A 72,089-nucleotide genomic window follows, 5' to 3' on the forward strand; every position below is an offset into this window, starting at 1 on the left:
CTTTTGAAACAAATTTTGGATTCTCTTAAGAAATCTAAATCAATTCTTCTCGCTTAAATTGCATCCATAGTTATTCCTTAAATTGACAAAGTTGTTTTGAAGTTGGCATGCACTGTTTTAAATAAAGTTTTGAAATCGACTGATAAGCAAATTTTTACCTCGGAGTTTACTTTTCTAAATAGAGTTTAACTTGTTCCATATTTGTTATAAAATTTTATACACGCTTGTTTGAATTTAAACTTTGAGAATTCTTGAACAAACATTTGATTTTCTTACAACATTACCACAATTTCAGTGTATACTTTTATTTGATTGAGTACCTAAATGTCTTTTAGGATTATCAAAAAATTGTTTTGGCCTCAACCCAATTGACTTTCATTTTTTCAAACCTCACCTATTCTATATTTTACTTGCAAACTATTTAGACAAAATGCAATTTAGTTTTCTTTTAACCATATTGCAGTTTTGATATATGTTTCTATCACCCTTTTGTAAAATGCGAGTTACATACTTTTCTTTTAGCACATGAGGTGATCTTCTTTCCGTTTTTCATTCTTTATATTCAAATGTATTATGTGTACTTAATCATAAATTCTAAACCTTGAGAGTGTCATCACTAGCTTTAGTTAACCTTCTTCTATGATTTTATACTTTTTAACTCAGCTTGATTTAGTTTCAAACTACTGTCTTGCTTATCCTTTTTGAGTTTCTATCAGTTATCTCTGATTCGGGAGTCATCCTTGAGGTTGTTAAACTGAATTTATTTCTAATACTCTTCATCGATTGTACATCCTTGTTTACTTGTAGGTTCAGCAGTTCTTTCAAAACTCTTGCGGAGATTATCCTTGTTGTTTGTCCTTCTTTTTCAAAGTCTTTTATCTTTCTGAGTAAACTCGAGAATTGTTTTGATATCACGTGCGATCTTTAGGTATAGTAATTGCGATGCCTTAGTTCTTTAAGACTTGTTTGTCGATACGGAAGGTGAAGCGCTATGTGTCCGACGTTATGAGAAGTTGTGTGAGTTTTGTTTCTCGCGGAAGAGTTTGCAGATGTTAGGCTTGTGACCAGATATGGGGTTGTGAAGTAATTGATGGAGTTAGGAAGCTGATACTTAGAAAGGGGTACGAGATCTGCGAGTGAACGTTATGTCTGTTGTTAGATACCAACCTGCTTGTAACCTTCTTGCCATGTTAACCACCGCTTTGCTTCATGAACGCCTATCTTGACTTGCACCCTATTTTGTTTCTCCAAGCTTTTGTAAAGTTTTGAAATTGTATAACCTTTTTGCATCGAGCCTATCTTTATCTTTTTTCTTGTACTATATTTTACCCTTATATTTAAATCTTATGGTTAACAGGTATTTGAACTTGTATATATACATATATGTGTTAAGATCTCTTACTTTTCTAAAAAGTATTTAAAAAGTAGATCACTAAGGCTATGTACTATCTTATGCATTATTTTAATTTTCGAGGACGAAAATTTTTATAAGGTGGGTGGAATGTAAGATCCAAGACTTTTGAAAAGTCCTACTTTGAACTAATCTCAAATCATATATTCGTTTACAGTTTTAATTTCAAAAATTCTTTTAGTGGAAATAATTTAAGGAAATTTTTTATTAATTGGATTTGAAATAAATTAAGGCTTTTGTCCAAACTCTATACTTAAGAATCATTTTTCTATTTATGATTTAAAGTTTTAGAAATTCGAAAATAACGAGGTTTGGCTATTTAAATCAGAATTTCAACTAATTTTATGATTATTGGATTATTTTCTATATTTGAATTATAAAGTTGGCAGTTATGAAATAATAGGAATTTTACATGATTTGGACTAAATAATTAATATTTTAAAAATATTAATACTGCTATTTTGGAAAGTAGAGAAATTAATTATATTATTTCTAATTTTTGGATCTAAACATTTTATTGAAAATAATTTGTAAAATTTATAAACAATAGTATTTTTATACATTATTATTGTTGGATTAAAATTTGCTTTTCAATTATTCCATTACCCTAATTTTATTTAAGTTACCCAACCTACCCATAACCAAACCCTAATTTACTAAGAACAAAATCCAACCCTAGCCCCCTCACTCTCAGCCGCAACACTTCTCTCCCTTTAGCAAACAATCAGAAAAAAAAATGAAAGAAAGAAAGAAAGGGGGAAGCAGGGGAAGGGGCCGCGGAGAAGGGGAAGAGGAGAGGAAGAAGCTCCGCGCCACCGTTCTGCACAACAGTCGCCGTGCCTACCCACTCACCGCTGTTGCTGGAGGAGCTTCGTGCATCGCCGATCATCCCTGTGCCGTCACCTTTGTGGTGTCATGTTACCACCTGGAGGAGGAGAAGAGGCCGCTGTTGTCGTCGAGCTCGCTGTCGTCCATAGCAGCCACCGTTCGTACTCCAGCTCGTCACCACCATCGCTGACCGCCGCTGCCACCGCGCCACTAATCGCCATCGCGAGGAAGACCAGGACCGAGGGAGAGAGCCGCGCGAGGAGAAGGAGTTGCCGTCGTGGAGTGTGTCGCCGTTGAGAAGCCGTCGCTGCCAGATCCACCGCTGCCAGAGCTTCTGGCCGAGCTTCTGCCACCAGGAATGCCACTGTCGGTGAGGGTTTAAGTTGGTCTTGGTTCCTTTTGAGTTTTCGGGAGCTTTATCATCACTGCCTGTTTGTTATAGTCACCGTCGCCGGAGTTCTGGTCACCGCTGCCGCTCGAGGTGGTTTCTGGGGCTGCCGACAAACCGGTTCAGCTACCGCCGCTATTTTGTTTTCTTAGTTCGGTAAGTATTTGTGTTTCAAAAACCCCTGTGTTAGTATCCTATCATGTTTGGTTATAAACCCTGAGGTTTGGTAATGTAGGTTCGAGTTCTGTATGTTGAATGTCGCTTTTAAGTTGCCTAAGTGCTGTGGAAGTGATCAAAGACTGAGTTTGTGGATTGCTGTTGAATTCGGTTAAGAGAAAAGGTTTCGTGACGCATTTTGGGTTATGGTTTCGATGGATCGAGGTAGGGGCTTTTTATACAAACTAAATTATTTTTAATTGGAATTGTTATAAATAGATATGCTGTGCGAAATGTATTTTCTGGTGATTATGTGAGTCTTATGAATTGTCTGATTTTGGCTTGAATGAATATGGTTGCCTGTTTGATTGAAATAATGTCTGCTTTTGATAAATTGGAGTTTTCTGGATTGGTTGACTTAAAATGATTTTTTATAATCTGAAAGTTTGAGTTTTTGTTTTATTGGAAATTGATTTAGTCTTGAACCTGTTGGCAAGAGTTGAGGATTGGTTTGGTTGGGACCTGGAAGGGTGGAAAACTCCAAGTTTTAGGGGAGATGCTGCCAAAATTTCTATAAAACCTGAGACTTTATTTGAAACGGTATTTTAAAAAGGAATGGATTATGCCTTGAACAGTATTACCGATAAATGAATTAGGTTTGAACCCTTTTATTAAGAAAATTATTATATTTTGAATGTAAACTATTTTAGAAAAGATTCATGTTTTAAAGTCGATTTAAAGATGAAAATAATTAAGTTTTGGAATTTGATTAAGTAAGCAAATTTGAAGGAGTTTTAATGGAGTTCGATTAACTAATTTCACTTTACAACACTTTAGGAAAAGTTTAAGGTATTTTCTGAAACTTTGATTTAGTAAAACTGAAACACTTTCCGAGCCTTTGGAAACAGATTTACAAAGGAAACTGAGATTGGTTTTCAACTTAAATGATTTGGTTTTGGTTTAAGTAAGTTGGTTTTGAAATTGGTTCGGAATATTTGGATACATGACTTGGTTTTGGTTTAAATTCTATTTTATTTATTCAAATCAAGAAGTTAAGGTTTCAGAGGTTTTCAATGAATTTAAGAAATGAGTTAGGTTATTCTCCTCTGAAGCCTTGAGACTCTGCCGAGGAATTTTATGACCAAATTCTGATTTAGAAATGAATGATTTTGAGTCTTTCAAAAGAGATTTTGAATTTGGCATGGTTTTGAGATTGTTTGAAAGTGTTGAAAATATGTGAATTGAAAATGTTTGTTATTTAAAAGTAAATGGGCCAAGAATTAATTTGAAATAAGTTATTGATCCTGATTGATTGTGATTATTATCAAGATTGATAAGTTATTGTTTGGTAGGCATAAGGGTTGGGTTCGTCCCGCTTATGCTGAGATGAGGTTGTTGATAAGACGCTATGCACCCGGCAGGGACGGCGGTTGGATCTCGCCTGTCGAGGTAGCGGCGGCGGCGTAAGGGTGGTGGTTTGTCCCGCTTGCGTTAAGATGCGAGGTCGGTGGCAAGAGTATCCCACTCGCATCCCTTTGGATCAATAGAGCGTGTAGGCGCAAAATCTTGGACAGTGATCCGAGCACTATATCTCGGGAGTTTCCATATAATGATTCCAAAGGGCGACGTCTCCATGGAGATGTGTCGGGTTGGCGGTTGAACCGACAATGTGATATCACAGCTAGTAGGACAAACATTCATCATTTGCATTTATGTGACATTGTTTGGGCGTGCATATTGTAATTGGTTTCCCTATATGAATACTTATGTTAATTGCTAACTGCTATATTTGTTGTAATTGCTATTAATTGTGTTTTAACTACATTAATTGTGATTGTGTTTGATTGGTTGGCTTGTGATGAATTGGCTGATGATTGAGTTGTTTGGGCCGGGGACTGTGTTGGATTGGATGGGCTTAAGGCCGTGATTGGTATATTGAGTTCTAGTTCTGTATAAAGTATCTGACCGGTTCAGCATAGACTTAATGAACCTATGCTTGGAACGGGATGATCATTTATACCGCGTAGGTAACTGCTTTCATGGTTGTGGTCTAGAAAAGTATGAAAAAACAAACTCTTACAGCATAGACTTAATTGAACCTATGCTTGGGACATGTTGGTCATTCATATTGTCTAGGAAAAACTTTTCAGATTTTGCAAGAAAGGAAAAAGGTTTTGTTTTAAAATATTTGAGAAATTTACCAAGTCTTCAAAAAGGGATTTTCTGGATTTTGAATGTGTACCCACGGTTTTTGGAAAGACACATAAGTCGAGCAATGATCACTGCATTCTAAGAATAATTTTATTTTACGTATCTTGTTATAGCAATTTCTGTAAATCCTATAGTGAGAACAAGCGAAGACGACGTTCTCACTCCCCTACAGGTTATTCCTTTTTCAGGATATGGACAACGAAACTTCAGAAGAGTTATGTTTATTTCTTGTTTATTCGGTATTTTTGTATTATCTTAGTCATTGTTTTCCCTCGCCTTTATCTTTAATAAGTTTGTAAGAGGGATAGGAAATTATGATATGCATGTTTGTAAGCTAGTGTTATGTATGTGTATATATATATATATATATATATATATATATATATATATATATATATATATATATATATATATATATATATATATATATATATATATATATATATATATATATAACTTAAGGTATTGTATTTGGTTTGTATGAACATGTATGTCTATGTTTTCAACGAAAAAGTGTTTTTGAAAGATTATGCGGTTTTAAGTTTTAAACAGGCTCCTATTTTAGTATTAAATATGTTTAGAGTTGTCGTAATACCCAAGCTATTAGAGTAGCGCAGCCGGAAGCGTGACATTCAGATAGTGAGGGTGTTACAACACATCCATGTAATTTTGTATCCAAGTTCATCCAAGTTGGCCCAACACCAAAAAAACCCAATACCATTAAATGAAACGTGAAATACACGCGCCCAACACACACAAAACCGCTCTTACCCAACGCTTCTTCTCTTCTTCTTCTCACGCTCGTTTACGCACGGAGCGTCTTCTTCTTCTTCGCCTTTTTCTTCACGTTCCTCCTCATCTTCCTCATTCTCCTCCTTTTTTTTCGTGTTCTTTCTTCTTCAAGTGTTTTCTCCTTATCGTCATTCTTTTGTTGTTGTTGCTGCTGTAATTTTTTTTCTTTTCCTCCTTCGCTCTTTGGTGAAGAAGCAGTAGAAGGTGAGGAGAAAGAGTTTTAAATTTTGTAGAACAGAAATCAACCGAACATGTTATTATGGTGAAACAATTGTATAGTACTAAATGAATGGAACATTATCCATTATATAAATTCAAATTAGAACATCTTTCTGCATAATGAAATGAACATGTATTCATGGTGAAACAATTGTATAATACTGAGTGAACGAAACATAATCCATTATATAAAATCAAATTCAAATAGCTTTCTGCATAATGAACCGAGCACAGTACTCATGGTGAAACAATTGTATAGTACTGAGTGAACGAAACATAATCTATTATATAAAATCAAATTCAAACAGCTCTACCTACAATTTACAGATTATCAATTCAATTCAATTCAATCCAGTACACTTCCGTCCATTCATTTCAATTCAAATTAGCAATTGCATTCCATTCAATTCGATTCAAAATTGAATAATCCAAATTTCGTCAGTTTGATTTGTTTCAGAAGAATAATCCAAATCGTTCTCATTCAACTGATTTGAAGTTGTGTCATTCATTGTTTCGATTTAGAAGTGTAGATCGAAGAAGAAAACGAAAAAGAAGAAGAAGAAGATAAATGCAACGTAACCAGATCGAAAGAAGAAAACGAGAAGATGAATGTGACCAGAGGAGAACGATGAAGGCAATGCAGATCAATAAGGAAGAACGCACGTTGAGCAAAGCTTTAGGTTGCAGCATGTTATATGTAGCGCATGTATGACAAACGAGTAAGGGGAGAAAAGCGGGTCTGACTAATATTACTTGAATAACTTGGATACATTTTTTATATAGATGCAAAACATTATTGTAAAAAATATTGACCTCTTAACCATTTTTTTATCTAAAATTTTATGTAATTAAATAACATATCTTAGACACCCAACATCAACAACTATTAAACAAAGACAAATACAAATGATAATAGTGACAATATATACATACGGAATTTTTTTCTTAAAGAATGAAAAAAATTTATTATTTCCAAAAAGAAAATAACCCCGCCCCGATGTCCGGTTTACCGCGCAATAAATAGGACCCCTTCGTCGTTTATCTTTGTCAAACTTCTTCAAATATTATTTTTACCCTATCTTTTTTATTTTTTCTAATTCATATATAATTTTATTATTGTTTAAATATTTAATTTAGATATTGTTATGCTATAATTATTTAAAAAGTTAGGTTAGATAATGTTACCTAAAAGTAGTTTTTAGTTATTATAGGAATAATTATTTAGATTAGATTATAATGTATAAAAATAAATATTTATATTAGATGAGTGCATGATTTTAATTTCAATTTTAATTTAAAGTGTATTTAAATTGTAGGTTATGAGAAAAATTAACTTATGTTTAAGATTAACAAGTGACCAATACGTAAAGGATAGGATAAATATTTTTTAATTATAATTTAAGTGGCATTACTTGACTATTTAGATTAGCTTAATGTGATTCAAATTTTATTTGAATTTTAGTTTAGATTTAGTACGTCATGATTATTTTATTTTTTATATTTGAAGGGTTACATAGCGTGTATCAATGGAGCACAATTTGTTAAGAGGTTATGAGGAGAATTTGTATAGATCAGACTAGATAGGATTGATCATATTGTTGGAAGATTTAGACAACTGATATAAAATTTAAATTATGTATTCATTGAATATAAAATTTATATTTTTGGGAGCTTGAATTATATATAAGTTTGTGTTTTTTAGCCTACTAAGATGTTAGAAACTTGACGAAATAAACTGACACGGTCCAACAAACTTGTTAGGTCATACCTCAGACGAACAGGCTCTGAACATGTGGCATACGTGATTGAGTGAGACCATGATTGGACGTTGCCTGTTTTGATTGAGAGGTGGCAGCCAAAGTCAAACACATTTTATTTGCCTATATGAGTTAACTATTACCTTATAAGATGTGCCTTATCAGTTAGAACTTCTGATTGATGGAGATCCTGCTTTAATAGCTACATGAATAGCTGGGAGCTTTTCTATGAGGGACGGACCATGATAGAGTTATGCTAGCAGTTGATAAGAGCTATAATAGGACCCACTGAGAAACAAGATCAGAACAAGTGGAGCATCAATATATCGTGATTTAGAGATACGATATGTCAGGATTTGGAAGAAGACACAACGGATGAGCGATGTATGCAGTACACCTGAGGGTATATCAAGCAGATCATAGTAGTATTTTGTATCTGGACATGTCTGACTATCGAGTTCATAAGAGGTGGCTGCCACTATTGAAGGATCTAGATTGGGATGGTCATCTATTTTGGAGTTTAATTGTGATTGGCTTTTCGTACTAGCAGATGTGTCAAACCACAAACTAAATGCAACAAAACTTAGGTGGATGCAGAGGTTTGCTTCTCTCTTGGACATATTATCATATCACTGCGTTTTTACCCCAAGAATATGAAGAGTGAAAATTTTCTTTTGTTCAGAGTTATTTCTGCATTTCTTTTCTTTGTTTTATTGCTCTCTAAAGAAAAGAATGTGTAACTTTTAATGACTCATGAAATTGTAGGTGGGTGGGACACAAGCTATCTCAGGGCTCTAAGGATACTAGACTTTGGAGTTGGAGAGGAGTTCTCAACAATATTGGGATAAATGACATAGGTAATCAATATATTTGTATATAAGTATAGATGTGTTCTTTTTTTTTTTTTTGACCAATTGCCTTGTTATTGATTAAATTTACATCACAACTTTGATTTGCGTCTGTCACAACAGTATTTGCGATGTATTTTTAGTGGGTGCATTTAGTGTTGGTTAGTTTGGGAGACCAACAGGATCATGATGTAGGCCACATACCACATGATCTACCTGTTTATACTCTGGATCCTCCATAGTTGCATCAATTAGAGGATGATGATCTGCCATAGGTACGACCTCGAGGGGGGTGACGGGATAGGGTGCATCCTATGCCTGGCCAAGCTAGAGCAGCTTGTAGATGATGATATTAGGAAGTTGTGATTCACAAATGTCATGCTTGCAGATTATTTGACCTTCGAGCCACCATGTCTGACACAGTCATCATATGTCAGTTGGGTTAGTGCGAATTATAAGTTCGTGAAGTAGTTTATCTCTTCGTCTTCCTCAATAGGTTCAACATCTACTTCATCACTATCAGATAAAGGATTAACTTGATTAGGATCAGTCATTCGTTCTCCAACTATAAAACCCTCATGGCTTTCAAAATCTGCTTACACCATGTTATCTGGTAGTGCATTCGAATATGTATTAGACGCCTCAATGCTACTTTCGGGTGGCATGTTTAGATCAGCCATCAATCTTCTAATATTCGTCCTAACTGTGTCACTTGACTGGGAGCAATATCCAACAAACATCGATAGGCATCATTATCACACACTTTCATCTTTTTCATTGCCATTTTAAAAGAAATTCTATTGGAGCTTTAATAGCCATTCAAAAATGATATCTTAAGATAAATAATAAATATTTTGCTTTGAAGTTATTCAACAAATGCTTACTACAATGCTTCTGCCATGAATTTGAAAAGCACTCAAAAATTGCTTATGTCAATCTTTAGCATTAAATAGAAATAAATTAAAATATTAGTTAATAATATTAATTGAAAATAATAAAAATAAAAATATATTACATTTTGTCTATTACTCCTTATTGTGTATGATCATCCCCTAATGCATCATGCAGGCAATTCAATAAATGAAAATTCAAAGAATCTCTAATAGTGTATGTGAGAATTTGCATAAAGAGAATATGCACAAGGCAATATCCTCCGTATGGACCTTTCAAACAACATCCATCTAAGTTAAAAGTGGTTTTCAACCATTTAAAAATTCTTATATTGATAAACCGCTATTTTACGGTTTATCTTGTGCTAAATTGAGTGGTTTTTATCAGTTCTTCACACACTTATTCATACAAATTGCATGGTTTTACAAATCCTTCCTAATTTTGTTCCATTATTGAAAACTTGCTTCCTAAGCCTTTAAATTGTCAATTTTTAATTCCCCTTTATACCATTCGATACTGTGATCTGTGTGTTAAGTGTTTTCAGGTTTTATAAGGCAGGAATGGCTTAGAGGATGGAAAGGAAGCATGCAAAAAAGTGGAAGCAACACAAGAAACAAAGGAGCTGACCAGCGAGGATCGACGCGCACGCATGGCTCACACGTGTGCGTGACTTGGAGCATTTCACAGCGACGCGTACGCGTGACGTGCGTCACGTGCTGCAACTACAGAAGACACTGGGGGCGATTTTGGGCTGGTTTTGGCCCCAGTTTTCGTCCCAAAAACACAAACTAGAGCCAAGGGGCAAGCAGAGACTCAACACACATTCACATTCACTTTAGTTTAGTTTTAGTTTTGAATTCTAAAGAGAAAAACATTACTTCTTCTAGGGTTCTTCACATTCCTAGATTTTTAGCTTTTGTGCTTTTGGATTGGATATTGAGAGAGTTACTACCTTCGATTGAAGTCTCTATCACTATAGTTTGATTTCTTATTACCTTACTCTTTTGTTTTTCCATTTAGTTTACTTGCATCATATATGGATATCATTGATTTTGGGATTTATTAATGCAAAGAGTTATTTTTACATTTAATTTTATTATCTATTTGATCATCTCCAATTAATTTATTAGCTCCAAATATTGCTTTTACTAAATTAATTTTAATTACCATGTATCCTCTCTACTCCCTTTATATGTTTGCGAAAATGGCATTCATGTCAATGGAGTAGACTCCCAACTTGACTTTGGAGTTGATTAATAGGAAATCCTTGAGTTTGAATACTCAAGTATTAATCTGTAATTGGAAGTTGTTGGCTAACTCACTTTTCACTAACTCTAATCCTTCCCTAGGAAGGGATTAGGACTTGTGAGTCAGAGTTGGTTTAGTTACTTGACTTTCCTTTATTAGTTATATGATAACTAAGTAGAAGCAATAATCTTTTACTATTATACTTGGGGAATTCAACAAGGATAGAAATTCCGATTAATCTTCTCCTAGTCAAGGCTTTTTATTTAAAATATATAAAACCTCTTGTTAATTTTTATTGCTTTAATTGATAATCATTTATTTTTCTATTTCCCAACTCTAAAATTTTTCAGACGATTCCTGACCAATAAATTGCACTCTTTTGTCAACTCTTTGGGAGACGACCTGGGAATTCTACTCCAGTTAATTGATTCTAAATTGTGACAACTCTTTTTAAATTGATAAGTGGAATTTTTGTCGGTTAAGAACTGTACTTGCAACGCTATTTTTATTATAAATTCTTAACCGGCATTTTTTCGCCCGTCATATATACATGAAACTATATACATAAAGATACTTTTAAAAAAATGAGTTTCCTCCTTCAATGTCGTTTAATCATAGTACTCCAATTTTATTATGCTCCCCTCTTTTTTTTAATAACAAATTAGAAAACTTAACTATCTTCTATAACATAAAGCATGAGAACCTTAACTATCTTATAGTAACTATTTTTTCTTCTAACCTTATATAATTTTTTGGGATGGGGTTCAATTCCAAACTTGTTATTCAATTTATTAAATATGAGTTCATTGTTCATGATTGGATCAACATTCAAAGATTGTTTCACCTTTTATGCTATGCATGTAGAATTGCCATTTCTCTTTTCAAATTTTCTAATACAAGGATGCTTAGGCTCATAGCTGTTGATAAAAAAAGCAACATCATTTGGGGAAAGAGAAATATAGACAATCAAAGAACAACTTTTAGAAAAAAATTGATGACACGTCATCTTAAGCGATTTTTGAAGTTCTTTTTCATTTACTTTTTTATGTTTTAATCAAACTTATTGTGTTTTCTAATAGAATTTAATTAATAATCAAATAGTTAGAGTTGGAATAGCATTATTGTGTTTTCAAGAGTTTTTAAGCTCAAAACAAGCAAGAATTAAAGCTTTTTTACAAGAAAAATACAAATACAATAAAAATGTGGCCTAAGGAACAAAATTGTGCCCAAAAAGAAGAACACTAGAGCCCAAAACACATAAGCCTGGTGTATAAGTTCTCAGCCCTGACCTCTTTATACTCAAATGATGATAACTTGAGCTTCAAAAGTCTAAATGAGGCAGTTTAAGTTGTGTTAGAAAGCTAACGTTCAGAGCTTCAAAATATTATGCATATGTCTATAGTGGACATTTAGTTTGAGTCGCGCACCACCATCATCTTTGGGATATGAAAAATCAATGCCCCAAACTTCTTCAATCTCACGCCCGGCGGAAGACCTACATGCCCGGCGGACCTTCTACAAGCCCAGCGGACCCTTCCTTCTTCCTTTCTCTACCAGGCATTCCTCCAAGAACTCCACACACACCCGGAATATATCCTCCCCAGGAAGGTGCATTTTTGGACTTTTTGCCCAAATTTCTTTAATACAAGTCCAACTTAAAGCTAATTACAGCTCTCAGGAAGCAACAATTAAGGCCTAAGTTCAATTATCCATATCATTAGAAGTCTTAATCACATTCAAAATATTGAAAACTGTAGAAGATTAATTATTAATTCTTTCTAGAAACATAAGAGATTTGGTTGTTAGGATTTGATTTGAATTATTATTTTGAATTTGAAATTAAAGTCAGTAAGTAGTTATCTTATGTTTCTCTCCGAAAGATAAGATTAGGATAGTTTTAAATTTGAATTCTATAATTAGAATATAAATAAGTGAACAAGATTCACAAGAGAAGGCATCCAGGAGGAGGATCTTTGGATCCAAATCCTAGCCAGCTTCTCGGTAATCTTTTTGCATTGTTTTCTTTTCTTTTCCATGGGTGACTAATCCTTTGTCAAAGGGTTAGAAGCTCTGTTTATATTTTCTATGGGTTATTAACCTACATTTATTTTATTTTGAAGTTTTGCATTGATCTATTTCATGATTGAGTTATTCATTCTTCATTTGGATTAGTAGTATTGAAAGGTATGCTAATCTCTTTTGAATTCTTTTATTATAATTGAAAATTTTGATATTTGAATTAAAGCTTGAAACTTTTTCACATGACTCTTTGGATTCCACTAGGAATAGTTGTTCAATTAGTGTACGACACATGCATGATTTTCAATCACTCTAATTTTGAATAAGTGACATATAATTCAAATTAGAATAACTTTTGAAAATTGTGTTTTTCTTATAAAGATTTAACTGCACATGAGTAGCTTAAGTACGTGACATGTAATTCGACGTAAGGACTACTTTTCACTACAAGAAATACTGTTAAAATTGACAAAAAAATTGACGACAAAATCAACAGTGTTTACCGTCGCTTTTAAACGTGTCAATTTTTTAAAAATATAATAAAATCAACGGCTTATTAAACCATCAATAAATTTTAAATAAAATCGACAACCTTTCCGTATTCAACAAAAGTGACACTCTGACTGTTGATAATCTTATGTAAAATTGACGAGACTTCTGTCGATATTTGATTTATTAAAGTCGACAAATTAGCCGTTGATTTAATTATTAAAGTATCAAAAATATTGTCGTCTATTTTTTATTTACTTTTTGTCCTTGAAGTTTGACAAAAGTTTCAAAAATACCCCTAAGTTTTATTTTTTTTCAATTTTGTCCAGAAGTTTTCGATTTGCATCAAATATATCCTTGACGGATAATTTTTCAAAAAATGTAAGACCAATTCAACAACAATTTCATAAGAACAATCCTTAACACAAGAAAATCAAGCATCATTTTCATGCATTATTGTTAGATTGATCTTAAATTTTTTGAAAATTTAGCCTTTGGAGATATATTTGATGCAAATCGAAAACTTCTGGGACAAAATTGAAACAAAATAAAACTTAAGGGTATTTTTGAAACTTTTACCAAACTTCAGAGACAAAATGTATAGTTTACCATTTTTTAAATTATTTTTTTCATTTAAAAATAGTAGACAATTAATGCAAATAAAATTTTTACTGAATATTAGATAATGAGACAAATAAATTTTTAATATAGAAATAAAATTTATACTAAATATTAGATAATAAACAATCCTTTAACATAAAGATTCAAGATAAGATAAATAACTAAATACAAAATATTCGACTAAATCCACTAATAATACAAAATATTCAAAAAGGCAAAACTTAATGAGGTAATAAAACTACCTATGAAGTCATGTAATTATTGTCGAGCAACACTGTGTACATCGAGAAGTGCAACACAAATTTTACAAGCAAATTCCAACCTTTTTACAGTGAAGTATGTAACTAATTTTGGTGGAAGCATACTAGACTGAAGAAACTTGTAGTAATTTGGAAAGTGAACATTAGTTTTTAAGCTTTCCCAGTCACATAGAGGCTCATGTGAAGCCAAATCTATATCCTCCTCCACGGATAGCATTAGAATATTAGCTATCGTTTGAGAAAATTTTCCTTCATCAAGCATCTATAGTAAGCAGCTTGGACACCTAATATGAGCAACAAGCTCTCAAATTAGTCATGATACTAATGTGGTTGAAGCAATCAAGTTCATAATATTTGAAAACTATTATAGTTAGACTATAAAGATAATGTAAAAATTGCTAACCATTGAGAAGGCGTACTCGTATGTCTTTCAAATTCGTAGCATCTAGATTAGTATCACTTTCAGATGTGTCGTGAGGATGAACATGTTCACCTTCAATGTTATTTAGCCAGGAGATATATCTCTTCACTGTGGCCCAATCAGAGCAGGCCCTAGTTCCTCATCATCTCCAAGTTCACCAAAATCTTCTAGTGTTTTGTTCAACATTTCATACTTTGTGAAATTAAGTATACGTTTCTGTTAATTATACGATTAAACAAACTGTGTTATCTAACCATTCACTATAAGTGTTAAAAACATAATACCACCAGTGAAGAAAACAAACTGCACAAGCAAAAGGTATTTAAGTGATGAATCTAATGTCCTTGTAAAGTCATAATTAAATCCTAAACCTAGAACATACCAGTGTTCCTATCTCAAGAGTCAATTCAAATGATAGGCCACTCGAACGCTAAACGTCAATTGAATGAGAATATTAGGGCAGCAAAAACAACGATGAAAAGTGACAGCAACAGCGGTGTCGCAGTAGTGGAGCAACGATAGTGTGGCAGCAGAGCAACAGCAGCACGAATGTGTGATGGAGTGACAGCGGCACGACATCAGTGTAACGGCGATGGCGCGAGGGTGATAGAGCGATAATGCTTAAGCATCTTTCCTATCTTTTCTTAGTAATTTAGACGTGGGTTGGTTGAGTTTTTATGAGATTTTAGTGTTTTAGACCACTACTTTGAGTCGTGCTGCTATTTTGTTGATTCTAAGAAAAATTCGGCTAAGTTTAATAGAGTTTGTACATAAGAAAAGTGAGAAAAATAGTTGCTGTCAAGCTCACCCACAAGCCTTGTGATTGGTGCAAGTATTCTATGAAACTGGCGCTAAATGCAATGACTCAGCGTTTAGCACCAGGCGCCTTGTAATTTGTGCAAGGACTCTGTGAAGGTGGCGCTAAACGCCACTACCTGACGTTTAGCGCTAGATGATCCGAAAAGTTGAAATTACATTTTGTTTGGTGGCACTAAACGCCACTGCTCGGTAGTGGCGTTTAGTGCCAGGTTCACATATTCAGGTGGGGACCACACGTGCAGCAACAATCCACGAAAGGCTTATTTTAGTTTTTTATTTAATTTTTGAATTAAGAAAAGATATTAGTAGATTTTAGAATTTTAATTTTGTATCAATTAGGATTGGATATAAAAAGAGAAAGTATTCAACCCTTCAAGCTCTCTTATCTTCTTCTTCCTCATTCCGCAATTTACACTTTTTACAACTTTAGATTTTTCTCTGAGTCATGAGCAAATAAACCTCCATTGTTAAGGTTAGGATCTCTGTTTATTTTAATGGATTAATACTATTGTCATTCTACTCTTAATTAATTCGCTGATTTAAATTCAATGATTGATTTCGTTCTTCATCCTAGGAATTAGAGTATATTGGAAGATAACTCTTTTTCTATTTGAATTCTTGTTGAATCTTAAAAAAGTTATATCACTGGAATTACAGATTGAAATCAATTCCTCACAACTCTCTAATTATCTGGATTTAATGTGATACGTGACATATAATCGCCTCATTTTTGGGTACTTAGGGTTTGCGTGGCTCATAAACTAGAATTGGACTTAATCTTCTAATTTAAATTAAGTGACCAAGGAATTGGCGATTGATTGAGTTATAGGAGATTAAATTACTAAGGAATTAGGGTTTGATCACTTAAGGTTTGCTATGAATTGAATCTTTGCATGATTAAAGTAGTTGATAAGAATTGTTAATCAGGAAATTTAAACATCTCCAAAGCCTTAACTATGCTCTCATACTATTTTCACCAACTATTCACTATCTGCTTTCTTGCACTCTCTGATTTACTGTTTTATGCTATTTGAACCTGAAACTACTCATTTTAGTTTGTTTGACTAGCTTAATCACTCAACTATTGTTACTTAATCCATTAATTTTCGTGGGATCAACACTCACTCACCTGGGTTATTACTTGGTACGATCCAGTGCACTTGACGATTAGTTTGTGGTATTCAAAATCTGCATCAAGCGATGGCGGCTTGACGTGTTACAGTGACGGTGGCGTGAGCATGTTGGAGTGACAACGACACAAGTGGATAGAGCGACAATGGTGCGAGCGTGACGGAGTGATGGCGACGCAGTGACAGTGGAGAAAGAGGGTTGAGTGTTGGTGAAATGGTGAAACGATGAAATGAGGGTTGGGTTGAATGAGGGATGGTGAATTTGGGTAAAATGATGGAGGCGCGGGAAGCGTGCGAGGGAATTATATTTTTATTGATAAAAATCGATGACATTTTTGTCGATTTTAGTTTGAATAAAAGTAACACTTTAACCGTCTATTTTATGCATTAAATCTAACATCATTAATTTAATTTTCAAAAGTGATCTAGATCATCTAAATTTATCGACGGCAATATCGTGTCAATATTTTAAATAATAAAATAGACGCCATATCCGTCGATTTTTTTTTAAAAAAAAAAGTATTCTCGTCCTGCCCTTCGTCGATGATGTGACGCTAATAGGAGAAGGATTTAATATCACCAGAATAATCGACGGTTTGTCTATCGATTTTAATATATTATTTTTAATAATCTTCTTTTAATTATATCGACAATAAGCTATCAAAAAATATCGACAAAAATCCTGGCTATCGTTTTTTAGCATAGAAAAATACACTGTTTCTTGTAGTGTTTAAATGTTATTAGAAAACTAAATAAGCTTTTCTGCTTAATCTCTTAATTAATAATTGAAGACTAATTAATGCTTGAGAAACTGAGGAGCCAAGGAATTGGAAATCAGTTACTAAAGATTTATCATGAAAGATCTTTGCAAACTTTAAGATAAGTAAACAATGTTTGATTTCTCTAAAAGCATAAACATATCCGAAACTCTTGACTCTCACCATCACTGTCTTCTCTCAAATCAGCATTCAAGCTTTTTGCCCATAAGAAATCAAGCATTCAAGCACTCTAAGTTCTCAAACTCTCAACAGGACACAATTTTGCTCTCTTCAATCTAGGTTCTTTTAATCTAATTAGGTATTTAATCTGATATTTGTTTGCTCAATCCTTTAATCCTCGTGAAAATGATATCCACTCATCGTGGTATTACTTAAACGATCCGGTGCACTTGCCGGTATCCGTAAGCTTTAATTTTTGCTCATCAAATTTTTGGCGCCGTTGCCAGGATTTAATTGAGATTGACAACATAACGTCCAGTTAAATCCTAACTTAGATCTTGTATACTTCTTTTCTTTTTATTTCTAATTTATTTATTTTTCTTCTTCGTTCTTTCTGTCTTTCCTTTTACTTTCTTTTTATTTTCTTTTCTTTTCGATGTTCTTTTCCTTTTTTTAATTTGTTTTCTTTACTTTTCTTTCACCCCATATTCCGATTCTTTTTCTTTTTTGGTTTAACTTCTCTAAATTTTTTAAATCGTATTTTATTTCCTTATTTCTTTGCATTCTTTTGATTGGTTCAAATTCATTCTTCTTTAGTTTTCATAGATTTCACGTTCTTTTTCTTTGCCTTTATTTTCTTTTAACATTCTTTTAGTTTCTTATCCTGTTTAAATTACTTCTTTCTCCTCTTTATTCCACAAGGTACGTTTGGTATTTTCTTATTTATGTGTACAAGGAATGATGGAGCTGTATATTGTAAAAAGAATTCTAGCAAATAATAAACGTATGATACAACAACTCTCTTTTCTTACAAAACATATTGAACAAATGTAGCGTGAGCCACTGGGATATTTTTATAAACCAAGAGATGGCTCATCTTTTCCTAAAAGGAAGAATTATCCAAATTCTAAATAAGGGAGTCAAGAATAAGGATATTTTAACGTGCCAAAAAAATTCTAAGATTTCATGCAAGAAACAAGAACAAACCTCAAAAATCGAGAAATTTTTATCCGAAATTTAGAGGTGCAAGTGGAGCATGTTGCCAAACAACTAGAAAAAAGGTAAAATCTTATGGAAAAATGCAAGACAATTCGTGTAAAGGGTCCATATCTTTGCAAATCAGAAGAAACTATAAGGAGGAATTAGGCTAATCCATTAAGCCAAAGAAGTGCCAAATAAAATGGCTCTAAATAATTCGCTCCAACAAACAAGGAGAAAAAAAGAAAAGAAGCCAACAGATACATGTTCAACAGAGAAGACATTCTCAAGCAATCTGAAGGAAATAAGCCCCACCATGTGCGTGTACAAAATCTCACTGAAAAAAGATTCTAAACCTGTAGTGCAAACACAAAGAAGACTTAATCCAACAAAGGAAGTTGTTTACAAAGAGGTAATTATAAGACTAATAAATCCACTTTTCATGGTATTTATTTGCTCTAATTGGGTGGATTTTATCAACTTTTCATACACTTATTCAATGAAATAGCATGGTTTTGTAAATTCTCCATAAATTGTGCTCAAAAGTGAAAACATGCTTTTTAGACCCTTATTTGCTAAATTTTATTCACTTTAATTCTATTTGATGTCTTGATGTGTTTGTTGAGTGATTTCAGACTTGTAAGGCAAATATTGGATTGAAGAAATAAAGAAAAAGCTTGTAAAAGTAGAGAATTCACGAAAAAATAGAGTTTGGAGCCTTTCAGCAAGTGTGCGTGCACACAACTATGCGTGCGTACGCATAGGTGGAAGCGTGCAGTCATGCGTACGCACAACCCTTTGTGCATACGCACAAGTGGAAAAATCAGAAAGTGTGCGTACGCACACGTCTGTGCGTACGAACAGGTGTCAGCACGTGACCTCATTAATGCAATTCGCTGGCAGCGAATTTTGGGCCTCCATAACCCAATCCAACTCATTTCTGAAGCTATTTCAACCCTAATTCAAGAGGAGGCAAGGGGGGAGCAATTAGGTTTAGATTTTTCTATGCTTTTGTCTTAGTTTTCTAGAGAGAGAAGTTCCCCATTCTCTCTAGAATTTAGGTTTTCTTAGTTAATTTTTCTTTGATTTCAGTTACTAATTCTTGTTTTAATGTAGTTTCATTTATGTTTTCATGCTTTATTGTCGTAATTCTCTTAGTTCTTCTTCTTAATTTCTCTTTTATATCACTTTTTATTTTATGAACACTCTTGTCAACTTTAATTTCAATTAATTCAATTTGATGTTTTTATGTTTATTGTTTTTTAATTGAGTTGTTATTATTATTTTCTTGCACTTGGTAGCTTTAAATTTTATTTTGATTGCAATTTAATATGCTTTTATTTTCATGCACACCAAGTGTTTGATAAAAATGCTTGGCTTAGTCTTTACTTAGTTTTTCCTCACTCTTGGCTTGGAATTGAGGACTTTGGTGATCTTGAGTCATTGATTTCCATTCTTGATTGATATATTAGAGTAGTTAGTTGATTTGGTTTCCACTAACTCTAAGTTTCCCATTAATAGAGTTGGCTAGGACTTGTGGATTGAAATCAATTATACCTATTTGACTTATCCTCGATGTTAGGGTTGACTAAGTAGGATTAACTCTTCATAATCATCATATGTTTGTGGTCAATAGTTAAGATAGGTAACCTTAACTCTCAATCCTTGCCAAGAGGTTTCTTAGCATTTGAATTTCCCTTTTCTTTGATTAATTGCCTTGAATTTAATTGCTTTGATATTTAGTTATTGCATGCTCATTTACTTTCTTGCTATTTATATTTCTTGCCCCTTGCCATCAACCCCAATTTTCTCATAGCCAATAATTGAGCATTCCATTGCAATTCCTAGGGAGACGACCCGGGACTTAAAACTCCCGATTTATATTTGTTTTGAATTGTGACATCTTTTATTTAAACTTTGATTGATGGTCAATTGTTGGGTTTGGACTATACTTGCAACAGAGAAATTCTATTTTGAGAGAAATTCCTAACCCACTTTAGGCAAACATCAAGCTTTTAGCGCCGTTGCCAGGGAATTTCAATGTGTGCTTATTGTTGGTTATTGTGAATATGTTAATATGCAAATAGCTTGCTTCTTTTTGGTTGTTTGCTTGATTTTGTTAGTTGTTAGGAGTTTGTTTTAGTTTCTCTTATTAGCTTTTACTTTTATTTCCCCTTTACTCTATGAATTCTCACCCTTTTGGCTTGGAGTTTGTTTTAGTTTCTCTTATCAATACTAACCACTTTTAACATATGAGGACCTTCTCCCACATGAAGAACCTCCTCTTTTCCCACAACCTTCAACGGAGGAAGCATTCCAATTCTTCCTTCAAGAGCAAGAAGAGTACCAAAAGAGGCAAGAAACATCATGGCCACCTTAGCCGGAGCCCTATTTCACTTAGCCTCACTACACTCTTCCAAAAATTCAAGCACCTCCATAAATGAAAATGAAGAACCAACTCCAATTGAAGCATGTGGATTGGAGGAGAGCTTGGAACTACAAGGGGAAGAAGAGGAATTGAAGCATGAGTTACAAGTGGAGGAGGTTGGGATCAAGGAATTAGAAGAAGTGGTTGAAGAATTTGAAGAGGTGGAGATCATACAAGAAGAGAAAGAAGAATTGGAACCCACATTGCCAAAGCTATTTGAAGTCTATTCTCCTAAGTCACTATCTCCTCCTTCATTTAAGGGGGTAACATCCTTAACTTTGAGCTTCATTATTCCACTTGAATATGGTTTGATTGAAAATGATAGTCAACTTAGGAATATTTGTGGATTGGAAAGTAAAGGAAAATTAGGTAGTGGTTGGAAACATAATCCTAGGTTCATAAAAGTTGAATCTTTGATGTTTTGCTTTAATGGTTGGTGTAATTCTCAAGTAAGTAGATATTGGAGGATGTTTGAATGCTTGAGTGAGAATCACATGGATCAACAAAAAGAACGGGAAACTAGAATATGGGATCCCGGAGGCTATTGGCAAAACAAACATTGGTGGGAATTCAAGGAAGAATTCAAGCATAAGCCACCATAGCAAGGGCTCTCCCAATTGTCCAACTTAAGGACAATAAATGAAAGTGTTAGGTGGGAGACACCCCACCATGCTAACACCTTTCTAACCCTCTCTTTGTATATAGTTTTAATTCATTGAATTTTGTTTCTTATAGATAGCTTATGTTTAGTTTAATTTCAAGCTTAGTTAGGTTAAATTTTAGTTTGGATAATGTAGTTGTGCAATGTTGGATGTTTTGGGGTTAAAACCTTTTTGTTGAGCTCAAGTTATGCCATAGAGCTCTAAAAAATTTTGGAAAAAAATCCTGTGTGTACGCACAGATACCCCAATTTCTGCACTCTGTGCGCACGCACCCAGCTGTGCATACGCACACCCCTTTACATAGCCCCTGTTCGGAGCACTCGCACACCTTGTGCATTCGTGTCCCTCTCTTTTTCCCTCTCGTGCATGTGCACGGACCTGTGTGCGTACGCACAGATGGCAAATTTTGACGTTTTATTTTCTCAAAAGATAATAAATAAAAAACAGAAAACAGCTTTTTGTGCGTGCGCACAGTCCTGTTCGCACGCACACTACTTATCACCCCTTCTGTCAAGGGTGCTCGCACTAGCTTGTGTGAGGGCACCCTTTTTCCCACCTGTGCGCACGCACATACATGTGCGTGCGCACAACTCACCTTTGAAAAAAATAGAAAACAACTTTCTGTGCGTCTGCACAGACCTGTGCACACGCACAAATCAAATTTCACCTTCTGCTCAAAGCGCTTGCACACTCTTGTGCGTGTGCACACCCCCATTCTAAACCTTTTGTGTGTATGCACGGTTCTGTGTGCGTATGCACGACTCTGTTCTCACATCACACTACTTCTTTTCCTCTCTTATCTCTATTTCTTCTCTTTTTCCCTTCTCCTCTCTTCTTTCTCTTCTCCAACCGCCATCTATCACTATCATTCACCACCCACCATACTCACCTTTAATTAGTTAGTTAGTCAGTCAGTTAGTTAGTTATTTAGTCAGTTGGTTAGTTTAATTTTTTATTTTGGTGCTAAGTGTTGGATGATTGAGTTGATTTATTGATTCTATGAGACATTGCTGCTGAATTATTGATATTGTTATTGCTATTTATTGTTGGATGTCTTCATTGAGGTCATACTTTGTTGCTTGGTATTGAGTTTTGAATGTTGAATTTTGCACATACTAAGCACTTATGACATTGCCTTCTTGAATCTTGTTGGATTTCTAAATTGCATGTTGTAGCTAGCCACCATGTAATTTGATTTCATTATCTATCATTAGGCAATTTGTTTTTAGTTGATGCATTTTTTGTTGGGTGATGCTTGTTATGATTGATTTTTATTTAAGTCACCTAGTTGATGCATTGAAATTAAGGAATTGTGAAATTGGATCATAAGCTTACCTAGTGACGTTTTTTGAGCTTTTTAAACTTTGTGGATCATATTTTCCACTTCATGTCATTTAGGTGTTGCAAACAAACTTTCCTTTATCATCCATTTTTTAATTTCTTGATTCTTGCTTGAATGCTTTCATACTTCTTTATTGCTTGTTTGTTTATCTTAACCTACAAGTTTTCTTTAAAAGTATTTCAAGCAAACTAGAATGAGTGAAGTGCATGTTTCTTTTGTGTAATTGTGATAAAGCTCTCTATGCTAGTGTGTGTTTTCTAAATTGCGTAACTTAGAATACACACACTTGTTTCCTTCATGTCACAAACTAATTCACTCACTCATTTTAGTGAATATCACCCCATTCCAACAATATATGCTCCCTTGCTTTTGCATTCACTCATTTTACTATCCTATTTTTTATTTTTCATGGATGAGTTACCATAAGCAACAAAGGAAGCGGGAAAAAGAGCATGCAGTAGCCAGTTGATCCACCAATTGAAGGTGGCAATTCGGAGTCGTAATACCCCCTTGGTTACCGTTGAATTCATGGAGGACTGTGCAAACCTTTAAGTGTGGGGAGGTCATCACCAATCGGCAATCTTGGGTGACAAATTCTAATTCCAAACACTTGCACATCTTATTTTTCTTGGTTTGTATATATTTTGAGATCTAATTGCAATTTTTTTTGGTTTATTGCATTTTCTTTCATATATAATAAGCTTAGTTAAAATGATGAAATTCTCCAAGAAAAACATTCTTAGTAGCGCATTGATATCCTAATTGATTTGAGTTGATATTAATTGTTTTATTGAAACTTGCTTGAAAATATATTGTGGAACATGTTTTTGAGCTAATAACACATAAGCATATGAGTTTTGAGCCTAATTATGTGGTTACTTCATATAACCACTTTTTTCATTCTTGTGTGTGTTATTCTCTTTCTATAATTGCAATCTTTGATTTGTTTGATTCTTTATGTCCATTGTTTGATGTATATATGCATTTACATGATTGAGGCTATCTTTTCATTAAGCTCAATTGTCCCAAATAGCCTACCCTTTTACCTTCCTTTGTTAACCAACTTTGAGCCTATTTCAATCCCCTTTTGTTTTTAAAAGTTAGCACATTAATAGCCTTAAAGCGGAAAACAATAAATGTCCTTCATTTGGATCTTTGATTAGCTTAGGCTAGTGAGAGTGTGTATCATTTAAGTGTGGGGAAGTTTGGGAACATTGGTAGAGGTAAAAATGGATTTTTGTATTTTTGTTGAAAATCTTGGGAATTGGGTACATACTCATGCATCAAATGTTTAAACCATATGCATTGACACTCTTGTATATATTTTAGTTTGAAAAAAAAATAGAATAAAAATGAGAAAAAGAAAAGAAAAAAATAATAGAAAAAAACTAGATAAATAAAGCAATAAAAAGGGGACAAAATGCCCCAAAGTTTGAGAAATAAAAATGCATATGGGATGTGAATTGAAAAGAATGTATGAGTGCGTGAAAAAATGAATTATGATAGCTAGGTATTATACTAGAATTGTATAGGTTGTAGGTTAGGTGAGAGTTTAAGCTAGTCAAAGATTCAAATTTCAAGCTCACTTGACCATATGCATCCTTATCTTTACCCTACCCCCATTACAACCCATGAAAAGTCCTCATGATACTTGTATGCATACATTAAATGATTGTTGAATTGTTAGACGAAAAACAAATCTTAGAAAGCATGATTAGAAGAGAATTGAGTGAATCAACCCTAAACACTTGAGTGATTAGAGTGTATACACATCCGGAGAGGGGTTCGATTGCTCAAATTCTATGTTTCCACTTATTATTATTGCCTATCTTGCAAGTTTATAAATTCTCTTCTAGAACTCAATTCAATTGTGGATTTGATTTGATTATTATTGCTTTAGCCCTTATGTTATATATTTACTCTTGGAATTTGATTTATTTTAATAAGTAGTTGCATTCATTTAGATAGATTGCATATAGGTAGTTTCCTTGCATTGAATAAATGTAATACCCCTTGTTTCCTTCTTGAGTTTAGTATGAGAATATGCTATTGTTTAAGTGTGGGGATGTGATAAATCCACATTTCATGATATTTATTTGCTCTAATTGGTTGGATTTTATCAACTTTCCATACACTTATTCAATGAAATAGCATGGTTTTGTAAATTCTCCATAAATTGTGCTCAAAAGTGAAAACATACTTTTTAGGCCCTTATTTGCTAAATTTTCTTCACTTTAATTTCATTTGATACCTTGATGTGTTTGTTGAGTGATTTCAGGCTTGTAAGGCAAAGATTGGATTGAAGGAATGAAGAAAAAGCATATAAAAGTGGAGAATTCATGAAAAAATAGAGTTTGGAGCTTTTCAGCAAGTGTGCGTGCGCACAACTATGTGTGCGTACGCACAAGTGGAAAAATAAAAAAGTGTGTGTATGCACACGTCTGTGCGTAAGAACAGGTGCTAGCACGTGACCTCATTAATGCAATTCACTGGCAGCGAATTTTGGGCCTCCAGAACCCAATCCAACTTATTTCTGAAGCTATTTCAACCCTAATTCAAGAGGAGGCAAGGGGGAGCAATTAGGTTTAGATTTTTTCATGTTTTTGTCTTAGTTTTCTAGAGAGAGAAGCTCCCCCTTCTCTCTAGAATTTAGGTTTTCCTAGTTAATTTCTCTTTAATTTCAGTTACTAATTCTTGTTTTAATGTAGTTTCATTTATATTTTCATGCTTTATTGTCTTAAATCTCTTAGTTCTTTTTCTTAATTTCTCTTTTGTCATTTTTTATTTTATGAACACTCTTGTCAACTTTAATTTCAATTAATGCAATTTGATGCTTTTATGTTTATTGTTATTTAATTGAGTTGTTATTATTGTTTTCTTGCATTTGGTAGCTTTAGATTTTATTTTGATTACAATTTAATATGCTTTTATTTTCATGTACACTAAGTATTTGATAAAAGTACTTGGCTTAGTCTTTACTTAGTTTTTCCTCACTTTTGGCTTGGAATTGAGGACTTTGGTGATCTTGAGTCATTGATTTCCGTTCTTGATTGATATATTAGAGTAGTTAGTTGATTTAGTTTCCACTAACTCTAAGTCTCTCATTAATAGAGTTGGCTAGGACTTGTGGATTGAAATCAATTATACCTATTTGACTTATCCTCGATGTTAGGGTTGACTAAGTAGGATTAACTCTTCATAATCATCATATGTTTGTGGTCAATGGTTAGGATAAGTAACCTTAACTCTCAATCCTTGTCAAGAGGTTTCTTAGCATTTGAATTTCCCTTTTCTTTGGTTAATTGCCTTGAATTTAATTGCTTAGATATTTAGTTATTGCATGCTCAATTACTTTCTTGCTATTTATATTTCTTGCCCCTTGCTATCAACCCTAATTTTCTCATAGCCAATAATTGAGCATTCCATTGTAATTTCTAGGGAGACGACCCAAGACTTAAAACTCTCGGTTTATATTTGTTTTGACTTGTGACATATTTTATTTAAACTTTGATTGATAGTCAATTGTTGGGTTTGGACTATACTTGCAGCGGAGAAATTTTATTTTGAGAGAAATGCCTAACCCACTTTAGGCAAACATCAAAGACCTAGAAAAATTATAAAAAGAATAATTAGATAATTAATTATGAAATTAAAATAGTTAAAACACGTCTGGATGGAGTCAAAAATCAAACCTTAGGAATTTAAAAATTTAAAGATGATAATTAGATTTAGTGGATTTTTCCAAGTGGAAACATGTAAGGTATTTCGAAAAAAACATGTAAAACGTATATTGGTAAATTAACCGACAGTACTGGTTTATGTCTACCCGGTACTGCGAGTAAGACTATTAATTATGAGTGAAGAGGGTTAAGAAATTGAAATTTATAATTTGGAGAGATGAAAAATCATTAGAATACAAATTAAACGCCAATGTTAAAGGTTTTGGCGCAAAATTGGGTCAACGGACTAAAATAAGTAAATCGGGTCCAAGTGGGTCCAATCCCACACATATATAAGCCTTACAACTTAACAAATTCAGCATTTCTCTCCCATTTGAGAAGAGAGATTCGAAATCGAGAAAAGCAAAAAGAGAGGAGAGAAAACCCTAACCACCCTCACCTTCAAACCTCCATAACTTTTGCTATGGAGCTTCGATTGACGAGTCGTTTGTGGCCTGGTGAAACTTGTCTCCTCCTCTTCAATTATATCAAATTATTTTGGTGAGTAACTTGAAATTCCAGCTCCAACTTCTCATTCAAAGCTGAAATCACGTTTTTTATTTTGGTATTGAGAATTTTTGGTGATTTTGATGTTATAAGGGTTTTTTAGCTTATGCTCTTGGTGGTATCTATCACTAATTTCAGTGGGTAAAGGTAAGGAACTCTTTTTCCCTCTTAGTTTATCAATTTATGAAAACACTAGTTTTTAATATTGTGTAAAATTGTGTAATATGATGTTAGATTGAGTAGTTGGAAGCTTGGCTTGGTAGAACTTTGAAAAGAAAAACTTGGAAGTTTGAAATTGCGACATTACCAGAAATGCAACTCAGAGACTGTGACGTGGAGCAATGGATGAGCGATCGACGCTTACCAGAAAATCTAAGGAGGTATAAATTTTCTTTTTTTTCTCTGGTTTACATACACATTTAATGACAAGTGAAATGAAGACTTAGGGTTTGTTTGGGCACCATTCTAAAAAAAGATCTTTTTTTAAATGATATTTTTTTTAAAAGATCTTTTACAAAAGTAAAAATGATTGTATATTTGGATATCTCATATAAACAGATCTTTTTATCTATCAATTATGTTTGGGTAAAATAAGATAAAAGTACTTTTTTGTTAATTTATTATGTGAAAAATATCTTTTTTTAGGAAAAACATCTTTTAAAAAAAGATGTAAATTGTAGCTTTTCAAAAAAGATATATTTTTTTATTTTTCTAGTGCTTTTACTTTTACTATTAGAAATTCATTAAACATACTAAAAAAAATCTTTTTGCATTAAAAAAATATCATTTTTTATCGATTTAACGATGCCCAACAAAGCACTTATTTCAGACTTTAAAGAAATACAAATTATAATTTTAAAGTTTCTTCTTGCATCTATTCTCTGTTTGCGAATGTGTTTAAATTTCTATATGTGTAATTACTAATTAGTAAATGTGATTCATAATAACCAAAAACTCAGTTATTCGTCTAGCAGGGTGGGAGATACTGTGAGAAATTAAAAAAAAAATTGTTGCTTCGATGGATGAACCTAGGGGTGTGCATGGCCCAGCCCAGCCCCGAACACTTTAGGGGCTATTTTGGTTTGATTTCACCGGGTCTAGGGTCGGGTAAGGGTCTCAAAAATAGACCCGGTCATTATTTTGGGTCGGGTCCGGGCCATGGCTCGGGTCACCCGAAGTCGGCCCGGTGGCTCGGTCATCATACACAATTAATATTTTGTGTTATTAATGATGGATGATGGCTATTCTTATGTGGAATTTAAATATTGTAAACCTTAATATTTTATGTTATTAGTTATTATAAGACTATAAGTTAATGTTTTATGTTTAAAATGCATAAGATTTTAGATTAATGTATAATATTGTATTATTTATATTGATTTAAATATTTGGTGTTATTAGGCAATATTAGTATTGATTATGGTTATGCTTTAATTTTAGAGAAGAGTTGGTTCTTGTTATATTTTTCTAACTGAATTTTACCATGTCAAATAATGGTTGGAGTGTTGGAAATTTGGATATTTTCACATGCTAGCTTATAAGAAGGTATCAAGGTAATATAGTGTTAACGGCCCGATTTTCACCCGATTTTTATCTGGTATAATCGTGGCCTGAAAGTATATAAGTTTCATCGGATCTAGTCGGGTTCGGGTCTAATAAATAAGGCTAGTATATATTTCGAGCCAAATTTGGGTCACATCAAATCCGGTTTCACCCTTTGTGCAAATTAAATTAGAAATGCTGCTCTTTGATGCTGTGAATGCTGGAATGCTGTTTTTATTTCCTCATAGTTGAATATGAGAAATGCTGTGAATTCTGTAATGCTGTGATGTTGTAGTGCTGTTTAAATTTTCTCAGCGCTGAATATGGCCGGGGAGAATTCCAACTTCTCGATTTTTAATGCATCTGTTTTAATTTTTTAGATGTTTTAATGCTTCTGCTGCTGCTGTTTTTACTTTTTAATATTTGGAATTAAGGTTCTGAAAATCGGTCTGGTCATGGAATTGTTCTAGTCATTGGTTTACTAATTTATTGGTCTAATCAGTTCAACTGTAGTCTAACAAAAAAAACGTTTTATAATAAAATTTATATATCAAATTTGGGAGCTTTCTGTACCTGTTTATGGAAACAACTATACACACATTTATAGGAGGGAGAATTAGAACATGATATGATGATGATGATGAATAAGCAATTACTAAATCTTTGGGTAGCTACGATATCCATGACTGACCATGAGTATCCATATAGTAAACCTAACAATTCTTATAAAACACAATATACAACAATAATTTCTGTGAAATTCATGACAAGATACTGCTATAAAATTTTTGCTATTGTTATATCTCAAATTCTCAAATGAATTCTATTTTGTGATATATCATTATCAAATTTCAGCTCCTTCAAATTCTCAAATGAACTTATTCATTCAACTAATATATACTAAATGAGTGAAATATAGATAATCAGTGATCAATTTAATTTTGTTCAAAAGACAGTGACATTTCTTTGGATAAAACAAAAGTATTACTACCAAGAAGTATATTATATAATCATCCATCAAGTTCAAATTCACTAACATAAAGGATAACCATTGCCACAAAATAGCAGTAATAGGCAATCATCAAATTACATAAGTGCCAGAGCACATGATAACTCCAAAACCTGTGGCATGAATAAATCAAAATTAATTTTTGGCTGCCTCTAATACAAACATCCAAACATGTATGATTATCTTCCAAATATAACCCTACTTTTAGCTCAGTCTGACACATTCTGTTCTATTCCATAGCATCACAAAATACTCACACCAAGTTAAATACATCCCAATCAAACAAAATAGAGAACCTAATAAGCTACCTTTAAATTATATTGAGTATACAACCATACATCAAAAATTGTCTCTGGTACAAGAAAATCAAGGCTCCAGAATGTTAAGTAGTTCAATCTTTCATAAAGTAACAAGGTTTAATCATACACAAGCAAATTAGTCAAATTAAGGCTCTGTTTGGGAAGAACATATCAAAGAGATTAAAAGGAAGAAGACGAAGACGAAGAACGCGGCTTAGTAGACGGAAGACGACGAACTCCGAGCTGACCTCGAGGAAGAAGCTGCTATCAGTGAGAGCGAACAGGGGGTTGGAGACTTGGAGCTCGCGGACAGGACGAAGAGGGAAGCTCCTGAGTGCGATGGATGGCGGCAGTGTCCCACTCCTTGCGGTGGCAGTGGTGGAGGATAGATGTCTAGGGTTTTTTTTGGTTGAGGGTAGTGCAAGGTTCTGAATTGTGAAGGAAAGAAAAGGAGAGAGGGGCTGGTGCACTGGAACAAGGAAGGAATCAGATGGCCTTTTTTTAAACGAAGCATAAAATGACGTTTCATGTAAACTAGCCGGTTCAACGATTTTTATATGGTTTTTGAAATGGTAGTTTCTCTTGATGGACTGAACCGCAAAGGCTTCCGGTTTCTGATTGGTTCGGTTTGACAGGCCAGTCCTATTTTTAGAACCATGGTTGGAATGCTTCTGTTTTAATTCCAACTTCTTGCGCAATTCTACTAATAGGCTTTTTGAATCGATTGAATTTTTTTTACAGGATTTTAAGGTGGTGTCATGACTTTCTTCACGTACACCATTTTAAGATTTTTTTTTATTGTGTGATTATATTTTTATTTAAGATCGAGTCAACTAATTCAACTCATGATCCACTAGTTGAACTAGTGACCTAGTGATATGATAACTTAACTAGTTCAATTACTGATTTGGTTCTCACGACGGTATATTTGGGTATAATAAATTAATAATATAAAAATATTATTTATTTATTATCTTAAAATAATTTTTAATAAAAAAGATCTTTGTGAAAATAATGTAAATTGTAATTTTAAAAAAATTAATGTTTTTATTTTTATCATTAAAAATTTTATTTTATTTTTATTTAAAATTTTTAAACAACTTAATTGCAGCATCCAAACAAGCTCAAATTTCATCTAGGTACTTTGATTTATGAATGTATGAAGAAAATTAAGACGACTTAACAAATAACAATAGATTAATGGGAATAATTAGCAGCATGTTTTATCAATATGATTTTCAAGTAAGGCTTCCGGGACAAAGGCTGCTTAGCAACAGAACAGTGAGGTGCTTAACAAATGTCGAGTCATTTTTGCCATGGCCTCCGGCCTTGAAGAAGTCACAGTCCTTTCCACAAGATTCTTGCGGAGTCCGCGTGTTCAAGGAGCCTTAAAGTCACATCTCTTTTCTCCATTAAATTTGTTTCAAGCTTCAATTTATGAATTCAAATCCATGGTTCATTTGCTAACGGTGTTGTTATTGTAGGTATGAATCACCTTATTGGAGATCCTTAGCTGCAAATCGTATTCAAGTTGCATGGAGATACAGGAAGAAACGTCTAAGTCGTGCTGATTCTGCAGTTTAAAATTTAAAATTAAAATAGAGTGCGAGTATCATTACCATATAAACTTGTAATTGTGTAAATAATAAAAGACAAAATTGTAGTCTGAAAATTTTCAATATAGAAGACAACTGTTGTAACTTGTAAATGAATAGCTGACGTGGACGTGTTTTGCAGGTACGGCCGCTTTTTGGGTTTCTCGCAGGTTGCGTTTTGTAGGGGCGGTGGCTTTTAGGGTTTTGATAGAAATTTTATGTTATATAATGCACTAGCTGGGAGGAGAAGTACTTCATAGATCTAGATCTGTAATTGAGAGAGATAGAGAGAAAGAACGAAAGAAGCACCGGCGAAGACGATGAGGAATTTCTTCGGTGCCCACTGAGTATATATGATCACGGTCACGGTTGGTTCAAACAACACTGTCTTCTTTATTTATTTATTTTGTTGTTTTTATTTTTGTCTGTATTTATTATTTTTTTTATCGGTCTTTTTTTATTTATTTAATTTTTTGGTCGGACTTATTTTGTTCGAGTCTTCTATGTTCTTTATTTTTGAGATTGACAATCTGAGATTTGATGGCGATACTTTGTCATGGTAGAAAATTTTTTCGAAATAAAATAAATAAATTTATTTATTCCTAAACTAAATTAATCTAACTTTGTTTATAAATATGCTTCATTTTATTATTGTGTCGTCGTAGATCAGGGTATTACCCACCGATTTTAGAGCAAAATCGCGAACGCTGGAACCGAACTGTATGCAAATCGGAAAAATATCACTGGATCTGAGAGAAAACACACAGATCCGAAGAGTAGAACTGGATTTTCCCCTTTACAAGTCCGTTGCTGACCTCATCTTTGGCTGAGTTGAGATGACATTATGACAACTCGAAGGTCATTGTTTTTTTTTTTTTAATTTGCATCTTTATTTTAAATAAATACAAATTTTAGTTTTTTTTTTAATTTTTAAATACAAAAAAAGATTTTTATGACTCGAATATTGTGATTACTCACTGACATATAAATTTAAATTTTAATGAGGTCAATAACATTTAATATTAAATTTTAGTGAAGTCACAATATTTTAAATTTTATTATTTTAATTTGTTAATTTATTTTTTAAATTAATACGAATTGGTCTCTTTATTTTTAAATACAAAAGATTATTTGTTGACTCATATTATTCATTAACGTATAATTTTAAATTTTAATAAAGTCAATAACAATTAATTTTTAATTTAATTTTAACATATAATTTTATTTTTTATTTTATTTTATTTTTTTTCGAATCAAGTGAATACTTTTTTGATTTGCATGCAGATCGGTGTCAGCAATCCCGATTTTGCTCTAAACTTGGTGAGAGGCTCCGATCTGTGGCATAATTTCAAAAAAAAAAAAATTATATTTATAAATAAATTTTGTTTAATTTGATTTGGGAATAAATAAATTATAAAATTGTTGATGCAAATGAGGATGAAAAGGAAAAAGAGGATGAAGTTGACAACATTGACGACATTGGTGTGCCTACTACAGGTATGGCTACTACAACATATAATCAATTTGAGATATTTAACAACTAACTTGTTTAGGTATTAAGATATTTTTTGTTGACCGTTTAGTTATTTTTATTTTATCATCAAGTATCTTATTTTTTCCTTCCAACATTTAAGTTAGTATCTACTTTTTGTCAAAAAAAAAAGCTGATTTTTTTTTCATATGAAAATGATTACAGTGTAATACTATGAAATGGACGTGCATCAAGTTTTTACATTGTTATTGGTGTCAGTCAAACTCAAAACATAAGTGCCTTTTTCACCTTTTTCTATTTTTTTTATGTTTGTGAAACAACCCAAAACGTAACTTGCATTTTATGAATGTCAAGTTTCTCAATTTTTTGTTTGTTATTGTTTTAAGCCCAAAACACAAGTTAAGTTTATGAAAATGAGCATTTTTTATTTTTTTTTGAAACACTAAAATGAAGATTGCATTTTAAATGGGCCAGAAAACTTTTTCGAAAGCTGCAAAATGCATCCTGTGTTTTGTATAAAAAAGAATATTTTAATCGAGAGTCTTGCCTATAAATACGAAACTCAATTCAACCCAAGTTGTACCTCACTTCTACTCTCATTCCTCTTTCTTTCATATATCTCATACTTGTGAGTTTTTTTTACGACTAGTTGTGTCAAAAAAGCCGAGTTAGGTGAAACTGAGGTTATAGAAGGTATTGCAAATTTGCGACTGTATTATAACGGTGAGATTATACCAAATGCAAACGAAGGAGTGACTTTTTGTTTGTGAATGTCAGTTTTCATTTGGTGTTCCATTTACCATGACTTTTGTTTATGACTATCCGTTTTCATTTGCTATTCCTCATTTACCATGAGTCTTTGTGAGAACATACAAAGTCACATTTCGAAAAGGGTGAGCAATATTTTGTACAGAAATTCTGTACAAGTATTTGGTGGGCTGATATAATTTCAAATAATGTTTATCACTGACGGCGCATGTATGCAATAGATGTTCTATATTTATCAACAAACCAGATTTCATGTGCCGATGATAGATCTGTACGTTGTGTTTGAACAGCATACGGGGATGGACGCGGTTGGCAAGGAGGTCAATGTTGATGAGCTCGGGGATATAGATTGGGAAGAAGATAACAATGACAGTGAAGATGAGTTTGAAGCCAACTATGAAGTAAATGACAAAGACGATGACGGAAAGCTGGCAAGCAATCTGGCGTACAAAATGAAGTGCATGCGATTATAAGTCAGCACCCCTTTGGTGTTCTGTCTTTTATGCTGACTCTGGATCTCGAAGCCATGCATGTCATGAAACTTCCTGAGTATGCGAATATGGATATGTCATGATTATTAATTAAAGTTACCACTACCATTTATTTAATTTGCCTTGTCCGACTAACGGTGGTTCACATGTCATAGTGAAGGCAATGTTGCGGCGGAAGATGGTGAGTTTAGTGTCGAAATGGAATTTGGTTCTAGAGAGTCGGTGATATTTGCAATCAAAAGCTACACTATCTCTAGAAGAGTTGATTACCTGTGTATGAGTCTGAGCCATAGACATTTTATGCAAAGTGCAAGGGTTATGGTGCAAGGTGCGATTGCTTATCTGACATAGCTTAATTCGAAAGAAAGGGTGTTGGGAGATCAGGAGATATAATGGCCAACACACCTGCACCATGGGGACGATTTCACAAGATCATGCCAAGTTGGACTCAGACACAATTGCAGATGCTATTAGGCCGTTGGTTGATGCAAACCCGTCGATAAAGGTGAAGTCTATTATTGCAGAAGTTCAATCCAAGTTCAACTACACTGTAAGTTATTGCAAGGCTTGGTTGGCAAAGCAAAAATCTGTGTAAAAATTTTCGGTGATTAGGAGGTTTTTTATCAGACTCTGCCAGTATGGTTGAAAGCAATGACTGCAAATATGTTCTGGTCTCGGGTTCAACTAAAAACGCTCCTTGTTTACCGTGAGAGTGAGGAGGTTCAAGGTGTAAGAGTTCTCCATCGCATTTTTTGGAGCTTCTATCCGTGTATGGTATCGTTGAGACACTGCAAGCCATTGGTGCAGGTTGATGATACACTTTTAGTTGCGGTTGTACAAGATGGGAACCAAAATATTGTGCCTATTGCATTTGCGATAGTCGAGGGTGAGACGACAGACGCGTGAGAGTTTTTCTTAAGCAATTTGAGGAGATATGTTGTTACCATTAATGGTGTGGGCATTATTTCTGAACGTCATAACTCCATCGACGCAGCAATAGCTTGCGATAATGGTGCATGGTCACCACCATGAGCGTGACACATGTTCTGCATCAGGCACATCGGGTCCAACTTCTTAAAGAGGTCAAGGCTCCGTATTTGCATAAACTCGTGGTTAACACATGTATTTAAATTCGCTGTTATGGTCTTATTCATAGTAATTTTGTGGCATCTGCTTTTGATTACATGGTTTGTTCAACAAGCTATTCTAGGACGGAATAGGAGTACAACAAAAATTCCAAAAGGCTTAAAGAGCGGGGTGAGGCATATACTCAATGGTGCGATGAGATCGGTGTTTAGAGATGGGTGTTGGCATTCGACGGGGTCATCGTTGGAGATATATGACAACAAACTTGGTAGAGTGCATAAATTTTATCCTGAAGGGTGCACGCAACCTTCCTATGACCGCCATTGTTAGATCTACTTTCTATCGGCTAAACGAATTGTTTACTCGGAAAAGCGCCGAGGCTCATGAGCGTGTCTACAACGGATTCAAGTATTCAGAATTTGCTACCAAAAGAGTTGAAGAAAGTTTTCAATGTACAGGAAACATTGTCGTCAATCGGTTCGACAGGCGCAATGAGATGTTTGAGGTTCGCGAAATGCAAGATGGTTCCATTTACACTATTAACCTTGCGCAACGACACTGCGATTGCGGCTATTTCTAGGTCGAGCGACTCCCATGTCACCACGTTCTTGCATGTTGCGCTAACTAGCGTCTTGATTGGCAAGTATATGTAGATGACGTGTACAAGATGTCTGAAATTTGCAAAGTCTACAGAGGAAAGTTTGTTCCAAGGTTGTCAAACTCGCGAGTCTAGGTAAATTTGTGAAACTGACCTAGACTCGACTCAAACTCGTACGAGTTTACCTGTTATATATATATATATATAGGCATTCAAACTTAACAATTTTCACATCAAAACACATAATAAATTAACATAATACATTAATACTACAATTATATTAAATACTCTCTACCACACATTTAAATCCTTCACAAGTATGCATCTAGTTCAACATAAAACACACAATCACACAATTAAAGCTTCATATAACATAACCAAAAAAAAAAGAAGAAAACAACAAAGCAACAATTAAATGTTCTAATAAAGTAAAAGTCTAAAACTGAAATCCTCCAATATCTTCATCTTCAATGGCATCAACATCGTCATCTTCACCATCTTCATTAGAAACATCATTTCTTTCAAGTTCAAGTTCGACACGGCCAACATAATCATCATCATTCACATGTTCATCTTCTTCCTCCATGAAATTTTGTTGTGGATCCTTAATGAACTTATTCTCACCTCCCTCGTGCATGTTGAATTCATTACTATTCATACTTGGAATAGCAAATTCATTACTATTTGGATCATCATTAGTATTGTCATTCATTGGCAAGTGAGAATGCTCAACACTTTCAGCAAAATTCTCATTAACATCTTCAGTTATCCACTCATCATTAGAATGCACTGCCTCAAATTAAGTTCTGGAATTTTTCTAATTTGCTTGCCCTTTAACTTCAAATTATACATCACATACACTAAATCATTCATTTTCTTTTGATGCAACCGATTTCTTCTCTTTGTATGAACCTAAAAATATATAATACCAATAGTTAATAAATATACAAAAATCAAAATTAAAATAAATAAAAAATAGTTCTAAAAATCACCATTTCAAATGCACTCCAATTATGTTCACAACCAGATGAACTACAAGTTAAACTTAGAACTCGGATAGCAAACTTCCTTAGTTCTGGACAACTATCTCCATAAAAGTTCCACCACTCAGTAGGTAGCATGGCCTTTCTACTACTCTTTACAGTTTCATTGCCAAAGAGGCCTCTAGCATAATGAAAGTCAGGAAGTTGTAGACCAACCTTTTCCCTTTCTTCCTGGTTAGGAACCAATTTTTTCAAACAACTATATAAACCAATCTTAATGTCAACATCATCATCCATGAAATTTGGTTCATAGTGATAACGAGGATTAAGATAATACATAGCAGCATACAATGGCCTATGCAGTTGGCTTTTCCACCTCCCATCAATAATTTCCCATATAGGTTCATAACTAAAAATAACAATGCAAATGAATAATAATAAAAAAAAATCAAATAAATAACTAAATATAATAAGAAAGCATGGTAACATGATACATTGATAATCAAATATTAAAGCCTTCAATTAGTTAAGATTACCTCTTTTTAACACAACCGAAATTAGTCTTGATTGTTTCTTTGGCTTTTTACCTTTTTTCATGCTTTCAAATATGAAACCCATGGCTAGTTTTTCATTTGAATCTACCAAGCGAAGCACTGTAATGAGAGCAGCAGCAGCCTTGAGGCATATGACAATATTCTTCCATAGCCTACTATCCAAAACCATGTTTTGGATTCTTATTCCTTCAGGCGTTGATGCAACCTTAGTTGTCTTCCAAGCATTAGAAGTAAACATAGTCATCAATGGTCCTTTATCATCATGAAGACAAGTGAGAGTCAAATAGACAGTGGCGAATCTTGTGGCATTTGGCTGAATCAAGTCCATTCCCTTTGTAAAATTCCTCAACATGCTAATGAGCATACTCCTGGAGTATATAAAAGTGGTGATTTTTCTTCCCTTTTTTTTATGGTTGTTTCATGCACCACTACAACAAATAAGGGTTTTCGCAACGGTCAAAAACCGTTGCCGTAGATTGAAAAACCGTTCCCAAAACTTTAGGCAACGCTTTGGCAACGGTTTTTGACCTGTGGTATATGCGGCCGTTGCCAATGCTCAAAGGTAACGGTTTTTTACCTAAGACAACGGTAAAAAAAAAACCATTGCCAAAGTTACTGGTATAGACAACGGTTTTGACAACAATTTTTAAAGAATGGTTTAGAACCGTTGCTGGATAGGCAACGGTTTAAAACTGTTCTCTTTCATGACGTAAGGGTCTAAAACCATAACTGGATAGGCGACGGTTTTAAACTGTTGTAGTTTTATTATTCACAAAGCCAACGGTTTTAATACCATTGCCATTTTATAGTTGTTTTTGACAACGGTTTTAACACCATTGCTTTTTGTGACTTTTGACAATGGTTTTTTATAATATAATTCTTTATTTACAAGAGTTTTCTCATGAATGAAATTAGTTCCAACTTTTTTTTAGTGTCAATAAATAACCAAAACTATTTGAATCAAATTACTAAAAAAAACTAATTGAACATTTACCATCAAATTTGACTTATAAAAATTGTTGTAAGATCCACAATCACATGATATCATCATTGCAAAATAACATAATACTAATCTAGGTCATAACTACTTTTACTTATATATCATCATTTTTCAAAATACCATAATACTATAGCCTAAGGGTGGCAATTTCTTCATTCTTCTTCAACAAAATTAGTGTGGTAACTCAGCTTGAGTGGACTCTCTTGGCTTCAATGGCAACTGCTCCACATAAAGAACTAGAAAGAATCTTAAATCTGATCTTTATCTGTATAAATATTTTTGACAGATTAGAAAACCTGGATACTAAGCATTAAAAAGACAAACACAAAGTTTTGCAGATAGTTAACCAAATATCAGGGAAGGTATCTGTGAAAAATAACCTTGACAGTCAAACTGGATCTGAATCATGAACAGGGAAAAATGCAGGCTGAACAGGTAAAGGATATGATTATCGAGAATAAAGAATGTCAAGAGTTAAAAAGATATTAAATCGCCAACCTCTGGATTTCTTCGGTGAGGGCAGGAAGTGGGGAGAATAAGTAGGCAGGGTCCACATTTCCCTGCACACCTATTCCACTACCCAATCTTCTTCTTCCATCTGCCAATATCCACAGTCCAGTCCAGCCCAATAACATCAACTCCAGTATCTTTCATACGCTCAAGGAGGCCACCATTTCTATTTATATAAAGAACAATCGGTGTCTCAGGGCATCTTTTCTTGACCAAATCTACAATCTGGATGTTTAGAAATCAGTAAAAGGCAAAAGAGGAAAAGATTTGGAACAATAGCATCTTGCGCCCAATGTTCAATTCGCAAATATTTTATGTTTTATAAATTATGATGATGCACTCAATTAATAAAAAAGTTTGAAGGTGTAGCCTCTGATTTGGACTTTCTCTCTGAAATTCAGAAGACCAAGATCAACATCCAGTGAGCTTACTTACCACTCGATGCTTACAAATTACAAGCTCTTAGCTCATCTTATTATTTACCAACCAAATGACAATCATGAGAGCTTGGAACAAAACAATAATTTACATAAAACAAAACCTGTAATCATTGCAAACCTTTGAAAGTGACACATGGTTTGTCTAGTTCAAAGATTCAACTAAACAAATAAGCAAAAGTTGAAATACATACACTTAGGCTTGCTATGACATGGATCCCAAATAGAACTGTTCGAAAAATTAGAACACAATTTCAATAAGATGAAAATAAATGGAAACTATTTCTACATTACCTCTTTGATATAAGGCTTTGACCAGTGTTCCCACATATCAGGTGGTAGTTGTCCACCCATGAATCAAATATTTGTATGCAGTGAGCCCGAGACTCCACTTGAAAAACAACATAATCTGCTATTGCTTGCGCCAAATAAGAGAGTAGAGTCTGCAATAAATGTGGTGCTGTATGGCAGCCTTCACCAGCAGAGGATCTGAAGACAAAATCACCACAAAAATCATGAATTTCTCTTGCTTAAATGAGTATAATCAAGAAAATGAAAGAGTAATCAAGAGAAAGAAATGCTTATAACAGTCTCCCAAATTTGAACAATATTACTCATTTATGTAAAACATACAAATGAATGTTAATTGTTAACATAATTTTTTCCCCTCTTTCTCCATGCCTTCAATCAATCAACTTCAACAATCTCTATTAATTGATTCATCTAAAAGACTCAAAAATACTTGAATTACCCTTTCCTAGAACCCTATAACAATTTGCACCACTATCGAAAGCAACAAATTTGTTAAAATTGAATGCTATTAGCGACCAACAACGTCACCTTTATTATCACACAGATAAAGTAGCTATATTACCACTTCAAAAAATAAATGAACTGAAAGAAAAATAAAAAAGAAAAAGAAGCTAAATTGAACAAAATGAAGAGCATAATGAGAAAAAGGAAAAACTATGGTACCAGAAGAAGAGGCAGAGCAAGTGACGGAGAAGTGCGGTTTTGGGTTGAAAGGAAGTGAAAGTGTAGCGTTTAAGGCATTAGAATGTGGAAACAAAGTAAAAGAAAAGAACAAATTGAGGTTGCAACTTGTACCTGAAAGGAGCTTTTGAAGAGTAGCACAAGCTTCCTTCCACGCTGGCCTTTCAAGGATACAAACTTATTTAAATTAGGCTGTTTCAATTACAAACACAACATGGAAGCCAATTATTGTGCTATGCAAGAATTTAGCCATATACTCAACCATTAAAAAAAATTCTCATCATCAGATTGCACAAATAGCGGTAGATTCAAAGGAAAAAAAAAAAGCACAAATTATTGTCCTATGCAATGAATATGAAAGTAAAAGAACTAAACCACAATGTCAAGCTACTAATAATAATAAATAACTGACCTTTGCCAATGATCAGACCAAGCTGCTTCAAGGTAAGTGTATGTCCAGTTTGGTGAAATTGAGTATGAGGGCAATTGGAATCAAAACAAAATCACAGCAGCATTGCCAGAGAAACAGTTACATACTAAATCAATCTTAAAATCAAAATAAAATCACAACAGCATTACCAAATAACCAGTTACCAAATCAACATCAGAACAGCATTATACCAAATCAACATTAAAATCACGCGACAGCAAAGTAACTCGTAGGGTAAAGCTCACCAGGACAGTGGCGAGTTGCAGCAGAAACAGAGTGCGATCCAGACGCCAACGATGGCACACAGCTCAACGGCGATGGCGACAGCGAACCCAACGCCGCCAGCGGCGGCTTGGCAACAACAGAGGCGACCTCCTCCTCCCTCATCGTGTTTCTCTCTCTGTGCAAACCCTTTTTCTCTCTTCGAGCTCCTCAGTAGGGGCAGTGATGGGAGGTGCGACGGCGACAACGAGCTCGATAGTTAGGACCTTCAGCAGTGGTGATGGAGTCCTCAACGATGGTGGCTACTTCTCCTCTCTCGCACGCACTCTTCTCTGTCTCCACACCTCCGGTTCGCGCGACGATGCCAGCGGCTCCAAGGAACGGCGGCGACAGGCGGGCAGGGCTCAGCAATGGCGCCCTCTTCTCCCTCTACTTCCCTTCTTCTTCCCTGATTCCCCTTTCTCTTTTTTCCTTTTCTTTCGTTTCCCCTTTCCTTCTGTTTTGTTTTCTATAAGTGTGTTTAGGGATTCAGGTAACAAATTTAGGATTTTTGTGAAATTAGGGTTTTATTTGGTAATTCTAGAATTATGGTAAAATATATACTAGTAATATAATAATTTTACAAAATATTTAAGATAAAATAATAATTTAGAATTCAACTTTTAATATGGTAAAGATTATTTTTAAAACGCATAAAATTTTATTCATCAATATATCAATGAGCTAAAATAATTATTTTTAATTTAAATTATAAAATAAATATATTAATCACATTTTATAAAATACAATTTTAAATCTAAAAATATTAATTATTCAAATTAAATAATATAACTTTTCATCATTTTTTATCGCCAAAACTTTAATTTCAAATTATATGAAATAACCAATTAATAAAAATTACACAAGAATATTAATTAATTTAACTCCAACAATTAATAAAATTAATTTAATTATTCTTAATAGATTAGTTTATAAAATAAGGAGTTCAAATTAATAATAAGTCATAATTTTTTTATAATAAAAATTACTTAAATTAAATTGTACAATTCTTTCTTATTTTTCAATTACTAAAATTATACAAAATATTCTATTATAATAAAATTACTTAAGAATATTAATTGGTTCAAAATGAATTTATCTTTAAATCTCTTTAATTATTTTCTAATAGAATAATTTCTAAAATTATAAAATTTAAATTTAATAAGATAAAATCACAATTTATCTATATTTAGATTTTCAAAAATGTGAGATGTTACGTTATATATTTATAACAAAAATATATAATATTTATTATAAATTTATTTTAACTTTATTTTTTCTAAAAATAATGTGTTATATATTTATAACAATAGTTTTTGAGTATTTTATAAATTTAGTATTTATAGAATAAATTGTTTAAATTTGTATGATTATTTATAATTATTTTTATATGTATCTTTTAATTTGTATAATTATTTAAATAATATTAGAAAATTGTTGTTTGATAAACAACTGTTGTAATGGTTATAAAACCGTTCTTTAAAATAGTCAAAGCGAACGGTTTTATTTTGTTGCTATAATGTAATAAAAAATTGAACTTCATTAGTAACATTGTAAAAACCGTTGTCTAAAACCATCAAATAGAACGGTTTTAAAGTGTAGCATTTTGGCAACGGTTTTTATGTGTTTCTTTTTTATAATTATTTAAACAACAATAAAAAATCGTTGCTTAAAAACAAATCATAGTAACTGTTATAAAACCGTTCTTTAAAATAGTCAAAGAGAACGGTTTTAATTTGTTGCTATAAAATAATGAAAAATTGAATTCAACAGTAACACTACAAAAAACCGTTGTCTAAAACTATCTTAGAGAACGGTTTTAAGGAGTTGCAAAATTTGGCGTTGCTAAAGCCCATATTTGTTGTAGTGCACCTTTAATTTCTTTTCAAAATCTTCCAATATCAAATCAATGCAGTGTGCAGTACATGGTGTCCAATACAAACTTTTGCTTGTCTCCATTAATTTTTCTCCAGCAGCCTTATAATTAGCAGCATTATCTGTAACAATTTGGACCACATTCTCTTCGCCAACAAATTCTACAGCATCTTCTAGCATTTTGAGAACTTTATCCGTTGTTTTTGATATGTTAGAAGTGTCCAATGAATAAAGAAAAATTGTTACTTTAGGGCTATTCACCAAGAAATTACAAATACTACGCCTTTTTTTATCTATCCATCGATCCGACATGATTGAACAACCAGTTCTCTTCCACTCTGCCTTAAACTCTGTAAGCATTTCATCAACATTAGTCACTGCTTTCTTTAATTGAGTTTCTTTTAACTCAATAGTAAGAAGGAGGTTTGTAGCCAATTCCATATCTTCCAACCATCTCACGAAACTTTAAAAACTTAGGATTCTTAATAACATTGAAAGGAATAGCACTTGTATAGAAAAATATAGCACATTGCTGATCACATTATTCCTTTAGATCCTTCTTCATCGTTTGATTTATTGTTGATTGAACTTGAGCCCTTTTTCCTTTTGTGACAAAGTTGCGAATATCTTTTCCCTTTTGTTGAGAATTGTCCTCCTCTTTTGTTTGCTCAGGATAATCCTCATCATCACCAAATCTTCTCTTTTTCAATGATGCTTCTTTAGCCTCCACACAGACTTTCAACATCACAGCCTTAACTTCTTCAGGTACTAAAGCACAAGGCTTTGAATCCTCTTTAGTACCGACAAGATTATGCTTGAACCTATAAATTTCTCTACTTATAGTCCTTAGGCAATAATTACACTTCACTTTTTTACCATTGCCTTGAACATCAATCCCATGTTTCCAATCTATATCACTTCTATTTTCAGTTGCATTTTTTTCCCTAGAAACAGTAGGTCTAGGAATACTAGGAACTGAAGACCCTGTCCCTGAACCAAATTCTCAGACATTTTATATTTTTGTCCCTAAATCAATAAATCAACAAACCAAATAAATAATTAGTTGAAAAGTTATCCACTAGAATACAGAGTTTCAGATTTAGTTGCAAAGTTATCCACTAAACAGTTGCAAAATTAGTTATTACAGAGTTATCCACTGAACAGTTGCAAGGTTATCCACTATCAAAGTTGATAAATAATAAATTCAAATTTCAAATTTCAATTGCAAAGTTATCCACTATCAAAGTTGATGAATTCATAACTAACACTAACGGTAACAACGACAAATTACAAGAAGCAACAATTAAGATTTAAGAACAGAATAAACTAACACCAACATTTTAGAATTTCAGTCTTTCAGATATTCAGGTTCATTATCAAGTAACAACTAACTAACAATCTAATACTAACAACTAACAAGTCCAAAACCAATGAACCTATTATCTATTGATATCAGTAGTTTAAAAAAATAATTAACCCACACTAGAATTTAAACTAAAAAAAATTAAAAAGTCAATACCAGAATTAAAATGGCAGAATTCCTACTAATATTATTGATATTTAAATTTTTTTTAAAAAAATTACCTTGTAATAGGAAGCTCAAGCAGAAGTGAAAAAGAAGAGAGGCAGCTTAGGCAACCAGAACGGTGATCGGAACCCCTTGTTGAAGTGAAGCAGAAGTAGATCAGCGGTTCAGAAAAAAGAACCACAGAATAGAGGCGAGGAACGCAGATCAAAGGCGAGGAACAATGACACAGTGTGAAGCATCGATTTTTCCAGCGTGGGGAAGAACGAGGTGTCGAGCGGCGATAAACCAAGAGCAGTAGTGAGGAACCTTCAGCCTTCAGCTTAACCGAGGAAGTGAGGAGTGGACATGAACATGGTAGCGACGACGTACCACGAGGATTAGTTAGGTGAGGGATCTGTCTGGCCTCTAGCGTGGCGGCGCAGCCAACGGTGGACTGCGACAAACGACGGGCTTGGAGAAGACCGGTAGAGGGCTTGGACTTGGAGAAGAGAGTGAGGGCTTGAAGTGTTACTGCCGTTACTTGGAATTAGGGTTGCTGAGTATGAGTGGCTCCCTTTCTCTTTTTTTTTGGGGCCCAAAACGACGCCGTTTTGGCAAAAATCGGGACCCAAATCAAACTCGTTGACTCGCCCTCAAACTCGTGAGTTTGACCGATTCTGCCCGAGTCTACCTAGAAATGAGTTTGTGTCCGGGTTAACTCGATTCCACTACCTAAACACGTAAACTCGTACGAGTTTACGAGTTAACTTGCGAGTTTGACAACAATGGTTTGTTCTGATGGGTGACCCATCTACGTGGGCTAGATATGAATGAGCGAAGGTGATCGCGACAAAAAGAAGACCGAAGTCAACCCGCTACTTGAATGAGATGGATTTGCGGGATATGCGTGGTCCTCGCCGGTGTACTTTATGTGGAGGGGAGGGACATAGCTGTAGCCGATGTCCTCAGTACGCATGTCCAAGCTCTGTCAGAGGTAGGGGTGGCAAGCGGGGAAAGCCCGCCACGCCCCGCCCTGCCAAAAGCCCGTCCTTTGGCAGGTTGGCCCACCCTGCCCTGCCTAATGAGACGATCTTGAAATCTCATCCCGCCCCGCCTAACAGCGGGCTAGTGGGCCAAGCCCGCCAAATATCATTTTTTAATTTTTTTTACTATTAAGTATTAAATAATATAAGTTACTAAAAAGAAATATTAAATAATACATATAATTTCACAACAATTTTCATAAATTTATAATTTTTAAAGACATAAAAAAAGATAATTTCTAAATTCACAAACATTAAAGTCTTTATAATTATAAATGTGTAATAAACATAATCATAAACCAAGTTTTTTGAAACAAAATAATGAAACAAACATTGTCCAAAGTAAAATAAATATTGTCCAAAATATATATTTAAATATCTACAAGTTTAGAACATCTTCAAAAAAACCCTAAGCCCGACATGGAAGCTCCGCCCCGTGATGATTGGACTCTTGACGGTTTAGAGTTTCACAATTAAATTCTCGTTGCAAGTATAGTTTCTAAACCAACAATAGTCCTTTCATACAAAAATTTGATTGTCACAAGTAACAAACCCCTAAAATTATAAACCGAAGTATTCAAATCTCGGGTCGTTCTCCCTAGGAATTGCAAACAAATGTTCTTGTTATTGGCTATGAAGTATATTTGGGGGTTTTGAGTTAAGGAACAAGGAATATAAATTGCAAAAGAAATAAACTAACAACTAAGAAAGCTCTTGGCAAGATATGAGAACTAGAAGTCCTATCCTCATTATCCTCCTCAATTGTGACCACAATTGTCCATTGCTACCACTTAGTTAACCTCTAACCATGGAGGAAAGTCAAGTGGATGAATCAACTTGATTCCACAAGTCCTAGCCAAATCCCAAGGGAAAGACTAGCGTTAGTGGTATCCAAATCAATTAGCAACTTCTAATTATCAATCAACAAAGGAATTGGATAACTCAAGCATCACTAATTACTCTACCTAGGCCAAGAGGAATAAAATCTACACTAAAATCCAACCATGCATTTCATCAAACACTTGGAAGGCATAAAAGAAAAGCATAGAAAATTGACAACAAAAATAGAATCTAGCAACAATCACTACAAGGAATTAACAACAACAATCAAAAGAAGCACAATTATTGTGAATTACCTCTAATTGAATTGAAAGAGAATTGAAGGAACAAAAGTAGATCTACAACAAAATATAGAAGCAACATAAAGGAAATTACAACAAAAGAATAGAGGAATCATGAATGTAACAACATAGAATTGAGAGGTAGAAGAAGAAGAAAGCATGAATTAAAACCTAGATCTAGATTATTGAACTAAACCTAATCCTAATTCTAATCCTAGAGAGAAGTGAGAGCTTCTCTCTCTAAAACTAACTCTAACTCCTCTAAAACCTAAACTATGACTAATGATCAAAAGTATGTCAATTCCCCTTCAATCCTTGGCTTAAATAACATCAGAAATGAGTTGGATTGGGCCCACAAGGCTTTAGAATTCGCTGGCCATAAGTTGCATTAAGTAAATTATGTGGCACCATTGGCGCATACGCGTACTGTGTGCGTGCGCGCCCCTATCCGCGATGCAACTATGGCAAATCTTATATCATTCTAAAGCCCCAGATGTTAAATTTCCAACGCAACTAGAACCGCATCATTTGGACCTCTATAGCTCAAGTTATGGCTGATTAAGTGCGAAGAGGTCGGCTTGACAGCTTTTGCGATTCCTTCATTTCTTCATGAGTTCTCCATTTATACATGCTTTTTCTTCATTCCCTTGATCCAATCTTTGCCTCCTAAATCTGAAATCACTTAACAAACATATCAAGGCATCTAATGGAATCAAAGGTAAATCTAGATTAAACAATTAAGGACCTAAAAAGCATGTTTTCACTCTTAAGCACAATTAAAGAAGAATTTACAAAACCATGCTATTTCATTGGATAAATGAGAGAAAGGTTGACAAAACCCTCTAAATTCAACACAAGATAAACCCTAAATATGGGTTTTATCACCCCGCCCCGCCAAAGCCCACGGTTTAAGTGGTGTGGGTTAGTTGGATTTTTGATGTGTTACGGTCGCAATTTTCTAGTTCGACCAGCCTATTTTGGCAGGTTATGCGGGCCGGCCTGACGGGTTTAAGCCCGTTTGCCACCCCTAGCCGGAGGTCAATAGTGGTTAAAATTTTTACTTATTTACTCATTTTGAACTAGTCAGTAACTTTTTATGACCTATTTAACTTTTATGTAACTTCTTTACCTATTTTAAACTAGTGTGTAAGCTTTTTATGTATTTGCGTAGTTTATTTATGTATGCGTTAAACACTGAATAATAAATACGAAGTTAGATAAAAAGTTCAACAGGCTAAAGTCAAATAGAAAAATATGAGAACAAAGCTAAATATACAATAATAAAAACGAGAACAATAGAAACATCTAAATATAAAATACGAGATACAACACTGAATAGGACATACAACACTGAATACAAAGCTAAACTCAAACAGTATAAGATAAACTGCAACAGCCTACTTTCTCGGCGCTTTCTTTGAATACTGAGATGGGGTGTATTTATTCGGGGGCGCAGTCTGTGTCTGTAAATTATATGGATGACCCTGACACATTCTGGCATCTAGACCACCGCCAATGTCAGAAGCACCGATATCTGGCATGCTGGCACCGCGAGGGTCCTACAAACCAGAACCACTCATGCCTGGAGCACTTGATCCACCATAATCGTACTCGTGCTGAAGGTCATGTCCCATAAATCCCTCTTCCTGCTGTGGGTATTCATTCAAATCGAACAACTCGGTACGCGGTGGTGTGGAAGGACAAGGAAAATCTACATGACCCGGTGATTGATCTATTGAGAAGGCACTGGGATGACCTGATGTGGCGTGACGACCAACATATTGCTCAAGAGTAGCAAGCCCTTGCTGCCCTGGCAACGGAAATAGATAATCTATGTCTCTCAGGACCTGAGACAAGCTGATGTCATCAATCCAGCCAACGGACTGAACTGACCATCGGCTGGAATTACCATCTGTGGTATGTAGGGTTTTGCTAGCTGATGTGATTGTGGTTCCAGTATGTACAATTGTTGCTGCTCATATGCCGGTCACTGCTGTTGTTGCTCATATACTAGAAGCTGTTACTATTGGCCGGTACCCGAAACTGCTGGGCATATGTCGACTCTTGAAATTGCTGCTCATATGCTGATACCTAATACTGGTACTCAAACCCCGACATATGGAACTGGTGCTAGAACCTAAATAATAATTAATAATAATTAAGAACGGTAATAGTAACAATAATAATAATTAATAATGGTGACATTAATGATAATAAACCTTAATGATACCTGAAACCCTTGGTCATAGCCTGGTGCCTGATACTGGTGCTCATACGCCGGCACTTGAAACTATTTCTCATGAGGGAATTTTGCTCCTGAGGTCCAGCTGGTTGTGGTGGTTGTTTCTATGGTTCATTGGCGTCGGCCTCTTCACGTGCAACTCTATCTGACAATCGTTGGTGATGCCCGTTACCACTCGTAGTACACCGGGAGAGGATGAAAGTTAATAATCTCATCGCTAACTGCAGTGTATTATAGTGGCCAGAACTGTACATGTTAACCCATTCACTATTCCTGTCTCTCCAATCATGGTTTTGTAGGCCGGTCAACCGCCTGCAATGACCATCACCAATCTGGAATGCCGGGTCTGGTTGAAGCTGTTGCAGCCAAAATTGTCGTCTAACTCGGTCTGTTGGGTGTCACTCTATACACTCGAATGACACTAACGACGACTTTTTGGAGTACATAAACGAATTTATGGCGAGGTCGTTTGGAACCACCGCTGCTATATATGGCTGCCATAAAAATTGCACATCAGTAACCACGAGGCCGATTAGTAAAATTATTATTTTAAATAACTAGCTTAACATAAATTGTTAAAATCTACGGCCACCACCGGGGTGTGAGCACCAGTATCAGGTGCCGGCATATGAGTAGCAATTTCAAGAGTTGACATATGGCCAGCAGTTTCAGGCACCGACCAGCAGTAACAATTTTCGGTATATGAGCAACAGCAGCAGTGGCCGGCATATGGGCAGCAACAACTGTACATACTGGAACCACACCCACATCAGGTAGCAGAACCCTACATATCACAGATGGTAATTCCAGCCGATGGTCAATTCAGTTCGTTGGCTGGAATTGATGACATTTCAGGTCCTGAGAGACACAAATTGTCTATTTCTGTTGCCAGAGGAGCAAGGGCCTGCTACTCCTGAGCAGTCTGTTAGTCGTCGCGCCACATCAGGTCATGCAAGTGACTTTTCGACAGATCAAGCACTGGGTCATGCAGATCTCCCTTGTCTTTCCGCACCATCGCGTACCAAGTTATTCGGTTTGAATGAATACCCGCAGTAGGAAGAGAGAGGGATTTGTGGGACATGACCTTCAGCACGAGTACGATTATGGTAGAGCGATTGCTCCAGGCATGTGTGGTTCTGGTTTGTAGGACATTGGCAGTGCCAGCATGCCAGATGTCGGTGCTTCTGACGTTGGCGGTTGCCTGGATGCAGGTATGTCTCAAGATCATCTGTATAATTTACGGACATAGACTGCGCCCCCGGATAAATACGCCCCATCTTAGTATTCGAAGAAGGCGTCGAGTAAGTAAGCTGTTGCAGTTTATCTTATACTATTTGAGTTTAGCTTTGTATTCAGTGTTGTATATCATATTGTATATTTAGAAAATTCTATTTGTTCTCGTATTTATTATTGTATATTTAGCTTTGTTCTCATATTTTTCTATTTGAGTTTTGTCTGTTGCACTTTTTATCTAACTTTGTATTTATTATTCAGTGTTTAACGCATACATAAATAAACTGTGCAAATACATAAAAAGCTTACACACTAGTTTAAAATAGGTGATGAATTTACATAAAAAGGTACGTAAAAAGTTACATATAAAGTTACTAACTAGTTTAAAATGCGTAAACACGTGAAAAGCTTAACCACTATTGACCTTCGGCAGAACTTGGACTTGCGCGCTGAGGACATTGGCTATGGCTATGTCCCTCCCAACCACATATAGTACACCAGCGTAGACCACGCATATCCCGCGAATCCATCTCATTCAAGTAGCGGGTTGACTTCGGTCTTTCTTTTTTCACGCATCTCAATGTCTAATTGGCGATCACCTTCGCTCCTTGGTGCCCGAATTCCCACACTTCGTACAACTGAACCAGCAAGTGCACTGGGTCGTGCAAGTAATACCTGAGTGAGTCAAGATCGATCCCACGAGGATTGTGATTTGAACCAAGCTATGGTTATCTTGTAGATCTTAGTCAGGTGGATAAAAGAGTTGTTTATTTGTTTATACGCATAAAATTGGAATAAGATGGAATTATTATGTTTGATTATAACCAGTGATAAGAAGATGGTTAAGGCTTGGAGATGATTTATTTTTCTAAATTAATTTCGGTCTTACTGTCTTCTTCAACTGTGGATGATTTCTTCTATGGCAGGCTGTATATGATTAACGTCTTTTTTAAGAGATCGCTAATACTCCTCCAGATCTGAACCCCAGGGTTAGTGCGGATCTAGTCTGATTGAATGTGAAGCTCCTGCAGTTCATTCTCCTTGGTGATCCTACTCAAAACGCCACAGACAAGGTCGAATCTTCCGGATCTGAGGATGATGTGCCTTTTGTTCTAGCCTCTACCACAGAGACTTTAATCTCCCTTTACCTCGGCTGAACTAGTGTCTCGAGAAGTCCCCAACGAAGTTGTGGATAGCCGTCTAAAAGGTGTATAATCAAGCTAGTGGTTGAAAAAGAACAGTAGTACTCTATTAATCCATAGAACTAAGCAGAGCTCCTCCCCTTAACCTAGGAGGTTTAGAAACTCATAATGATAGAAAATACTATGATAAATGAAATATGACAGGTTCTTCATTAATGAGAGGTGTAAAAGTCTTTAAATACTAAACTAATGACCAAGGGTTACATTAAGAAGGGTAAGACAGTCTTTTAGTTCTAAAATCCACTTCTATGGCCCACTTGGTGAGTGTTTGGGCTGAGTGATGAGCGAATAATTTATACGCTTTTTGGCACTGTTTTTACATAGATTTTAGTATATTTTAGTTACTTTTTATTATATTTTTATTAGTTTTTAAATAAAAATCACATTTCTGGACTTTACTATGAGTTTGTGTGTTTTTCTATGATTTCAGGTATTTTCTGGCTGAAATTGAGGGACCTGAGCAAAAATCTGATTCAGAGGCTAAAAAAGGACTGCAGATGCTGTTGGATTCTGACCTCTCTGCACTCTAAGTGGATTTTCTGGAGCTACAGAAGCCCAATAGGCACGCTCTTAATTGCGTTGAAAAGTAGACATTCTGGGCTTTCCAGCAATATATAATAGTTTATACTTTGCTCGAGATTTGATGGCCCAAACCTGCGTCCGAAGTCAGCTTAAAATTTCTGGCGTAAAACGCCCAAACTGGCACCAGAATTGGAGTTAAACGCCCAAAATGGCACCAAAGCTGGCGTTTAACTCCAAGAAAAGCCTATGCACATGAAAGCTTCAATGCTCAGCCCAAGCACACATCAAGTGGGTCCCGAAAGTGGATTTCTGCATCATTTACTTATTTCTGTAAACCCTAGGTTACTAGTTCATTATAAATAGGACCTCTTGCTATTGTATTTTCATCTTTTGATCATCTTTTAATCATGTTTTTATGATTGAACCCTCTTTGGGAGGCTAGCCATTCGGCCATGCCTAGACCTTGTTTTTATGTATTTTCAACGGTGGAGTTTCTACACCCCATAGATTAAGGTGTGGAGCTCTGCTGTTCTTCATGAATTAATACAAGTACCATTATTTTTCTATTCAATTCACGCCTACTTCTTCTCTAAGATATTCACTCGCACTTCAACCTGATGAATGTGATGATCTGTGACACTCATCATCATTCTCACTTATGAACGCGTGCCTGACAACCACTTCCGTTCTATCTGCAATAGCTTGAGTGCATATCTCTTGGGTTTCTGATCTAAGATTTTAACCTTCGTGGTATAGGCTAGAATTATTGGTAGCCATTCCTGAGATCCGGAAAGTCTAAACCTTGTCTGTGGTATTCCGAGTAGGATCTAGGATGGGATGACTGTGACGAGCTTCAAACTCGCGAGTGTTGGGCGTAGTGACAGACGCAAAAGGATCAATGGATCCTATTCCAACATGAGCGAGAACCGACAGATGATTAGCCGTGCGGTGACAGCGCATTTGGACCATTTTCACTGAGAGGATGGACAGTAGCCATTGACAACGGTGATCCCCCAACATACAGCTTGCCATGGAAAGGACTATGAATAATTGGATGAAGGCAATAAGAAAGCAGACGTTCAAGAGCAACAAAGCATCTCCATACGCTTATCTGAAATCCTACCAATGAATTACATAAGTACTTCTATCTTATTTTCTGTTTTATTTATATTTTAATTATAAAAACCTCATAATCATTTGAATCTGCCTGACTAAGATTTACAAGGATGACCATAGCTTGCTTCAAGCCGACAATCTCTGTGGGATCAACCCTTACTCACGTAAGGTATTACTTGGACGACCCAGTGCACTTGCTGGTCAGCTGCACGGAGTTGTGTGAAAAGTGTGCGATCACGATTTCGTGTACCAAGTTTTTGGCACCGTTGCCGAGGATTGTTCGAGTTTGAACAACTGACGGTTCATCTTGTTGCTTAGATTAGGTAATTTTATTTTAATTTTAAGCTTTTTGTTTTTATTCTTCTCATTTTCGAAAAAAAATTTTCAAAAAAAAAATAAATTATTCTATGTCTTCAGAATTTTTAAGAATGAATTTTAGAGTTTCAGATGATGCTTTTATCATCACAGGAGCTAATTGAATCCCATCAATTTGGCTATTGTATGTAATATCCTGCTGAAGCTTGGCTAGCCATGTCTAATCTTTTTAGACTGAAGCTTTAGACTAACATTGCATGATTCCTGGAATTCTTATTAAAAATTTTAAAATCCTTATTTTTCTTTTTCCAAAATAATTTTCGAAAAATCTAAAAAAAAAATTATAAAACCATAAAAACAAAAAAATTTTATGTTTCCTGTTCGAGTCTAGTGTCAAATTTTAAGTTTGGTGTCAATTGCATCCTTTTTAATTTTTCTAATAATTTTTGAAAAAGTCATGCATGTGTCTTCATAATCTTCAAGTTGTTCTTGATGATTTTATTGGGTTTGATCTTTAAATTCTCTTGTTTTGTATCTTTTGTTGTTTCTCATGTGCATTCTCAATTTGTTAGTATCTCTAATATGAAAATTTCTAAGTTTGGTGTCTTGCATGCATTGGTTATTTGATCCTAGTTTTTCATGATTTAGTTTCATTTGTTGTTGTTCTCTCTCATCATTAAAAATTCAAAAAAATTTCAAAATTATGTCTTTTCAAGTCAATAATACAGAGAATTGAAGATTCAGAACATGCAGCAGAGGAATTACAGAGAAAAAGCTGGGCGTTCAAAACGCCCAGTGAGGAAGGAAATCTAGCGTTTAAACGCCAGCCAGGGTACCTGGCTGGGTGTTAAACTCCCAAAAGGGTAGTATTTTGGGCGTTAAATGCCAGAATGGATACCATTCTGGGCGTTTAACGCCAGGATGTCACAAGGGAGGTAAGTTAGTTTTCAATTCAAATATTTTTCAAATCCTATCTTTTCAAAACTTTTTCAAAAAAAAAATCAAATCTTTTCCATTTTCTATATATATTTTCGAAAATTTTAAAAATTGATTTTCAAAATTTTTTTCTTATTTCATATTTTCGAATTCAATTGTTGACATTTAATATTTTGAATAAAAAAATTTCAAGTTGTTACTTGCCTATTAAGAAAGGATCAATCCTTAAATTTTAAAATCATATCTTTTAGTTTCTTGTTAGTCAAGTAATCAACTTTAATTTCAAAATCAAATCTTTTTAAATTTTCAATCATATCTTCTCAACCACATCTTTTTCAAAATAATTTTCAATCATATCTTTTTTATTACTGATTTCAAAATCTTCTTCAAAATCACATAACCACTTTCTCACTTTTGATTTTCAAAAACCATTAACCATTTTTCAAAATTCTTTTTAATTAACTAATTGTTTTAAATTTTAATTTTATTTTGTTTCCTTTAAAAAAATATTTTCGAAAATTTCCTCTCTCATCTTTTTCTATTTAAGGACTAACACTCCTCCTCAATTAGCAATTCGGACTCTCTCTCCTTCTTCATAATTTCGAATTCTCCTCTCTACCTCATCCTTCTATTCTTCTTTTCCTCTGACACCTCAAGGAATCTCTATACCGTGATATAGAGGATTCCATACTTTTTTGTTCTCTTCTCTTTCTTATGAGCAGGAATAAGGACAAAGGCATTCTTGTTGAAGCTGATCCTGAACCTAAAAGGACTCTAAAGAGGAAGCTAAAAGCAGCTAAAGCACACAACTCTGAAGAGGACCTGACAAAAATTTTCGAAAAGGAAGCAGACAAAACAGACATGGCAGCCGAACCCAACAACAATGCCAGAGATGCAAGGAAGATGCTTGGTGACTATATTGCACCAGCTTCCGACTTCTATGGAAGAAGTATCTCAATTCCTACCATTGGAGCAAACAACTTTGAGCTTAAGCCTCAATTAGTTTCTCTAATGCAGCAAAATTGCAAGTTTCATGGACTTCCATCAGAAGATCCCCATCAGTTCTTAGCTGAATTCTTGCAAATCTGTGATACTGTTAAGACCAATAGGGTTGATCCCGAGGTCTACAAACTTATGCTTTTCCCCTTTGCTGTAAGAGACAGAGCTCAAACATGGTTGGATTCACAACCTAGAGAAAGCCTGAACTCTTGGGACAAGCTGGTCAATGCTTTCTTGACCAAATTCTTTCCACCTCAAAATATGAGCAAGCGTAGAGTGGAAGTCCAAAGCTTCAAACAGAAGGAAGGTGAATCCCTCTATGAAGCTTGGGAAAGATACAAACAATTAACCAAAAGGTGTCCTTCTGACATGCTTCTAGAATGGAGCATCATATGTATATTCTATGATGGTCTATCTGAGTTGTCAAAAATGTCATTGGATCATTCTGTCGGTGGGTCTCTTCATCTGAAAACCCCTGCAAAAGCCCAGGAACTCATTGAGATGGTTGCAAATAACTAGTTCATGTACACTTCTGAAAGAAATCCTGTAAACAATGGGATGACTCAGAAGAAAGGAGTTCTTGAGGTTGATACTCTGAATGCCATATTGGCTCAGAACAAAATATTGACTCAGCAAGTCAATATGATTTATCAGACTCTGACTGGATTGCAAGCTGCATCCAGCAGTAATAAAGAAGCCTCCTCTGAAGGAGAAGCCTATGACCCTGAGAATCCTGCAATGGAAGAGGTAAATTACTAAATTACATGGGAGAACCCTATGGAAACACCTATAATCCTTCATGGAGAAACCATCCAAATCTTTCATGGAAGGATCAACAGAAGCCTCAACAGGGGTTCAATAATAATGGTGGGAGAAATAGATTTGGCAATGGCAAACCTTTCCCATCATCTTCTTAGCAATATACAGAGAATTCTGAGCAGGCCTCTCTGGCTTAGCAAACATAGTCTATGATCTATCTAAGGCCACTCTCAGTTTTATGACTAAAACAAGGTCCTCCATTAGAAATTTGGAGGCACAAGTGGGTCAACTGTGCAAGAAAGTTACTGAACTCTCTCCTAGCACTCTCCCAAGCAATACAGAAGAGAATCCAAAGAGAGAGTGCAAGGCCATAAACACGTCCCACATGGCCGAATGTATAGAGGAGGAAAAGGCAGTGATTTCCACTGAGGAAGACCTCAATGGACATCCACTGGCCTCCAAGGAGTTTCCTAATGAGGAACCAGAGGAATCTGAGGCTCAGATAGAGACCATAGAGATTCTACTGAACTTTCTTCTGCCATTCATGAGCTCTGATGAGTATTCTTTCTCTGAAGAGGATGAAGATATTGCTGAAGAGCAAGTTGCTAAGTACCTTGGAGCAATGAAGCTAAATGTCAAGTTATTTGGTAATGAGACTTGGGAGGATAAACCCCCATTGCTCATCAATGAACTGAATGATCCGGTTCAACTGAAATTACCTCAGAAGAGATAGGATCCTGGAAAGTTCTCAATACCTTGTACCATAGGCACCATGACCTTTGAGAAGGCTCTGTGTGACCTAGGGTCAAGTATAAACCTCATGCCCCTCTCTGTAATGGAGAAACTAGGGATCCTTGAGGTGCAAGCTGCAAGAATCTCACTAGAGATGGCAGACAATTCAAGAAAACAGGCTTATGGACTTGTAGAGGATGTACTGGTGAATGTTGAAGGTCTTTACATCCCTGCTGACTTCATAATCCTAGAAACTAGAAAGAATATGGATGAATCCATCATCCTTGGCAGACCCTTCCTAGCCACAGCAAAGGCTGTGATTGATGTTGACAGAGGAGAGTTGGTCCTTCAAGTGAATGAGGACTACCTTGTGTTTAAGGCTCAAGGATCTCCCTCTGTAACCATGGAGAGGAAGCATGAAAAGCTTCTCTCAACACAAAGTCAAATGGAGCCCCCACACTCAACTTCTAAGTTTGGTGTTGGGAGGCCAACATTAAACTCTGAGTCTCTGTGAAGCTCTCTAAGAGCTTCACTGTCAAGCTATTGACATTAAAGAAGCGTTTGTTGGGAGGCAACCCAATGTTAATTAATCATATTTATTTTATTGTTATTTTATGTTTTCTTTAGGTTGATGATCATGTGAAGTCACAAAAACAACTGAAAAATAAAAAAAGAATGAAAAACAGCATTAAAAACAGCACACTCTAGAGGAGGAGTTTACTGGCATTTAAACACCAATAAGGGTAGCAGAATGGGTGTTAAACGCCCAGTCTGGCACCATTCTGGGCGTTTAACGCCAGAAAAGGGCACCAGACTGGCGTTTAACGCCAGAAAAGGGCACAAAGCTGGTATTTAAACGCCAGAAAGGGAAGAAAAGCTGGCGTTAAACGCCAGAAATGGGCAGCAACCTGGCATTTAACGCCAGGATTGGCACTCCAAGGGGCGTTTACACGCCCAAATTGGTGCAGGGATGAGAAAGACTTGACACCTCAGGATCTGTGGACCCCACAGGATCCCCACCTACCTCAACTCTCTCTCTCTCTCTTCTTCACACCTTCCCATAACACCCTCCTCACAATTCAAATTCAAATCCTTTCCCTCCCAAACCCTACCCCTAATACACAAACCCTACCCCTCCCTCCACTCCTATATAAACCCCTCATCCCTCCTTCATTTTCACACATCATAAACACTTCCTCCCCCTTGGCCGAACCACTCACACCTCTCTATCTCCTCTATTTTCTTCTTCTTCTACTTCCTTCTTTCTTTTTTTTTTGCTCGAGGACGAGCAAAACCTTCTAAGTTTGGTGTGGTAAAAGCGTTGCTTTTTGTTTTTTTTCATAACCATTTATGACACCTAAGGCCAGAGAAACCTCTAGAAAGAGGAAAGGGAAGGAAAAAGCTTCCACATCTAAGTCATGGGAGATGGAGAGATTCATCTCAAAGGTCCATCAAGACCACTTCTATGAAGTTGTGGCCAAGAAGAAGGTGATCCCTGAGGTCCCTTTCATGCTCAAAAGGAATGAGTATCCAGAGATCCGACATGAGATTCGAAGAAGAGGTTGGGAAGTTCTCACCAACCCCATTCAACAAGTCAGAATCTTAATGGTTCAAGAGTTCTATGCTAATGCATGGATCAACAAGAACCATGATCAAAGTGTGAACCCAAACCCAAAGAATTGGCTTACAATGGTTCGGGGGAAATACTTAGATTTCAGTCCAGAAAATGTAAGGTTGGCATTCAACTTGCCAATGATGCAAGGAGATGCACGCCCCTACACTAGAAGGGTCAACTTTGATCAAAGGTTGGACCAATTTCTCATGGACATATGTGAGGAAGGAGCTCAGTGGAAAAGAAACTCCAAAGGTAAGCCGGTTCAATTGAGAAGGCATGACCTTAAACCCATGGCTAGGGGATGGTTGGAATTCATCCAACGCTCCATCATTTCTACTAGCAACCGATCCAAAGTGACTGTAGATTGGGCTATCATGATCCATAGCATCATGATTGGAGAGGAAGTAGAAGTTCATGAGGTCATATCTCTAGAACTCTACAAAGTGGCTGACAAAACCTCCCTTTTGGCAAGGTTAGCCTTCCCTTATCTCATCTGTCACCTATGCAATTTAGTTGGAATTGTTATAGAGGAAGACATCCTCATTGAAGAGGACAAGCCCATCACTAAGAAAATGATGGAGCAAACAAGAGAGCCCACTTATGGACCTCAACAAGAGCATGAGGAAGTCCCTCATCAAGAAATCCCTGAGATGCCTCAAGGGATGCATTTTCCTCCACAAAACTATTGGGGGCAAATCAATACCTCTTTAGGAGAACTGAGTTCCAACATGGAACAACTAAGAATGGAGCACCAAGAGCACTCCATTATTCTCCATGAAATTAGAGAAGATCAAATAGCCATGAGGGAAGAGCAACAAAGGCAAGGAAGAGACATAGAGGAGCTCAAGCGTTCCATTGGATCTTCAAGAGGAAGAACTAGCTGCCATCACTAAGGTGGACCCATTCTTTAATTTCCTTGTTCTTTATTTTCTATTTTTTGTTTCTTATGCTTTATGTTTGTCAATGTTTGTGTCTTTATTGCATGATCATTAGTGTCTAAGTGTCTATGCCTTAAAGCTATGAATGTCCTATGAATCCTTCACCTTTCTTAAATGAAAAAAATGTTTTCTGAAAAAGAAAAAGAAGTACATGAATTTCGAATTTTAAAATAGTTTAATTATTTTGATGTGGTGGCAATACTTTTTGTTTTCTGAATGAATACTTGAATAGTGCATATTTTTTATAGTGAAGTTTATGAATGTTAAATTTGTTGGCTCTTGAAAGAATAATGAAAAAGGAGAAATGTTATTGATAATCTGAAAAATCATAAAATTGATTCTTGAAGCAAGAAAAAGTAGTGAATACAAAGCTTGCGAAAAAAAATGGCGAAAAATAAAAGAAAAAGAAAGAAAAAGAAAAAGCAAGCAGAAAAATCCAGTAACCCTTTAAACCAAAAGGCAAGGGTAAAAAGGATCCAAGGCTTTGAGCATTAATGGATAGGAGGGCCCAAAGGAATAAAATCCTGGCCTAAGCGGCTAAACCAAGCTGTCCCTAACCATGTGCTTGTGGCGTGAAGGTGTCAAGTGAAAAGCTTGAGACTGAGCGGTTAAAGTCATGGTCCAAAGCAAAAAGAGTGTGCTTAAGAGCTCTAGACACCTCTAATTGGGGACTCTAGCAAAGCTAAGTCACATCTGAAAAGGTTCACCCAGTTATGTGTCTGTGGCATTTATATATCCGGTGGTAATACTGAAAAACAAAATGCTTAGGGTCACGGCCAAGACTCATAAAGTAACTGTGTTCAAGAATCAACATACTGAACTAAGAGAATCAATAACACTATCTGAATTCTGAGTTCCTATAGATGCCAATCATTCTGAGCTTCAAAGGATAAAGTGAAATGCCAAAACTGTTCAGAAGCAAAAAGTTAAGAGCCTCGCTCATCTAATTAAGACTGATCTTCATAGATGTTTTCGGAATTTAGTGTATATTCTCTTCTTTTTATCCTACTTTGTTTTTAGTTGCTTGGGGACGAGCAACAATTTAAGTTTGGTGTTGTGATGAGCGGATAATTTATACGCTTTTTGGCACAGTTTTTACATAGTTTTTAGTATGTTTTAGTTACTTTTTATTATATTTTTATTAATTTTTAAATAAAAATCACATTTCTGGACTTTACTATGAGTTTGTGTGTTTTTCTATGATTTCAGGTATTTTCTGGCTGAAATTGAGGGACCTGAGCAAAAATCTGATTCAGAGGCTGAAAAAGGACTGCAGATGCTGTTGGATTCTGACCTCCCTGTACTCTAATTGGATTTTTTGGAGCTACAGAAGCCCAATAGGGGCGCTCTTAATTGCGTTGAAAAGTAGACATCCTGGGTTTTCCAAAAATATATAATAGTCCATACTTTGCCCGAGATTTGATGGCCCAAACCTGCGTCCAAAGCCAGCTTAAAATTTCTGGTGTAAAACGCCCAAACTGGCACCAGAATTGGAGTTAAACGCCCAAAATGGCACCAAAGCTGGCGTTTAACTCCAAGAAAAGCCTATGCACATGAAAGCTTCAATGCTCAGCCCAAGCACACATCAAGTGGGTCCCGGAAGTGGATTTCTGCATCATTTACTTATTTATGTAAATCCTAGGTTACTAGTTCATTATAAATAGGACCTCTTGCTATTGTATTTTCATTTTTTGATCATCTTTTAATCATGTTTTGATGATTGAACCCTCTTTGGGAGGCTGGCCATTCGGCCATGCCTAGACCTTGTTCTTATGTATTTTCAATGGTGGAGTTTCTACACCCCATAGATTAAGGTGTGGAGCTCTGCTGTTCTTCATGAATTAATACAAGTACTATTGTTTTTCTATTCAATTCACGCCTACTTCTTCTCTAAGATATTCACTCGCACTTCAATCTGATGAATGTGATGATCTGTGACACTCATCATCATTCTCACTTATGAACGCGTGCCTGACAACCACTTCCGTTCTATCTGCAATAGCTTGAGTGCATATCTCTTGGATTTCTAATCTAAGATTAGAACCTTTGTGGTATAGGCTAGAATTATTGGCAGCCATTCCTGAGATCCGAAAAGTCTAAACCTTGTCTGTGGTATTTCGAGTAGGATCTGGGATGGGATGACTGTGACGAGCTTTAAACTCGCGAGTGTTGGGCGTAGTGACAGATGCAAAAGGATTAATGGATCCTATTCCAACATGAGCGAGAATCGACAGATGATTAGCCATGCGGTGATAACGCATTTGGACCATTTTCACTGAGAGGACGAACGGTAGTGGTGCGCAGAAATTGTGATTACACTTTAATTATGTAAAATTCATCGCTCTCTCTTTCCCTGGTAATGGCGCCAAAAACATGATGCCAATACCATGGTTCACAACTTCGCACAACTAACCAGCAAGTGCACTGGGTCGTCCAAGTAATACCTTACGTGAGTAAGGGTCGAATCCTACGGAGATTGTTGGTATGAAGCAAGCTATGGTCACCTTGTAAATCTCAGTCAGGCGGATATAAAATAGTAATGGGGTTTTCGAAAATAATTAATAAAACAGGGATAGAAATACTTATGTAAATCATTGGTGAGAATTTCAGATAAGCGAATAGAGATGCTTTCGGTCTTCTCTCGGGAAAATGATCCAAATGCCCTGTCACGGCACGGCTAATTGTCTGGAGGCATCACCCTTGTCAATGGTTACATTCTATCCTTTCAGTTAACATGGTCAACGCACCCTGTCACGGCACGGCTATTCATCTGTCGGTTCTCGATCATACTGGAATAGGATTTACTATCCTTTTGCGTCTGTCATTACGCCCAGCAATCGCGAGTTTGAAGCTCGTCACAGTCATTCAATCATTGAATCCTACTTGGAATACCACAGACAAGGTTTAGACTTTCCGGATTCTCTTGAATGCCGCCATCAATCTAGCTTATACCACGAAGATTCTGGTTAAGAGATCTAAGAGACACTCATTCAATCGAAAGTAGAACGGAAGTGGTTGTCAGGCACGCATTCATGGGGAATGATGATGATTGTCACGTTCATCACATTCAGGTTGAAGTGCGAATGAATATCTTAGAAGCGAAATAAGATGAATTGAATAGAAAACAGTAGTACTTTGCATTAATCTTTGAGGAACAGCAGAGCTCCACACCTTAATCTATGGAGTGTAGAAACTCTACCGTTAAAAATACATAAGTGAAAGGTCCAGGCATGGCCGAATGGCCAGCCCCTCTGATCTAAGAACCAGGCATCCAAAGATGTCTAATACAATAGTAAAAGATCCTATTTATAATAAACTAGTCACTAGGGTTTACAGAAATAAGTAATTGATGCATAAATCCACTTCCGGGGCCTACTTGGTGTGTGCTTGGGCTGAGCTTGAGTGTTGCACGTGTAGAGGTCCTTCTTGGAGTTGAACGCCAGCATTTGTGCCAGATTGGGCGTTCAACTCTGGTTTTGGATCCTTTTCTGGCGCTGGATGCCAGAATTGGGCAGAGAGTTGGCGTTGAACGCCAGTTTGCATCGTCTATTCTTGGCCAAAGTATAAACTATTATATATTTCTGGAAAGCTCTGGATGTCTACTTTCCAACGCAATTGGAAGCGCGCCATTTTGAGTTTTCTAACTCCAGAAAATCCACTGTGAGTGCAGGGAGGTCAGAATCCAACAGCATCAGCAGTCCTTCTTCAACCTCTGAATCTGATTTTTGCTCAAGTCCCTCAATTTCAGTCAGAAAATACCTGAAATCATAGAAAAACACACAAACTAATAGTAAAGTCCAGAAATGTGAATTTAACATAAAAACTAATGAAAACGTCCCTAAAAGTAACTAGATCCTACTAAAAACATACTAAAAACAATGCCAAAAAGCGTATAAATTATCCGCTCATCACAACACCAAACTTAAATTGTTGCTTGTCCCCAAGCAACTAAAAATCAAATAGGATAAAAAGAAGAGAATATACTATAAATTCCAAACTATCAATGAAACATAGCTCCAATCAAATGAGCGGGACTTATAGCTTTTGTCTCTTGAATAGTTTTGGCATCTCACTTTATCCATTGAGGTTCAGAATGATTGGCATCTATAGGAACTCAGAGTTCAGATAGTGTTATTGATTCTCCTAGTTTAGTATGATGATTCTTGAACACAGCTATTTTATGAGTCTTGGCCGTGGCCCTAAGCACTTTGTTTTCCAGTATTACCACCGGATACATAAATGTCACAGACACATAATTGGGTGAACCTTTTCAGATTGTGACTCAGCTTTGCTAAAGTCCCCAATTAGAGGTGTCCAGGGTTCTTAAGCACACTCTTTTTTTGCTTTGGACCTTGACTTTAACCGCTCAGTCTCAAGTTTTCACTTGACACCTGCACGCCACAAGCACATGGTTAGGGACAGCTTGGTTTAGCCGCTTAGACCAGGATTTTATTCCTTTAGGCCCTCCTATCCACTGATGCTCAAAGCCTTGGGATCCTTTTTATTTGCCCTTGCCTTTTGGTTTTAAGGGTTATTGGTTTTTTGCTCTTGCCTCTTGGTTTTAAGAGCTTTTGGTTTTTTCTGCTTGCTTTTTCTTTTTCTTTCTATTTTTTTTCGCCTATTTTTTTTTTCTGCAAGCTTTGTTCTTTGCTGCTTTTTCTTGCTTCAAGAATCATTTTTATGATTTTTCAGATTATCAAATAACATGTCTCCTTGTCATCATTCTTTCAAGAGCCAACATATTTAACATTCATGAACAACAACTTCAAAAGACATATGCACTGTTCAAGCATTCATTTAGAAAACAAGAAGCATTGTCACCACATCAATATAATTAAGCCAAGTTCAAGGATAAATTCGAAACTCATGTACTTCTTGTTCTTTTGAATTAAAACATTTTTCATTTAAGAGAGGTGATGGATTCATAGGACATTCATAACTTTAAGACAAAGTTACTAACTACTAATGATCATGTAATGAAGACACAAACATGGATAAACACTTAACATAGAGAAAACGAAAAACAGAAGAAATAAGAACAAGGAATGAATCCACCTTAGTGATGGTGGCGTTTCCTTTTTGAGGAACCAATGATGTCCTTGAGCTCTTCTATGTCTCTTCCTTGTCTTTGTTGCTCCTCCCTCATTGCTTTTTGATCTTCTCTTATTTCATGAAGGATGATGGAGTGCTCTTAATGTTCCACCCTTAGTTGTCCCATATTGGAACTCAATTCTCCTAGGGAGGTGTTGATTTGCTCCCAATAGTTTTGTGGAGGAAAATACATTTGATGCATCTCCGGGATCTCATGGTGATGAGCTTTATACGCCTCTTGAGCTCCATGAATGGGCTCTCTTGCTTGCTCCATCTTTTTCTTAGTGATGGGCTTGTCCTCTTTAATGAGGATATCTCCCTCTATGTCAATCCCAGCCGAATTGCATAGGTGGCAAATGAGGTGAGGAAAGGCTAACCTTGCCATAGTGGAGGACTTGTCAGCCACCTTGTAGAGTTCTTGAGGTATAATCTCATGAACTTCCACCTCTTCTCCAATCATGATGCTATGGATCATGATGGCCCGGTCTATAGTAACTTCAGACCGGTTGCTAGTGGGAATGATCGAGCATTGAATGAACTCCAACCATCCTCTAGCTACAGGCTTGAGGTCCAATCTTCTTAGTTGAACCGGCTTGCCTTTGGAGTCAATCTTCCATTGAGCTCCTTCTACACATATGTCCATAAGGACTTGGTCCAACCTTTGATCAAAGTTGACTCTCCTTGTGTAGGGGCGTGCGTTCTCTTCCATGTTTGGCAAGTTGAACGCCAACCTCACATTTTCCAGACTAAAATCTAAGTATTTTCCCCGAACCATTGTAACATAGTTCTTTGGATCCGGGTTCTTACATTGATCATGGTTCTTGGTGATCCATGCATTGGCATAGAACTCTTGAATCATTAGGATGCCGACTTGTTGGATGGGATTTGTTAGAACTTCCCAACCTCTTCTTTGAATTTCATGTCGGATCTCCGGATACTCATTTCTTTTGAGTTTGAAAGGGACCTCAGGGATCACCTTCTTCTTGGCCACAACATCATAGAAGTGGTCTTGATGAGCTTTAGAGATGAATCTTTCCATCTCCCATGACTCGGATGTGGAACCTTTTGTCTTCCCTTTCCCCTTTCTAGAGGATTCTCCGGTCTTAGGTGCCATCAATGGTAATGGAAAAACAAAAAGCTTATGCTTTTACCACACCAAACTTAGAATTTTGCTCGCCCTCGAGCAAGAGAAGAAAGAATAGATGAAAAAGAAGAAAAAAATGGAGGAGAGGGAGAAGGGGTTGTGTTTCGGCCAAGAAGAGAAGAGAGGGTTGTGTTGTGTGAAAATGAGGAAGAATGGAAGGCTTTATATAGGGGAGGGAGGGGGGTTAAGTTTTTGGCCATGTAGGGTGGGTTTGGGTGGGAAATTGATTTTGAATTTTGAAGGTAGGTGGAGTTTATGAGGTAGGTTTATGGGGAAGAGTGGATGGATGTGAGTGGTGAAGAGGTGATGGGGAAGAGGGATTGAGGTGATTGGTGAAGGGTTTTGGGGAAGAGTTTTTATGGGATTGTGTGAAAGAGGGGTGAGAAGAAGTGAGTGGAGGTAGGTGGGGATCCTGTGGGGTCCACAAATCCTGAGGTGTTCAAGGAATTACAACCTTGCACCAAATTAGGCATGTAAAATGCCCTTGCACACAACTCTGGGCATTCAGCGCCAGGTTGGTGCCTATTTTGGGCGTTCAACGCCCATTTACTGGCCATTTCTGGCGTTGAACGCCAGAACCATGCTTGTTCTGGGCGTTCAGCGCCAGCTCCTCTCCAGGGTGCATTTCTGGCGTTCAGCGCCCAGATGATGCCCATTTTGGGCGTTCAGCGCCCAGACACTGCCCATTTTGGGCGTTCAGCACCAGAACCATGCTCTGTTCTGGCGTTGAACGCCAGGCAGATGCTTCCTCCAGGGTGTGATTTTTCTTCTGCTATTTTTGATTCCGTTTTCAATTTTAATAATTTTTTTGTGACTCCATATGATCATGAACCTATAAAGACATATAACTAAGAAAAATATAGTTAGATAAATAAAAATTGGGTTGCCTCCCAACAAGCGCTTCTTTAATGTCAATAGCTTGACAGTGGGCTCTCATGGAGCCTCACAGATGTTCAAAGCATTGTTGAGACTCTCCAACACCAAACTTAGAGTTTGGATATGGGAGTTCAACACCAAACTTAGAGTTTGGTTGTGGCCTCCCAACACCAAACTTAGAGTTTGACTGTGGGGGCTTTGGTTGACTCTGCTTTGAGAGAAGCTTTTTCTGCTTCCTCTCCATGGATGCAGAGAGAGATCCTTGAGTTGTAAACACAAGGTTGCCCTTATTTAATTGAAGGATCAATTCTCCTCTGTCCACATCAATCACAGCTCTTGTTGTGGCTAGGAAAGGTCTTCCTAGGATGATGGATTCATCCTCTTCCTTTCCAGTATCCAGGACTATGAAATCAGCAGGGATGTAAAGGCCTTCAACCTTTACTAACACGTCCTCTACTTGTCCATAAGCCTGTTTTCTTGAATTGTCTGCCATCTCTAATGAGATTTTAGCAGCTTGCACCCCATAGATTCCCAGTTTCTCTATTACAGAGAGGGGCATGAGGTTTATTCCTGAACCAAGGTCACACAGAGCCTTAAAGATCATGGTGCCTATGGTACAAGGTATTATGAACTTTCCAGGATCCTGTCTCTTCTGAGGCAATGTCAGTTGATCCAGATCACTTAGTTCATTGGTGAACAAGGGAGGTTAATCTTCCCAAGTTTCAATACCAAATAATTTGGCATTTAGCTTCATGATTGCACCAAGGAACTTGGCAGCTTGCTCTTCAGTAACATTCTCATTCTCTTCAGAAGAGGAATACTCATCAGAGCTCATGAATGGCATAAAGAGGTTCAATGGAATCTCTATGGTCTCTAGATGAGCCTCAGAGTCCTTTGGTTCCTCAGAGGGAAGCTCCTTATTGATCACTGGACGTCCCAGGAGGTCCTCCTCCTTGGGAGTCACGTCCTCTCCTTCCCTTACAGGTTCGGCCATGGTGCTTATGTCAATGGCCTTGCACTCTCCTTTTGGATTCTCTTCTGTATTGCTTGGAAGAGTACTAGGAGGGATTTCAGTGATCCTTTTACTCAGCTGGCCCACTTGTGCTTCCAAATTTCTAATGGAAGACCTTGTTTCATTCATGAAATTCACAGTGGCCTTAGATAGATCAGAGACTAAGTTTGCTAAATTAGAAGTATTTTGTTCAGAGTTCTCTGTCTGTTGCTGAGTGGATGATGGAAAAGGTTTATTATTGTTAAACCTGTTTCTTCCACCATTATTAAAGCCTTGTTGAGGCCTTTGATCCTTCCATGAGAGATTTGGATGATTTCTCCATGATGGATTATAGGTGTTTCCATAAGGTTCACCTAAGTAATTCACCTCTACTATTGCAGGGTTTTTAGGATCATAAGCTTCTTCTTCATAAGAAGCCTCTTGAGTACTGTTGGATGCAGCTTGCACTCCATTCAGACTCTGAGAAATCATATTGACTTGCTGATTCAATATTTTGTTCTGAGCCAATATGGCATTCAGAGTATCAATTTCAAGAACTCCCTTCTTCATAGGCGTCCCATTATTCACAGGATTCCTTTCAGAAGTGTACATGAACTGGTTATTTGCAACCATGTCAATGAGTTCTTGAGCTTCTGCAAGCGTTTTCTTTAGGTGAATGGATCCACCTGCAGAAGTATCCAATGACATCTTTGATAACTCAGACAGACCATCATAGAATATATCCAGGATGGTCCATTCTGAAAGCATGTTAGAAGGACACTTTTTTGTCAACTATTTGTATCTTTCCCAAGCTCCATAGAGGGATTCACCTTCTTTTTGTCTGAAGGTTTGAACATCCACTCTAAGCTTGCTCAACTTTTGAGGAGGAAATAACTTGGCTAAGAAAGCCGTGACCAGCTTATCCCAAGAGTTTAGGCTGTCTTTGGGTTGAGAGTCCAACCATATTCTAGCTCTGTCTCTTACAGCAAAAGGGAAAAGCATGAGCCTGTAGACTTCAGGATTTACTCCATTAGTCTTAACAGTATCACAGATCTGCAAGAATTCAGTTAAGAACTGAAAAGGATCTTCAGATGGAAGTCCATAAAACTTGCAGTTCTGCTGCATCAGAGAAACTAGCTGAGGTTTCAGCTCAAAGTTGTTTGCTCCAATGGCAGGAATGGAGATGCTTCTTCCATGTAAATTGGAATTAGGTGCAGTAAAGTCACCAAGCATTCTCCTTGCATTATTGTTGTTAGGTTCGGCTGCCATCTCCCTTACTTGTTTGAAATTTTCAATAAGGTTGTCTCTGGATTGTTGTAATTTAGCTTCTCTTAGTTTCCTCTTCAGAGTCCTTTCAGGTTCTGGATCAGCTTCAACAAGAATGCCTTTTTCTCTGTCCCTGCTCATAAGAAAGAGAAGAGAAAAAGAAAAGAAGAGGAATCCTCTATGTCACAGTAAAGAGGTTCCTTATTGTTAGTAGAAAAGGAAGAAGAAGAAAAATTCGAACACAGATAGAAGAGGGGGGTTCGAATTTGGTGAGTGATGTGAGGAAGAGGTGTTAGTAGATGAATAAATAAATAGCATAAGATGAGAGAGGGAGAGGATTTTCGAAAATAATTTTTGAAAAAGAGTTAGTAATTTTCGAAAATAGTTTTTGAAAAAGGCTAGTAATTTTCGAAAATAAAAATAAAAAATTAAAATAATTAGTTAATTAAAAAGAATTTTTGAAGAAGAGGGAAGATATTTTCGAAAATTAGAGGAGAGAGTTAGTTAGGTAGTTTTGAAAAAGATAAGAAACAAACAAAAAGTTAGTTAGTTAGTTGAAACAAATTTTGAAAAGATAAGAAGATAGGAAGTTAGAAAAGATATTTTGAAATCATATTTTGAAGAAGATAAGATAAGGAAGATATTTTTGAAAAGATATGATAGAAATTAGTTTTTGAAAAAGATTTGAATTTTAAAATCACAATTAATGACTTGATTCACAAGAAATCATAAGATATGATTCTAGAACTTAAAGTTTGAATCTTTCTTAACAAGTAAGTAACAAACTTGAAATTTTTGAATCAAAACATTAATTGTTATTGTTATTTTCGAAAATTTGATATAAAAATAAGAAAAAGATTTTTAAAAAATATTTTTGGAATTTTCGAAAATAACTAAGAAATTTGAAAAAGATTTGATTTTTAAAAAAGATTTTGAAAAAGATAAGATTTTCAAATTGAAAATTTGATTTGACTCATAAGAAACAATTTGATTTTAAAAATTTTTGAAAAGGTCAATCCAATTTTCGAATTTGATGAGAGAAAAAGGGAAAGATATTTTTTTGATTTTTGAATTTTTTATGATGAGAGAGAAAAACATGAAAATTATGCAATGCATGAGAATTTTAGATCAAAACATGTGATGCATGCAAGAATGCTATGAATGTCAAGATGAACACCAAGAACACTATGAAGATCATGATGAACATCAAGAACATATTTTTGAAAAATTTTTAATGCAAAGAAAACATGCAAGACACCAAACTTAGAATTCTTTAATGCTTAGACACTAAGAATTCAAGAATGCATATGAAAAACAAGAAAAGACACAAAACATGCGAATGCAAAGATCAAACAAGAAGACTTACCAAGAACAACTTGAAGATCATGAAGAACACTATGAATGCATGAAAAATTTCGAAAAATGCAAGATGAGTATCCAATTAACACCAAACTTATAACATGACTCAAGACTCAAACAAGAAACATGAAAATATTTTTGATTTTTATGATTTTTTTTTTGTATTTTCATTTTAAAATTTTCGAAAATCATTTTGAAAAAGAAAAAATAAGGATTCCAAAATTTTTAATATGAATTCCAGGAATCTTGCCATGTTAGTCTAAAGCTCCAATCTGAGGGTTAGACATGGCTTAATAGCCAGTCAAGCTTTAGCAGAACTTTACATTCAGTAGCCAATTTGCTAAGAAAGATAAAGAAGCTCTTCTCTTGAGTCCAAAAGAATTGAGACATGGCCTTACAGCCAGCCAGGCTTCAACATGCTTCATGTAACACTAGAATCCATTCTTAAAAATTCTGAAGAAAAATATATTTTTGAAAACATTTTTTTTTTCGAAAACAGATGTGAAAATTTTTGAAAGATTTTTTTGAAATTTTTTTTTTGAAAAGAAAACAAAAAGAAAATTACCTAATCTGAGCAACAAGATGAACCGTCAGTTGTCCAAACTCGAACAATCCCCGGCAACGGCGCCAAAAACTTGGTGCGCAGAAATTGTGATTACACTTTAATTATGTAAAATTCATCGCTCTTTCTTTCCCTGGTAATGGCGCCAAAAACATGATGCCAATACCATGGTTCACAACTTCGCACAACTAACCAGCAAGTGCACTGGGTCATCCAAGTAATACCTTACGTGAGTAAGGGTCGAATCCCACGGAGATTGTTGGTATGAAGCAAGCTATGGTCACCTTGTAAATCTCAGTCAGGCGGATATAAAATAGTAATGGGGTTTTCGAAAATAATTAATAAAACAGGGATAGAAATACTTATGTAAATCATTGGTGAGAATTTCAGATAAGCGAATAGAGATGCTTTCGTTCCTCTGAACCTCTGCTTTCCTGCTATCTTCATCCAATCAGTCTTACTCCTTTCCATGGCTGGCTTTATGTAATGCATCACCATTGTCAATGGCTACTTTCGGTCTTCTCTCGGGAAAATGATCCAAATGCCCTGTCACGGCACGGCTAATCGTCTGGAGGCATCACCCTTGTCAATGGTTACATCCTATCCTCTCAGTGAACATGGTCAACGCACCCTGTCATGGCACGGCTATTCATCTGTCGGTTCTCGATCATACTGGAATAGGATTTACTATCCTTTTACGTCTGTCACTACGCCCAGCAATCGTGAGTTTGAAGCTCGTCACAGTAATTCAATCATTGAATCCTACTCGGAATACCACAGACAAGGTTTAGACTTTCTGGATTCTCTTGAATGCCGCCATCAATCTAGCTTATACCACGAAGATTCTGGTTAAGAGATCTAAGAGACACTCATTCAATCGAAAGTAGAACGGAAGTGGTTGTCAGGCATGCGTTCATGGGGAATGATGATGATTGTCACGTTCATCACATTCAGGTTGAAGTGCGAATGAATATCTTAGAAGCGAAATAAGATGAATTGAATAGAAAATAGTAGTACTTTGCATTAATCTTTGAGGAACAGCAGAGCTCCACACCTTAATCTATGGAGTGTAGAAACTCTACCGTTAAAAATACATAAGTGAAAGGTCCAGGCATGGCCGAATGGCCAGCCCCTCTGATCTAAGAACCAGGCATCCAAAGATGTCTAATACAATAGTAAAAGATCCTATTTATAATAAACTAGTCACTAGGGTTTACAGAAATAAGTAATTGATGCATAAATCCACTTCCGGGGCCCACTTGGTGTGTGCTTGGGCTGAGCTTAAGTGTTGCACGTGTAGAGGTCCTTCTTGGAGTTGAACGCCAGCATTTGTGCCAGATTGGGCGTTCAACTCTGGTTTTGGATCCTTTTCTGGCGCTGGATGCCAGAATTGGGCAGAGAGTTGGCGTTGAACGCTAGTTTGCATCGTCTATTCTTGGCCAAAGTATAAACTATTATATATTGCTGGAAAGCCCTGGATGTTTAATTTCCAACGCAATTTGAAGCGCGTCATTT

General features: G+C 35.6%; 2 protein-coding genes, 2 long non-coding RNA genes and 1 other non-coding gene across 5 annotated transcripts; 2 read left to right on the forward strand and 3 right to left on the reverse strand.

The window, feature by feature from the left end:
- Window positions 1-31,052: 31,052 nt before the first annotated feature.
- Window positions 31,053-31,768, reverse strand: LOC140182034 (uncharacterized). The gene is made up of 2 exons (XR_011877852.1): window positions 31,634-31,768; window positions 31,053-31,505 (listed from the first exon to the last, which is right to left on the reverse strand). It is a non-coding gene; the product is annotated as an uncharacterized lncRNA (long non-coding RNA).
- On the forward strand, window positions 31,191-34,395 carry LOC112779972 (uncharacterized). Its single transcript, XR_003190930.3, has 5 exons — window positions 31,191-31,325; window positions 31,417-31,895; window positions 32,193-32,385; window positions 32,812-33,024; window positions 34,078-34,395. It is a non-coding gene; the product is annotated as an uncharacterized lncRNA (long non-coding RNA).
- A 295-nt stretch (window positions 34,396-34,690) lies between these two features.
- Window positions 34,691-35,184, forward strand: LOC140182267 (uncharacterized). Its single transcript, XM_072228415.1, has 2 exons — window positions 34,691-34,828; window positions 34,906-35,184. The coding sequence occupies exons 1-2, from the start codon at window positions 34,691-34,693 to the stop codon at window positions 35,182-35,184; spliced, it is 417 nt and encodes a 138-aa protein (XP_072084516.1).
- A 1,214-nt stretch (window positions 35,185-36,398) lies between these two features.
- LOC112778360 (uncharacterized) lies at window positions 36,399-37,827 on the reverse strand. Its single transcript, XM_072228416.1, has 4 exons — window positions 37,493-37,827; window positions 36,955-37,354; window positions 36,822-36,874; window positions 36,399-36,696 (listed from the first exon to the last, which is right to left on the reverse strand). The coding sequence occupies exons 1-4, from the start codon at window positions 37,825-37,827 to the stop codon at window positions 36,399-36,401; spliced, it is 1,086 nt and encodes a 361-aa protein (XP_072084517.1).
- Window positions 37,828-55,508: 17,681 nt separating this feature from the next.
- On the reverse strand, window positions 55,509-55,616 carry LOC112780846 (small nucleolar RNA R71). Its single transcript, XR_003191657.1, has one exon. It is a non-coding gene; the product is annotated as a small nucleolar RNA R71 (small nucleolar RNA).
- Window positions 55,617-72,089: the final 16,473 nt, after the last annotated feature.

The sequence above is a fragment of the Arachis hypogaea genome, chromosome 19 (genome assembly GCF_003086295.3).
Source record: "Arachis hypogaea cultivar Tifrunner chromosome 19, arahy.Tifrunner.gnm2.J5K5, whole genome shotgun sequence".
Taxonomy (NCBI): domain Eukaryota; kingdom Viridiplantae; phylum Streptophyta; class Magnoliopsida; order Fabales; family Fabaceae; genus Arachis; species Arachis hypogaea.

Coding starts and splice junctions, on each gene's coding strand:
- LOC140182267 (XM_072228415.1), top strand. CDS start 34,691: ATGGGGACGATTTCACAAGATCATGCCAAGTTGGACTCAGACACAATT. Junction 34,829..34,905: donor AATCCAAGTTCAACTACACT/GTAAGTTATTGC, acceptor GTTTTTTATCAG/ACTCTGCCAGTATGGTTGAA.
- LOC112778360 (XM_072228416.1), bottom strand. CDS start 37,827: ATGGACTTGATTCAGCCAAATGCCACAAGATTCGCCACTGTCTATTTG. Junction 37,355..37,492: donor TCAAGACTAATTTCGGTTGT/GTTAAAAAGAGG, acceptor TGTTATTTTTAG/TTATGAACCTATATGGGAAA. Junction 36,697..36,821: donor AAGAAAATGAATGATTTAGT/GTATGTGATGTA, acceptor TTTTGCTGAAAG/TGTTGAGCATTCTCACTTGC.